This window comes from Populus alba, chromosome 4 (assembly GCF_005239225.2).
Source record: "Populus alba chromosome 4, ASM523922v2, whole genome shotgun sequence".
Lineage (NCBI taxonomy): Eukaryota > Viridiplantae > Streptophyta > Magnoliopsida > Malpighiales > Salicaceae > Populus > Populus alba.
In genome coordinates, this window is record NC_133287.1 from 9,824,624 (window position 1) to 9,895,982 (window position 71,359).

Below are 71,359 nucleotides of genomic sequence, written 5' to 3' on the forward strand. Positions count from 1 at the left end.
TGTTCTTTCCTTTTGTTTTGTGTATCTTTTTGCAAGGTTTAATTCTTGGGCAAAGATCTACAAAAAGAAAATCGGGATTGAATTTTCTGGAGATCATGGATGCCCAACCAGTTAAAAAAAGTGTCATACTCGTTGAGAAAACCAAGATTTCTCAGAAAATAAGCATAGAAAGCACAGATCTGTATAATTAGAAATAAAACAAAAATAAAATCCTTGAAAAAATTTGATCAGTGAAAAAAACCAGAAATAATTTTCGGTTGAAGTGGGTTTGGAAGGGAAAAAACCCGAACCAAACAGAACCGAACATGGTCGGTTTGAACCGGTTTTCGGTTCGGTTCGGTTCAAAAAATTGAAAAAAAATAAATTCAGTTTGGTTGTTTATTTTGGCCCAAAACCGGACCGAACCGAAAATGCTCACCCCTAACTACAATGTTCTTTCATGGGGCTGACAATAGTACATGTAAAAATCCTGCAACCAAAAAATCTATATCTGGAATTCGCCTTCTGTAAGGACAAAAAAAGTATATGCAGAAAAATCATAGAAGACAAGGACCTTTGGCTGCGAAGATGTTCTGTCACGCGTTTGTTTTCGAGGCTGGGGCAAACAACCGTATTTTTCAAGGACTTTTATATCTACTAAATTCTCAATAGTTTTACTAAACTGTGTGTTAGTCTGGTAAAATATCCATGATATATCTTATAAGCTTAATAATAAAGTTATTAAACTTGGTTTGAACATGTAACTTAAACCGGGTTTTACTTCCAACTATTTTGGACATTAACTTAAATAAACTTGAGATGCATAACGAGTTGATATACAACCAAATCTAAATATAATCTAATCGAGTCAACTTCAAAAACTTAAAAACAAAAAAATTAAAACAAGGTTATTTTTTAATAAAATAATAGACCTAATCAGCTGCAAGTTAACTTAACAACATGGTGACTCATGCCCTAAACGAAATCTAATCTCTAGCATTTTCTAACAACTAAGCCTAACAACATTCAAACGAGACAAAACATAGAAAGTTGGTGATGGTGTGGAACTTGTTCGGGTATTATAATCAAGAATTGGAGGTGGATGCATCATGAATTTAAGGATCACATTATTGAAAATTTATCTTCAAAAGTCATTCATTTTCATTTTCCACTAAATTTAGAAAGAAAAGAATGTCCACCTTAAATGGTTTATGGGACTGCAAAAGGGTTTGGAAAACAAATTAGGTGTTTTAACAAAATCCAATGGTTTTGCTCATTTGGTGTCTCTCTTGACACGGTTAGAATATTCTTCATGCATTATATAATTAGACAAAGTGAACAAGAACAAAATTACATTTGTCACATATTGTTATGAGCAAGAAAAGTGATGTTGTAAATTCGAAAGAAATATTATGCGATGAAGCATGAGGTGATGAATTGTATTTTACTACTTTATTCATATTTTTTTAGCAACAAATACTCTTCTTTTTTCTTGGCAAATTATGTGTACTTGAGAGATGGAAAGATTGACTTAAGATGTACTCAGTTTTAAGTAATGAAACTAACCTTAAAAAAAAGCATGAGATTGTCACCATGCCTCAGTAAATGTATTTGGAATGAAGTGAATTGAACATGCACTTCACCAAGTTTCCTTCATGATTAGTTTCTGTGTGTGTATACAAGTATATATTATATTTCAGAAACTAGGCCTGGAACAAGAAAATATAATATTACCTTGTAATTCCATTATCCCGCCTATCCATCCGGTGCAAGGTTGTCGGAGCTAGGGATATACTTGCCTTTCAAATGTTTCCATTGTATACAATAAGGGAGGTGAAGGTGAAGATTTCTGCAATGACTAATTAGTTTGGACTGGATAGGGTTTCCCATGAACATGATGTGTTAGAGAATCATCCCACTCGAAGAGCATCGCCACAGAGAAGAGGCAATAATTCATCTTGATGTCACTCCCTTGCTTCGAGATCCAGAATTGAGGTTTTGGTTGGGAACCGAAATCATCATTGGACCAAATAGGAAGGTAACATGACATTAGTTACAGAGAAGGAAACATTTTTGTGTGGCACGATGGTGAATGGTAACGACGTACCAGACCCTGAGGTTGTCAATTACATGTCAAGAATTGGTATTAGTGTAGACGTACCCTCCAAGAAGGTTCTGGTGAGTGTAAACACAATGCTGAAGAGAAGCATATTAACGGTTGTGATGATAAAGCATTTGAAGATCCTTGCAGTGAGTGCATATCCATGGTGACAAAGGAGGGTCCAGGCAGTAGGAATGGATACATCGAGTCTCGCACAGATGACATCTAATGAGTAGATCCTCTGGTTCCCGACTACGGCATTCACAACACACTGATCCAAATGAGGGCTGTTCAAAAATTAAAAACTAACAATTGAGAATCATATCCAAACAAGAATTCGTCTAAGAACGAAAATGAATACCTACAAAATCTTCAGAAGACTAAGATGTTCAAGACCTAATAAACAGATACTTCTACAATAGAACCCTGTTCATGCAAAACACTAACAATTGTTGCCTAAACGTTTAATCATTCTACACAACTAAACTTCGAAAAGTTTTTCTTTCGCTTCCAGTATAGATATTGTAAAGAAAAATTCAACAAATGGAGATTCTTAAATGCAGAGCCTTGGTGACGGTTTCAATCAGAGTACATATAGCTCTATATACAAGTCCATCATTTTCTCATGTACAAGATATGGTAATACAAATTCAGTATGATAAAAAAGAGTTGATGTGACAATTATCAAAAACTTGGTGTATAATAGACTAATAGGCATTCATAGATTCTATGTATTTTTAATCTCCATTTCACTTGACGATGAATTATCAAATCTTATACACTTGCAATTCATAAGAGTTTAAATTTGTGAAAAATCATCAAGCTCTGAAGGCAACATCATTTTATCTACCGCAAAGCTAAAGTTTCTATATGATTATCATGGAAAAATTCGACATGATTAAGCATCTACACTCATGAACCCAAGGAAATGAAATGAGAATTCAGCGTTTTAATTTTTAGCAGCTTGGATGATTTATCTAGGCTTAACCCCCGTTCGGCACTATGGAGTAAGAGGGTTTAGGAATCTGACACAGCCTGGATGTATTTGAGTCCAGTAAGCGTGGAATTACTACGCTAAAATGCAAGAACTTTGTGATGCTTCAGTATTAACAACGGCAACTGATTGGAGTATTGAGACATGTATGTCATCATGACCAAGTACAACGGCATAGTAATTATCCTGATTAAGAATTGACTAATAAGCTGAACGTCAAACATACAAACACTTACCTCAGCACCAAATTTATTTTGTTCTTGAAGCATACTAAAGAAAACATCTACTGTTGATGAGGCATGCGGTATAGTTTGTGAATAAATTTTTTGATCAGAGGTGGCTGCATCCTCCACCTTTGTTATGATTGAAAAACCAGCCTTGCACAAAGGACAGGTTGAAATTCTTCTCCTGGAAGCCTAAATGAAACATCACCATCAGCAGCAGAAGTAAAATTTTCAACCATAATCCTCCGAAGGGTAAAGACAAACACATCAAGGTAGAGAAATGGAAACGTTATCAATTGGCACCTGAATTGTAACAATCCAAAAAATCTCACTGCAAAGAACAAGTAAACCCAAAGATGCTTGAGACAGTTAATAAACATAATTCATTATCCTTTTTCATTTCAGGGGGAAATTATTAATTTGGGCAACCTAAATTTTCAGATGACAAAGGCAACCTTTCAAAAGCAACTAGCGAGAAGAATGTGTGAAAATTGGATTTGGCAAGAAAATTGATAAGGTGCAAATTACAAACATGACAGGCTAGCAAAGTGTTTGGTCCTTTACAAGTGTCACAAATCACAACTCAATGAATCAAACGTTTTTATACGACATTTAAACAAGTTTATTATTGGAAACAGAATGTAGTAATTAGACAGGAAGAAAATGCATACCATGTGATCAGCCCATTCTTGAATGCATGAATAACAAAATCGATGACCACATGGCAACACAGCTCTGGTTGAACTAAATTCTGTCCAACATATAACACATGATAACTCCGCTGGAGCAGGTAATCTGGCTACAGATTCAAACTGATCCATATCTTTAACCTTTGCATTTAAATTCTCAGCAGCAGAGCCAGAGCTATCTGCTATTTCTGATGCAGTCAGTGCACCCTCAGGACATGAATTTGAATACTCAGAAACAGGTAAGTGATTCCAATGTGTTCCCTCTTCAATGTCATCCAAAGACTCAACTGCTGAAACCCTATTATTAATCACAGCAACATCAGATGTTACTTCAGCTTCAAATATATCAAGTTTCCTTTTGCAACCTGTACGTTTAGCTGTTGATTTACTTTTATTGTTCTTATAAAGTCTAACTGGATGCCACTCTTGGTCAGAATCAGAAAGCACAGTTTCCAAATTGTCTCTGGCAACATTTTTCTTCATAAGCCTTCGACCTTTACGAGAAGGTTCAGCCAAAGCGCTTCCAGTATTGCTAAAAGTATTCCTCCTTCCTCTCACGAAATGCATGTTAGGCACAATATCTGACTCTTCATGTCTTGAAGAATTATAACTTGAACCTCCATGCTATTAAAACGAAACACGAGAGAATTTTTTGTTCAGTAAATCAAATGTTTCCTTTTGATAAAGGAACAATCAAACAAATAGTCTAACAGAAAAAAGCTCATAAAAACATATAAATTGCTTTCGATACAATAAAATCATTAAAAAAAAACAAAACAAACAATGATCCTTAGCAGACAAAAAGAGAACGTGACTGTGGACTTCATGCAGGAAAAGGAAATAACAGGCATATACTTACAGAAGACAAGGTGCATAGACGATGAAGAAAGCTACATTGTCCCACATAAAACCAACAAGACTGTCCATTCCGCATGTAGTCCGGACTATAAGACAGGATTTTAAAGTTTTTCTAGATAGACTTCTAATCTTGCAGAATTTGATTATGCCCTGAATGACACCCTACTCTAAAAGCACTAGGCTTCAGATCAACAAGATTACTTTAGTATCTGGCCACCTCATTTTTCAGTTGATCTATTTAAGCTTACAATGTTCTACTTGATCTCTATATGGATCAATTTTTCATTCCTCTTTATCACTTATATCATGTACAATTTGTTTGGGGAAAAAAGAGATATTAATGCCCTAGGGCATAGAGTTTAGAAGTTTCCAAGGCTAGAATTTCATATTCAGCTCAATTACACAAAGATGTCAAGACATTAACGGAAAAGAGAGCCAAGCACATCAAGAAAACTACAGCAATAGGAACTAGTTCAACGGATGGATCTGGATGAGTACATGAAGCAGGGAGAATTTTGATTGAATTCATTACCTCCAATCCAACTAGCCCAGAAAAAGTAGGGTCCTGAAAACAGCATCTGCTACTTGAACAGTTTTCCTGCTTCGAAGGTTTTTTTGCCTTTTTGAGCTTTGATTTAAATAAATTACTGTTGTTTTTCCCAACATCAGGAACCAAACTCTGCAGTTAAATTACCATGTAGTAAATCAGTGCTGATTGTTTGATTCTTAAATCACTAAATAGACCTACCCAAATCATTCACTGAAAAATAAAGGCTTGTATTAATGCATTGGAAGTCAGAAGAATGGATAATATTCTTAAGTGTGTGTTATCTATAAATAACATGCTAACACAAAAGGATAGCAGAAACTCTTCTTTGGAAAGTCAAACCATAAAGGACAAAGAAAGCTAGCATTTCAGTTATGCTATGTTCAATCTTGAATAATGGCCAAAATTATAGATAAGACAAAATGAAATTGAAGGGCCAAAATTATAGGAGACTCTTCTTTTGAACACGAAACGAGAACCATAAGCATAAGCCTAATGCTAGGATTTCAATCTGGGTGTTCCTTCTGCAAACAAACTGTTGCTACCACACTCAAAATGCTAAAAAAATAGAAATAGAAATAGAAAGTATGAGATACACTGCTAGTGCACCTTCTTGAAAGGTCAGGGTTCGAGGAGCTTTCTGTTGAGCTTTTACTGAAACTCAAACATTCTAACTTAATACAAAAAGAATCACTCCTTTTCATATCATGGTTTTCCTTTTCAACTGATTCGATTTCTCTATTAATTTAACTTGCTTAACTTGTGTTTATTTATGTTTCTCAAGAACAGCTTGTTATGCACATCTGTGATGCATATGCTTAGATGCATAAACTGAAATAGTAAGTATAATGGCAAATCAATTGATTACTTAACATGCATCATTGATCAGAAAAATATGCAATTAGCTCCACAATTTGTGTGTCTGTGTGTGCACGCGCGTGCCAGAGAGAAAGAGAAAGGTTTACCTTTACATCATTCAACAAAAAGGAATCACTCCATGCTGCAAGGCCAGAATCTTCACAGTCCACATCAACTATTCGTCTTTCAGAGTCCTCACAATTGTTGGATTTGTCAGACAACGGTTTTCTCTTCTTATTCAAGGACCCAAGTTTATCAACTTTTGGGACGTCCAAGACTAAAGGCCCCACTTCTTGTCCACTGCAAAGAACAAAAAACTGTTAGCATAAGGTCAAGGCATTTTACAAACGCTAATTGAACATGCAGGAATCCATGATTACTAAAAAGAATTAAAAAATCTCAGTAATAACAAGAACGTGTTGTGCCTTAAAATAGGGATGCTTAGCCATAGCCGTACCTTTCCAACATGTAAGGATACTCCGGAACACGCTTTCCTTGCTTAACACATTCTTCGACCCATCGATGATTGACAACAAGAGTATCAAACTTGCTGGCTAGCTCATATTTCCTCCCTTCAAATTTCCAACATACCTAATAATATCATCCAAATAATTAAAATAAAATAAATCACCAAACTATTAGGTTAAACCTAATTCATGATCACTAGAGTTTACCAAATGTGTAGTGGAATTTGACATTGCACCAACATAACTCGCACCAGATTGAGAGATGAGCTTAATTAGGTTAAACCTCTCGGAGCCATGGTAACCGCTAACAGTTGCCACCACAGATTCCATACCTCTTCAATACTCCTATCATCGATCAAAAATCACAAAATCTATGAAATTGAAACACTAACACTAATAATAATAATAATAATAATAATAATAATAATAATAATAATAATAATAATAATAATAATAATAGCGATTTAGTGAAAACCTAAAAAAGAAAATATACAGATTTCAATTAGAAACTAAACAATAATCAAGCTCTTAATTACACGTTATAGCTTCATTAGCTCCAAATTGAAAGGATAAAGCAAGTAAAAATCGAAAGAAAGATTTCACCGTTTCGGTTAGAGAGGAGATAGCGTTGAGACTAATCGTTTATGTCTTCTATTTCATTTGCAGAGGGAAAGGGAGAGGGAGAGGGAGAGGGAGAGGGGAGTGGTTTTGCTTGCCGGGAAATGAAAATTTTGAATTCTTAGGACCTGCGCCTTTGATGGGCTGAGTCTGATTGGGCCTTATAAAAAAGACAGATGTTCCATTGCCTTTTTCCTTTTTTTTTTTTTTTTACCGGTTTAGGGTCAGAGTCCATGAATCCTTTTTCAAATATAAAAATTAAATTTATTTTTTTAATCAGGTTGTATCTTTCTTTGCATTATAAGAAAAACTAAAACGTTCTATAGAAAAAATGGTTCATATAAAATAGTTTATAGTAAATTTTTAAATTTTATTTGTTTACTGAAAAATAATTTTAATTTATAAAATTTAATAAAAAAAAAATATATTATAAATAGTAATCTAATTACAATATCATCTATCTATTTTAATTATGGCGTCCATCTCATCTCTTCCACCACCATCTTTTTATTTTGTCATAATTATAATTATTTCACCACCACCTCTTCTTTTATCATTGTTATCTAACTGTTATTGTCATTATTAAAAAATATTTTAAGCAAAACAAACTAACTCTACTAGTAGATGTATTTGTTTGTATCTTTTTTTTTAAGAAAAAAAAAAACTTTAAGGTCTTATTTGAGAGTATAGTAAAGATTTTTCAAAGTATTTTTTATTTAGAAATGTATCAAATAATATTTTTTTTTTATTTTTTAAATTTATTTTTAATAGCAACACATCAAAACAATCTAAAACACTAAAATTAAAATTTTATATATATATTTTCAAAATCAGGGTTGAAATGCAATGATAAACATGAACTAAAATAAAAATGTGATATAGACTTGTTTAAGGGGAATCTTCTTTGTTGAATGGTGGTGGTTGAAGCCTCTAATGTGTCTGTTTAAATCCTAAAAATTAGAGTTTTTTAATTGAAAATTTACATATTTTAATTTGGTCTTTGTTGTTTTAAATTTTGCATATACACACTCAATTGACCTTGAAACTTTTTTAATTTTTTTAATCTCACCTCTAGAAATAGAACTCATTTGATTTAAACACCTTTTTTAAATTGGTATTTGGTTTTTAATTTGTTTAATTTAATCCTTATCAACAATCAAACTTTCAATTTCTTCCAAATTAACCACTAATTTTGATTTATTTTAGTCCTCAAACTTGCACATTTGTTGTACTTTGATTTTTGGTTCTGAATTTCTTCAATTTGACCCTTAATTGACCCCTATACTTGATTTTCTTGTAATTTTAACCCTAATTTCATTTGATTAAGCTTGTAAAAATTAAATTTGGTCCTTTAAAATTATAATCTTCTCAATTAAGTCTAAATTAGGCTTTCAAGTTTAATTTATTACCAATTAAGCCCTTAATAAAATTAATTTAACCCATTAGAAGTCTAATTAAATCCTTACAATTAATTAAATTATTTTTTAAATCAAATTATTTTTTACCATTCATCCAGGTTGCTTTTGAACTTGAGTGTATGTTCTATATTTTTATGTTTTGTTTTTTAATCTTTGGACCTACCAAGTAAACTAAGTCACATCGAGATAGTTTTTCAGATGATTTAATTAGGAATCTAGACTTGACAAAGACTTTAACAAGGAGTTATCAAGTTTGATTTGCTAGACCGGATTTAATAATAATATCAAAAAATTCAATAGTAGTTTATGCTTAAATTTTTTTTTAGTCCTTGTAATTCTCACATGCCATCCTAAAGTAAACTAGTTATCTAACTAATAATTCTCACATGCCATCCTAAAGTAAACTAGTTATCTAACTAATAATTCTCACATGCCATCCTATAAAGTAGCAAAAAACCTTTTGCCTTTTCCTTTGCAGAACAAAACCTTTCCCAGTGGATTAAGGGAAACAGTACTGAACACCTCTGGCAATATCTACCATAGTTTTAATATTCAATTCGGTGACCGCCCGATCCAAAACCTAGATTTTAAATTTTAATCTAATCGGTTGGGTTAAATTTTTTTTTTTAAAAAAATCAAAATAATGTTATTTTAGTAAAAAAAAAAACAGTCAACGGGTTTATGGCCGGGTCTTGACTGAGTTTTGCCATATCAACCGGGTCTTCGGGTCAGCTGGATCACACCAGGTTTTTCTTTATTTTTTTTTCTCTAGTCACAGGTCAGCTGGGTCCTGGGTCGACTTGGATTTCAAAACTATGATATCTACTGTTTATTTCCGCAATCAACAACATTTTCACCGATAAGTGAGATAAAGCATAACTCAACAGAGAACAAAAATCAGATCAAGATCAAGGATCGATCTGATTTGAGCTAAAAACCCAATTGGGGTGAAGGCTTCATTTTGATACAGTTTGCTGCCTTTGATGATACTACTCGGCTCGTAACTATTTTAGCATCAGCGATTTTTTGGCGTGAGTAGTTTTTTTTTTTTTGTTTTTTTATCATAAGCAAAAACCATTATGAAGGATTATAAACACAGAACACCTACTACTGTTATAAAAAACAATGACATAAAATTTCATGAAAAAAATAACAGAAAGGTAATTAATCAAACAATATCAAAAAATGTTGGGACCAAATGAAATCTGAAAAATAACTTTGAAGGGTTGTCCTAAAAGATTGCTCACTAATATAATAACAAGACTATGATTTTGTGAAAAACAAATTGGACTTTTAATGGTGTCGAATGAAAAAATATCAAATTAATTTTTAGTCAACAAACTAATCCGTTTGTTTGCAGGAAAGTGAATTCCTTTTGGAAAGTGAATTCCGGGGAAAGTGAATTCCTGGAAAGTGAATTCCGGGAAAGTATTTTCCGATGTTTGGTAGTGTTATGGAAAATGAACTGGAAAACACTTTCCAGTGTTTGGTTATGTCATGGAAAATGAGCTGTAAAATAACTTATTAATATTTTATTTTTCTCAAGTTTATTAAAATAATGAGGAACAAATCTTACAAATTAAAAAGTTGAATGAGAATGAAATTGAAAAAAAAATATAATTTCATAAATTATCTCAAATAACACAAATAATAATCAAAATAACAGGGATCAAATCTAAAAATTAAAAAAAATGAAAAATGAAGAAATTAAAATAATAATAATCAACATTTCATAAATTATTTCAAATAAAATAAGTAACAATCAAAAGAATAAGGATCAAATTTGATAAATAAAAAATTTCAATAAAAAAATGATAAGAAAAAAGCAAATAGCAATTATAAAAATAAGGACCAAAGTTAATATAAAAATAAAATTTTAAGAGATGAAATTGAAAAATAAATATTCAAAACAAAATATATATATAGCAATCAAAAGTTTGAGGATCAAATTTGATATAATCAGCAAATAATGACATTTTTAAATGTTTCACAACTTCCGGAAAGTGTTTTCCCCTCAAATTTTTCAGGAAAACACTTTCCTGAAAACCAAGCCAAATTTTCCTTTTACTGGAAAGTGTTTTCCATTGACCAACTTTCCTACTGGCAAACAAACACAAGAAAGTTTGGAAAGTGCTTTCCCGGAAACCACTTTCCGGAAAACAAACACAGCTAAAAGGAAAACACTTTCCTGAAAACCAAGTCAATTTTTTTTTTGACTAAAATTGACTGGAAAGTGTTTTCCGTTGACTAGAAAGTGTTTTTCGCTGACCGGAAATTGTTTTCCGTTGACCAACTTTCCAAATGACAAACAAACACAGGAAAGTTTGGAAAATGGTTTCCCGGAAACTACTTTCCGAGAAACAAACAAGGCCTTTTACAAACAAGAGTAAAATGTAAGGAAAACACTAAAATTTTTTTTAAATAAAGCAAAACAATCCATGCACACGCCCATCCAAAAGAGGCATAGTCCACGTGTTAGGCTTTTTTTTTTCTTTTTTGTTTCTGTATATTAAAAGGAGGACAAGACGTTATTTGCTGACCCAATTTCATGCGACCGAAGAGTCTCTAGAAAGTCAGGCCACAAATTATTATTTTCAAAAAAACTCAATTTTAACCCAGTTTATTACCCTCATAAACCTTATTAAATCTATCAATTACCTCAAATAACCCAAAAATAATTTAAAAAACCAAAATCAGCTTGAAATAAAAAAACCACCCTCTCAAGCTAAGATGCACCATTTCAGAAGATGGAAAAAATAAAAAATATCTAGGTAGAGTTTTCATTGTCAAATGGAACATGTTGATACCAAAATCAGTGTTAATAAAGATTTTTTATATAATTAGAATTTAACCATTTTCTCTTTCATTTCTCAAAATAGTGAATGAAAAATAAAAAAAATAAAGTTATGTACCACAATTAAAATTTTAAAATATTAAGGGACCAAAAACTTATTATTTAAAAAGTAAGAGGATTGAAGTGAACTTTTCACCATATTTTTTAAATTGCCTTCCTTTTTCTGTGCCCTTTTCACTTTATTATTATGTCTTTGAATCTTGCTTTTTCTCAACAAATATGTTTAAACTAGCCATCATCTTGACCTTGCAAGGACATAATTAAAAATAAAAAATTGAGGGACAAAAAAAATATAAGAATCATCACAAATCCACCATGCTTTGTATTAGGGTTAACAATGATGTGGTAAGCAATATTTTCACCATGTCTTTTAGTGTTTGTTAATAATATACAACACAATAGTGATTTTTAAGTAATATAAAATCTTTATCAACAAGTTATATATTTATTCACCAAATATATCTAAATTATCATAGTCACACTTACAAAATATCATTGTTTATTGTAATATTACTTTATATTTTTTTTAATTTAACCCTTCAACAACTGATTTTTTTTTTAGTTTTTTTTTTCTAGTTTTATCATTTAATATTTGATTGTGTTTAAGAATTGTGCTTTATGATTTTATTTTTATTTTTTTATGTTAGGTTATTTACTGATCTTATGAAATTAGTTTTTTTTTTCTTAATTTCAACCTTCAACAATATATATGTTGGAAGTGAGGCTTCATAATTTTTTTTATTTGATTTCTATAAAATTATCTCAATCTCATGACTCAGGTCACGAGTTTAACAGGTTAGATCGAGTTATCTCAGGTTATTTCTTGGGTCGCTTTTTCTAATTGATTTTTTTTATTTCATTTTTCAACATTGAGTTGGTTGAAAATTGAATCATTTAATTTTAATCGATTTGCTTTATATGAGATTATCTCGATCTCATAACCCGGGTTGTAGATTTGATAGGTTGACTCTCTTAATTTTTTTGTCATTTTATAATTGGGATTTGTAATATTTTTTTATTTGCTTTTCATAGAATTATCCCGATCTCAAAACCCAAGTTTCGGGTTTGACAGGTTGATCCATATCGCCTCAATTTATTAGTTTGATTTTTTAATATTAAATTATTTAAAAATTAAATTTTATAATTCTTTTCCAATTTTTTTTATATTATTATTATTATTATTTTATTTTCAATCTTCAACATGATATATTAAAAGCATCATGATTATTTTTTTCATGTCTCCACTCCGCAATCGTCTTTTATTTGTTTATGTTAAGGAAAAGAAAGCAGACACTAAAGCCTAACAAGGAGATAGCAGCAATTTCTTTCTCTAAGCAAAAGCGAGCCCTGAGCACACAAGTTGTTTTCAAAAAACCACAGCACCACCAAAGTTCACATTTTTTTTTTCTGCAACAACTAATACCATAAAGACCACAATCTAACAACACTATATACACAGAAATCCAATGCCATAGGCGCATCATTTGGTGTTTTCAGATTGTAATATACGAGGGGAGGGAGGGAGGAGATCTTATTCCCATTTGCTCTTGATTTTATGGGTGTGTCTGAAGTCGCATCTCAGCACCAAGCTTCCATCCATCCTTCTCAGCACAAAACTCTCCACCAACACATAGCAACCAAACTTTCTCCACCCATTTTCACTTCTGATCTCCACCGCTCTCTCCACCGTCTCATTTACATCTCCCCCATCGATCCATCCTCCTGCCTCTTGCACCCATTTCATTTTTTCAACAGTTGCAGCACTTACACCCACCCTAAACCCTCTCCCGCTGCTATTTCTGCTTACAGCTCTATACCATATAACCCCACCATGACTTACTCCACCGTCCCTTGTCGCTTCCATGCCAAAGACTAAATCCATTTCCCTTTGCACAATTACACTCACCATTATAGTACTTTCTGCTTCATTGTTGGCGTTCTCACATGAATATATCTCCTTCCAGTATTGCTCAAGAGTCATGCTGTATAACATTGTTCTCTTCATTTGCTCCCTTATTCTAGGTTCTTCTCTAACAAGCACAAAAGGGCAGTACCATCTCCCGACAGTCACACGAGAGGAACTCTTGGTAGACAATGGAAAGTCGAAGCTTGGAAGTTGTGATCGGAGAGGGACATCAAGACCTAAAGCTTCACTTAGTTGAAATCTGTAAGACCTTGAGCTTCTAACTTCCCAACCCTTTTTTCTTAGAAATCTTGGAGGAAAACCATCTGGAGCAAGAGACTTAGAGAAGAAACTCTTTCCATGATGTCTATAAATCTTGAATTGCTGGTATATGTTTCTGTAATCAAATGGCTTCGGTTTTACGTCTTTTATGACACTCTTGAAGCACCATAAACCCATGTCCATCTCCCTTGAACATGTGCAAGCTTGCCTGCAAGTTATACAGCACTATTAAATGCTCAAATCAACTAGTTAAGATTGTCTGATTTAGGAAAAAATATACAATGCTAGCTTTGCATTTTTTTGCATTTTGTTTTTGTGTAGATTATGTGCATATAAACGTTATTAATATTTAGAGAGGGAAATTGCATACCCTTTTTGTGAGCCCTTAGCTTTGATAACATAATAGCAATTAGAGGACAGAGGCTGATCAAGAACGGGGATAAACCAAGCCTTCTTAACTATAGTTTCTTCATGATCAGACGAGTGAACTACAGATAGTATCTTGTCTTGAGGGAATGGGAGCTTTTTAACTCTCCTGCTCTTACGAATACCCCAACAATACGTCTCCTGTGCTTCTGCTTCTTCATCGGTAATTACCAGGTAACCGGTGTATGGACCTTCAGGTGGCTCTCTTGAAAGAGCACTCGGGAAATTCCTGTACAAGGAAAGTGGCCTCGTCACATACATCTTTCTTCTCCCACAGTCGGTGCAATGAAAGTGTGAGCTAGATATAGCTGATCGATGCCTTGTGTATTAAGGTATGAACAGTGGCTTTCATCATGTCATCACATCATATCAGCTAGTCATGCAATAGTAATTATAATTGGCAGGGATTTGCATGATTTTGTTAAAGACAGCATATCCAGTGAAGAAAAGAGAGCTTTATTGGTAAAGGCAGTTGCAATTAAAGATAAAATAAGATCAAAGCAAGGATGCTGCTTTACTTTTTACCATCCACTTTCGCTGTGCAATACGTAATCGCATCCTTTTTTCTGGCTGCTGCATTAGAAGTTGAGTTAGATTTGATACACAATAATTGTAATTTTCAATATAGATGGATCTAATCCAGTGGATTCTTGTCAACTATAGTTATTATTATTAAAAAAAACCTGCAAAGGAATTTTTTTTATTCAGGTAGCTTCTTGCAGATGTTACTTTACAAGTTCGATGGGTATGATGAATGGTTTTTGATATATAATATTTTTTTAAAAGTATTTTTTAATTAAAAATATATTAATTTTTATATGTATATCAAAATCATAAAAAAAATCTATAAAATATTAATTTAATGGTTTTTTTTTTAAAAAACAAATTAAAAATCATTTTAAAAATTAAAAACTACTGTATTGTTGTCAAACTGGCCCTGTCATTGCACATTTCTTTTATTTGACATAATCAAATAGTAAATTGAAAATTTACAATGTGCAACTGTCTAATGCCAAAGTAGCAGAACCGGTATGCTTCTCATCATGCACCTCCCAAGAACTTTATTAGGTCTGTGTAACCACAGCATAAAACATGTAAACCAAGGGAAAGAGAAGATGCTTGTACAGCAGCAGAAAAAACAAGCAGCTGCAGCTCACTCAAGTCAATATCTGAAAGACATGAGTTGGCTAAGAAGATGAACTTAACTAATGGAAAAAAAACCATGGACACAAGTTTTCGACTGCCAATTACAAAGGGATTTTTCCATCTTTTGGTGTAAGAAAAAGTATACGAAGGGTTGGGAAATTCTTGTCAGTCAATAGGTAGGGAAACAACCGAATCAAGTGGCATCTTCAAAAGTATGGATCAAGCAAAATGACAAAATATGTGCTGGTTTTCACAGGCGTGATATGGAATGACCATTACCAAGGATCTATCCCGTGAGAGAAGGATCATTTGAATACTTTTCCTTTGTATTATTTTGCAGGTTAGTACAAATCGCTCATATTTCTGTAAAGCAGAAGCATTCAAATCTCAATAATTTCAACATCATCAAATAATGGTTCCTTTTCCCTCTCTTTTAAGCTGAAAAATCACCTTATTGAGAACCCCAGGCCATGCCAGTTGTTCTTGGATAAGCAGCTTATGCATTAAGTTCGAGAAATGCCTTGATAATACCCATCATTTGTCCCCCTGGAAACCGTCCAAGGCATCCTCTTGCTGCCGCTATCTCACTAAGTTCACAAACTGAATCACCGCTGAAAGCTTTAAGCTGTTTGCTGCTTCTCTCCTTTCCCACCTTCTCAGCTTCCACAAGGTCTTCACCAGCCTCAACAGTAGGAATAGGAAATGGATCAAGGGAAGTTTCCATGATGATGGACTCTCCACCCAAGGCACCCACAAAATCTCTCAACCGGCACATCGAAAACGGAACTGGTTCAAAACTATGGTCTCCATATTCAACCGGTGTAGAGTGATCTCCAGTGACACAAATGAAATACTGAAACTTTCCGGTTGATTCTGCTTGCAAGAGGAGCTTGGCCAGCTGGCCAATAGTTCGATCTACAGCTTCCAATGCTTTAACTTTCAAAATGCTTGCCTTGTCATGGCCTGCATCATCTATTGCCTGAAATGCCAAATATCAAGTAAATCAACTACCAAGAAGACATTGAGAACTTCAAATCTAGGCATAGAGGTCAGGCATTCAACCTTTCAAACAATTTTCTATCCAGACCAGATAAGTCACAAGGGAACTAAATAAACTGGTAAACAATGAGAGGGGAAGAAAGCCTCCCAGAAATAAATGATTCTTAGAGCTATCAATTTACCCTGTCAAGAAATGAAATGTGCTATTTTCCCAAACAACATGCTGGAGTTGTCCTGAACTCTTACAGTCCAAGCTCAATCAGTCTCAAAGCTTTTGGGTGTTGAATCCTGGAAAGGATCCATCTCTAGAAAGTCCTTGGTCTGTAACATGACTATACAGCATCATATACCATTTTGGCCTAAAATGCAAGGAAGCTACCGATAGTATTTTCTATCTAACCATGATTACTACGAAAGCATTTATCAAAGAACAGAAAAAGATGAGGAAGCTAGGTGAAACAATAAAAAACTCATTCTGCTACAAAAGGCAGCCTTTTCTAATCATGAAAAAGATAGAGATAATACACACAATGAGAAGGTTAAGACCTTAATGTGGAGAAACCCAAAGTCATAGCCATCTGGTCGTCCTGGTTTGTGCTCGTCCTCCCCTGGTACAAATACACTGGGAGAAGGCGCCAATGGAGCTGAGAGTGCATTAGCTATGACAGTTGCTTTGGAAGTCAAAAGTGTTCGATAATCTCCGGTTGCTCCAGGAGCTTCTAGAATATCAATATCTAGTGATAATCCCAAACCAGCAATAATTTTAGTGGGAGCTACCATGCATGCCCATAAACCATGTTTATCCTGAAAAGAAGGTACCTGAAAAGTAATATGATAAGAAATATACTCAAATTTGTACTGCATAGAAAAATTAGTAAGAAACATCTGATATGATACAACTCTTCATTAAAAATCTCAGCCCCTTATTCCTTTTCTACCCAGAACTGTTCAAATGAAGAACATTTAGATCTATCAAGTTTTATGGCAACCTCACACCCTTAATTATTGCACAGAGACTGCAGCAGAATTATGAAATTTTTGAAGTTAAGAATGCAACAACAGTCCCACCTCTCTCATGCTGCAAGCGATATTTAGTGAAATTTTACTTCCCATACAATTTGTCATCCAAAAAATGACACATTCAAAATGAAAAGCCTAAATCAATACTTGAGTCATTTAGAAGTTCCTCAAGTTGGTACAGTTATTGTTCATCTTACAAGTAAATATAAAGGGAAATGGCACAGATGTTGTTTTCAAGCAATAAAGCAATTTCTACCTCTTGATCGCTAAAATGAATGAGAAGTTGAAATTTAATTTCCTAAGGTGCTCACTACCTTTCCTGGAAAAAATAGACATGATTCATGGAAGGATTGAGAAAACGCACCTCAATTCGAATGCCACATCCTCGTAAAAGGACCACATTGGCAATATTCTTACCTTCTGCTGCTCGTTTTGCATTTAGTGGGTGAGAAACCAGAATACGAGATATCTCCCTGGATAACTCATTAACAACTGCAGCTGTATGTCTTGCCTTGTCGGTGCTATCTAAGGCTTCAGCTTGAAGAAGTAAGCGGTTGTCCTTAAGTGGATCTGTTGCTGATATATTCCCACTCAGTTTTGGACCTTTCACCACTACTCCACATCTATGTTCTGTTGCATACCTGTATGAAGTGGTTTCTTGTTATTTTTCCATCCTGTGTTAGGACCTTGCCCTTCAACTGAGGGACCGAATGTTTCATAATCAAGGTTTCAGAGATTTTTCAAGGATTTATGCTAGACGGTTGGAGAAGAGCAATACAGCGAAAAAAGACAATTAGCCAATCACATCTGCTATTCTGAACTTGCTAATTTAGGCATGCTTTTTTTCTCTTTAAATCTTATCTTAGAGTAATTTAGAAGTTACCCATTTCGAACATGCACCCCCACTTAGCCAAACACTAATAATAATAATAATAAAAGGGGGATAATTAGCATCTGTATAAGAAAAATTCGAACTTGAAAGTTCCAAAGAAACTTTTAAACAAAAAGAAAAAATGTGGATGCAATTTTCTAAATTAACAATTGAATAAAGCCATTCTCAAACACCTATGTAAAGTAAACTTGGTAAAAGCTCCTTCACATCAGTGTGTTAATTTGATTTTGTGAGCTTGTTTACAGCCAACAAAACAAGGTTAACTCAAATTTTCAGTGACACGAAGAAACTTGCAACAAAGTTGTGAATGATCCATTCTAAGAAAGTTTGTCCAATCAACTTGTTTGAAAGTCCATAATTTTTCAGATAAAGAAGGATGGCTATGCCCCACCAGAAAAAAAAAGAAGAAGGAAGGGTGGCTAGTTTAAATTTTCAGATTATCCAGTTTAAGCACATTCTTGTTGTCTTGATCAATCAATAAGTTACTGCATTTAAAAAGAATTTGCACCTGACTCTGATTTCATATTCTGGGAAAGACGGCAACCTCATTCCATCCAGAGCTGCACAGAGAATAGGCCCTTCTTCTTCAAAATGCCTATCAGCCCTTCTACTGGTGACTATTCCAGTTTTCTCATCTAACGTTGCAAAATTTGACTGCAGATAAAAAGACAACAGAAATGCATTAAATGGGAAAACCAACAATGAGAAATTGTGGTTTCTCCAATGTTAAAATGTTTTTTGCAACAAATATAACTGGAAGCATAATATATGAATAGAAATAGCAAGGGATGGAAAGGGAAAAAAAACTGTTGAGTTATGTTAGAGCTGGAAAATTGTGCACTTCATGAACCGCAGGGCTTTTTCTACCCAGACAGTTCACATAACTCTTTGTATTAATATATAGATAAAACATAAGGGACTATTAGGGGGAAGAGATTCATTTTTAGCCCATAAAAGTGAGAAACAAAAGTTATAAAATGCTCTGACTCCCTGACATGCAGGAAAGTTTAATGTGGAGAGCACAATTATCCCATGAATAAATAAATAAAAAATAGCAAGATAATACAAGAATGTTCTTCCCTGATATAGAAAGCATCACAAGAAAAAAAAGAAGGAAAAAGACATGGAATTAACTTCAAGATCCTAAGCGCATATTTTCTAGTAATCATGTAAAATTTCTCTAGATAAAGACAAATCTACAAAGACCATCTTTGGCTGAAGTAGTATTCCACCCCTGATTCTAAGGTATTAAATATAGTTTCTGTGTTCAGCTGTGCATTTAGTACCACACCTAAATTCCTTTACAAATAAAGGTTCATGAGTAAATGACAAAGTGCATTCTTGGAGTATAGAATATAATACCTGTATTTGCTATGACAACATTCCACATGCTTAATACAAGAATGAGAAAGTGTTTAACAAGGGGGCAAGACCAATATAAAAATAAATCTTTCAAAAGTGGTTAAAGTACACACACACACACACACACACTCACTTTGAATGCAATATCGCCAGAAGACATTGCCAATCCAGCACCCATGGACTCAAAAGCTCCTCGACCCCGATAGTACACTCTTGGGTCATAACCTAACAAGGAAAGGTGAGCAGTGTCACTTCCACAACCCAAGCCTACTTCAACAGGGTCCATAAGGCCATTAACTCCGCCGGATGCTATAGCATCTAAGTTAGGCACGTTTGCTGCTTGCAAAGGAGTCTTGTAGCCAAGCCTCGGCAATGACACATCACCCAATCCATCGATCAGGATAAATGCCACTCTCCTCTTTGGCTGCTGAGGAGTAACCATACTTCTATATGTTATGTCTAATTCCGCCTCCTGGTTAAATTACAAGTTGCTGTCCATAAAAAAATGATAATTTTAATTATATGCTAACTCAAAGCAAAGCGTTCACGAGCTGAGCCAGGAGACAATTTAAAGCTACATCTTATACATACCGAGCACTTTCCATATATCAGAACTAAGTCATGTTTATTAAAATTTACCCATTTCAGTTTTGGCATGCAATTCAATGCTAAATTCACATAGAGATTAAAATTATAAACTCAAAAGCCAGTGACTTTAATGAGTGAAACTAAAGTTTATTTTAAGCACACAATGTAATATACATATTAATTCGATCTTGTTGCTTTCCAAAACAAAAATCTACAATAACTCAATATGACAGATCCTGATTTCTTCAAATTGAGAGCAAATAACAAAATGGGTTTCTTTCATCATATCTAAAATACAGTAACAAACACCAGAACAAGCTAAAAACAATCAGAGAATATCTCACAAAGGAATAATCAACCAAGAAAGAAACAAAAATCAAGTGCTTCAATACCTTCGATTCTAACCAACCAAAAAAAAAAAATACTTTCAATGATAATTCAATGAAATCTTAAGAAATTAAGAATTGCATGTTAAACCAAGAACAGAAACAAGAACAATTAAAAGAATCAATAGCTGCATGATCATATAACCCTTACCTCAAAAGACCAAAAAAAAAGAAGAAGCTTGAATGGTGATTCAATTTAGTGATTTGGGCTCAAAAAATGAAGACAAGAGCTCTTAAAAATGTAGTGATGAGTTGGGATTTGATTTTTTAACAATGGAGAATCTTTTAGATATGAGTGTCAGCTACTTTTTTGCTTTGGCTTTGAAGGGCTAAAACTTAAAAGAAGTTCAAAAATCCAGGCAAATTAATAATAATTTAACATAATTTTTTTTTTTTTTTTATTTACGTGGTTGTCCGGCCCAGCTTGCGCGTACCACGACTAATCCTACGACTCACTGAACATCCTGCAAACTCAGTGAGCATGTAAGGCACCGCGGAAGTGATAAGCGTACACGATGAGGTTTGAACCCAAGATGCAGAGAAAAGGAACAAATCCCTTCAACCGTTGGGCCAAGAACTTAAGTGCAATTTTACATAAATTTTTGTATTTACGTTTGATAAATCAACTGATTTGCCACTTGATGGATGTGCTTGGTTACCTGGATATTCCTGCTCTGCTATCAGATTTGTCATGTCCACCCTCAGTGACCGGATGGGTTTATATGCCGGATCCGAATAACACTTTTGGTTCAGCTTGGACTTAGCCAGTCGTTTGGGCCCTTTATTTTGTTTTTGCTCAATTAATTTATTTAGCCTCTCGAAGAATTTCATCTATTAATTTTATTTTCACAATTCTCCATATTTCTCAAAAGAATTTAAAGAATTTTTATTCAGTGCCATTCCAGAAGAGTGTAATAAGAAAAGTTAATAGATATAATTTAAAAATATATCTAAAAAAATAATAGAAAATACTTAGATTGATAAACAAGCAATGACCTACATGCCTAAATTATCATTTCACAATATAAAAAAGAAGATACTATTCATCTAGTTATAAATATTTATTAAACACTATAAACTTTTTCTAACAAGGAATTTTTTTCAAGTTAAAAAAAAAAATACAGATGCAATTACATGAAGTAATGAAAAAACTTAACATAAAAATTGAATTTTTATGAGCTGTGATCCTAGGCCTAGACGTCTAGGCTTAATATAAATCTTGTGTCTAGATTTATTAGTTGTTGAGTTTGATGGATGGTTTAGAAATTTGTCTGAAAAAAAAAGTCCCTCGTGAAACGAAAAACTTTCCAATACTTGAAAATTTAGTGTTATCCTAGGATAAAAAATTATACTTACATAATACTTAAAAAATTAGTGTTATCCTAGGATAAAAAATTATACTTACATAGAATATGTCAATGAATTATAAAACAAATTATATGTGGACAATTTCGTATTTTAACTTCCTGTAACTCAAAAAAGTATTTAGCATGTACATATTGGAAAAACACCATATATGCTGACTTAGAAATACTATTCACTAGAATAATGTAATGAATGTTTTACCTTTTTATCCAAAAAAGCTTAACACTGATTATCAAAAGCATTAAAATGTTTTCATAAGGCTCATTTGTCTTTACTAAATCAACCAGGGGTAAATAAAATCTTTTTTTTTCATTTAATAATACTTTTTGGAAGTAAAAAAAAATGGTGTTAAAGGGTATTTTTGTTTTTCTATAATGATTTTTATCGTTATTTTAATATCATCTAAGAGGCAATTTAGTTTTTGACCAAATATAAAAAATAATAATTAAAATATACAGTGAAACGATGAAAATGTCTTTTAAAAGCAAATTTTTTAAAACTGGAGTTAAAAGGCATTTTAGTATTTCCACAATGATTTTTTTTTGTTATTATTAAGTTAATTTAGGAGAAATTTAGTATTTGAATAAATAAAAAAACAAAAAGGTTAGGTGGGTGTAGCGCACTCCTAAAAACGTGGGAGGTGGTGCGTGCAACACCTCTTCATATTTAAAATTACCCTTCCACCATGTCACTAGAATCTCATCCATGTCAGATGGTGGTTAGATTTGTTTTTAGTAAATCTTTATTTTTTTTTTCTTTTTTTTTCTTTCTTCTCGCTTGAAAAGTACATTTTGATCCTCTTTGTTGTTGGTATCTCAACTTCAATCCTTATTCTTTTTATTTTTAATTTTTATTCCTAGTCCTTTTATAAATTTTTTTTTTCAATTTCGTCTATCAATTCCATCACATATATTGCTTTTTTTTTTTCCAAGTTGATCTTTATTCTTTTGATTTTTTAAATTTTTTTTCTTGGTCTTTTGTAAAAGTTTTATTGGTTTTTAATTTCATCATTAAATCCAAATTTATTGTATTAAGCTTTTCCAATTTGATCCTTATTGTTTTATTTTCTAATTTTTTTTCTTGACATTTTTGTAAAAAAAAATTTATTTTCAATTTTATCATTCAATCCAAATTTATTGTATAATATTTTTATCAATTTGATTCTCATTGTTTTTATTTTTTTCCCTTATTGTTAATGTAACAACTCAATTGTTTCTCATTCAATCGTGACACATTGGTCAATCAAACAACATGAAATTGGAATTATATAGATATTAATCGATATGGTGCAATGCTCGTATAATAACATGATTCAATATCCTAATAGAAAAGAATACACAATACAATGCATTCATATCATTATATCTTCATGCTTATAAGTCCACATCCCTGTTTCTAGAAAGTCGTCATTACAAGTCTTTTACAAAAGTATCGATTGACAAATACCTAGTCATTATATTGTTATATAAAATGCATATCACCTAAATACATGATTACATAATTTATAACAAAACACGTGGAATGGAGTTCTATGCGCCTTGACTATATGATGTCCTTGTTACAATTCAATTGCAATATAAAAATAAAAGAATGATTCTTGAAATAATAATAATAATGAACAGAATTACATGATTAAGCATTTTACTATTAACTTGGATAGATAAATTCTTATTGTGAACTTCATAAAGCAAGGTCATTAATGATTTCATTGTTTAATAATAATCTTATACGCGCATCCCAATCATTCAACTTAATAGTCTAAGGTTAACCCTTTCCCAGTCTGCATTGATTCAAAAATCTAAATACTCGATATTTATTATGATTATTTGATATATGTTATATTAGCCAAACACTTTATTCAATCCTAGTTATCCGTATCATGGATATCATTAGCCAAATTTAATCGCATCATTCAATCTCGTTATCGTTATGGATACCATTAGTCACAGCTAATCCTGTTATTCATTCTAGTTAATCGTTCATGGAGATACTATTAATCGAAGTTAATCATATTATTTAGTCAATTATATCACGAGTAATCTCACACAACATGTTTTAGTAGCAACAATATGCATAAAATCCATTGTAAAGATTTTTAACATAAATACGGATAATGATGAAGACCACCTACCTGCTCCTCTTACGGAGTGTTGTCATCCAGTCGAATGTCCAATCCCGGTCGCACCTCCTAATACATCAAATAATCATCAATCAATATTTGCCCATTCAGTAACCTCATAAACTAATACCATATACATTTCAAGAATATACATATTCACATGCAAGTGTTCTTCATATCATATTCTCATACAATAAAAGTCATCATATTCATATATTTCTCTCAATTTAAATGTAGGTTACCCATGGAAATTCTAGGGTTTAATTCTTGAGTCTTGTAGTGGGGTTAGGCCAAATTGACAATGGAATCGTTATATCATTTTTGCATGAAATTTCATTAACGAAAACTAAGTAATTAGGTTACGCATAAAGTCTACAAGTCATCAATATAAAAATCATCAGCTTTCCCATCTCATTTAGGATTTATACACTTAAAATCATTCATTTATTCACTTCCATATCTTTTTTTTTTGTAAAGGTCTCCATTTATGTCATTTCATTCCTTATTCTACTTAAATCTTCTCATTTAGCTGTTTAATCCTATTATAAAAAAAGTAAAAACCCTAAATCTTTCATTTTGAGTTTTCTCCCTCTCCATTGTCCGAAATCTTGAAGTAACAACCAAGGAAGTGATACCATTCTTACCTCACAATTTTAAACAATTTTAGGGAAGGTTTTGGGTGATTATTTTCTTCTCTTCCTTTCAATTTTTGTCACTCTTTCTCCTGATGTTCCAGTCGGCCCTCTAGGCTCCCTTTTCTTTCATGTTTTTGGTTATTACTCTTTTCTCTAACTCTCCATTCACTTAAACACTTAAGAGAAATGACATACAAGCTAGTTTAATTAGTTTTTTTTCTTTCTTTCTTTGAAGGGAAAGAGTTTCTGCAACTAAAGTTGTTGCTGGTTTTGGGGGAGAGAAAAAGTCATCTCTTTTTCCTTCCCTGTATTAATACCTCTCTTAAATGGGATAATGGTGTTTTGATGTTGGTCGTCCTTATTCTTATTCCTCTCTTTGGTTAACTTATGGTTGGTTCCCCTCCTCCTATAATTCTCACCTAGAATAGGTAGGCTAATATCATTTAATTATTTTGGTTTTTACAGTTAATTTTTTTTTAATTTTACTTATTCAATCAAAAAATTATTTTTATTTTTATGTTAGTTTTGATCCTTATTTTTTTTTTGATTTTTTTGTATCCTTTTTGCTAAATTGATTTTTCTTTTTAATTTCAATCTCTAATCTAATATAAATTTATTTTGTATTTCAATTTTTATAATCATTATTTTAACTTTTTATTTTCTCAATCCTCTTTTTCTTTAATTAAAATTATTTTTTTAGAATTGAACTTCATGGTTTTTTCAAATAGAGTACTTCGGGTCTAATGACTTGGGTCAAGGGTTTGCAAAGTTAATATAAGTTGATGCTTTTTTAAATAGGCTTTATAATTCTCTTTATTTTTTCACTGTGGCGAGTTTGACGAGATATCTCAGGTTGGCTTAACCTTGATTACTAAAGTTACAAGTTTGTTATTTTAACTTAGATTGACAAGGGATAATTTTTATGTATTTTTTATTCCATTTTATTTTTTTATATTTAATGGACCGTGAATTGAGTTGCTTTATTTGTCTCATTTTAATAATATATATTTTTTTTGAGATTATCTTGATTACTTTTCTTTTTAAATTCAATCCATCTTTTATTGTTTTTAGGTTTTTTTATTTAATTAAAATAAAATTAATTTATTTGATTCAATCGGATCTATAATCCAAGCCATAACTTTTTTTTTTAAAACACATTTATAGCTCCAAAACATTAATTTTTTATAAAAAAATAATTTTTTGTCCGGCAAATCATGAACGTCAAACATAGTCACATCTAATTAAAAATTTATTATAAATAGTCATCGGCAATGGGCAAAACTAATCAGAGCTAACTTAAAATTATAAATATGTAATTTGATATTTAACTAATATCAAATAAATCATTAAACGATTAACCTAATTCATTTTTTATTAGAACCTGTTTGGCATATTGACCGTTTATTTGCTATTTTTTATTTATTTTAATATTAAAAATAAATTTTTTTTTTAAAAAATATTTTAATATATTTTTAGTTATTAATCACTGAATCAACCACCCTGTAAGAGAGAAGTAAGGAGTAAAGGAAGCAAAGAGAATTACTGGTAATTAGTGAAGACACGTTCCATGGCTATGTCGCGCCTCACTGGTAGTTATAGCTATCAAAGGTGGCAACGAATCCCACCTTCATCTTCATCTTCTCAAAGAACTAGATTCTATCCTATACTTAGATTTCTTCTGTCCAATAACTCAAGCAATCTGATTCTCCGTTTTCTTTTCTTGCTCCAAATTCTTAAAAGCAAAATAAGAAAGTGAAAGCATAAACAACATGAAGAAGACCATCATTTCACGCTTGCTACATTCACAGTCTCCACCATTTCTTAAACCCCAGTAAGTGCTAGCAATTTCTAAATAACATGTTAGTGATTTTGTTTTTTCATTTCTTGAAGTTATACGGCTCTATTCTCATCTGGGTTTTTATCAATTTTCTGAATTGAATGATATATCTATAATTGACTTGCTAAAATTACAAGAAGTTAACTAGGCAGAAGGAATTCTTTTCTGATGATTAAATGAAGGATTGAAAGTGTTAATTACTTTCAAGAATTTGTGTTTGTCAACACGGATATGACCACATTTGATGACCATTAAACATACATGGCTTGATTATTAATTAGCTTTTTAATGATTAAATAGATCAAAGATGAATTATGGTGAAAAAGGAGATGGGATGCTAAAATGTTGTGATTATATTCGTGAATCTGCTATGCATGTTAATGAGTGATCATTGGAGAGGATATTCGTAAAAGATATGAAGGATGCTGGGTGAAAAGGGGGTATGCTTTTGGGGCTCGTTGCAATTGTTAATGTGCTTGTCAAGTTTATGGAGATAGTTTATCTAATGATTAGTGTTGGATGTATCTGAAGGTGATAAAAGTACCATAATGTGGCTGAAGCGAATCATACAAGAATTTTAATGGACCCAATGCCATACTAAAATGATCTATTATGATTGATTCACACTTCTTTCACATATTTTCTTGCATTTCTTTTATCCAAACCAGAGATTTTAAATCATTTCATCCTGAATTTTCCCCTCAATAGACTGAATTTATATTATCGCATTTCAGCTTTTGTTTATTACACCTGCTCCTGGTTTTTAATCCATTATATCTTCATGGAAAATCATTTCAGTTGTTACCGAGACAGTTCACTGTTTGCAGCTAGAATTGGAAGATTCTTGTCTACAGGCTCTGAGAAGGTTGATGGATCATCAAAACTTGAAGAAGCAGAGAGAGAGGAATTTACACCTCCAAGAGAAAAGGTTTCTTGCTTTGTTACAAAGAGACACCTCTCAGATGATTATTCTCTATTTAGAAGTAGTTGATATTATTTTCTTGCTCACTAAAAAGCGACTGGTTTAGCTACTTGTTTTAGGTGGAAATGGATTTGTTGGGTCACATATATGCATAGAAGCTCTAGCCCATGGTTTGAATGTATCCAGCTTGAGCAGGTATTACTTCCTTAATAGGGATCAAGAAAGAACTGAAGGTTTTAGAATACTGCCATTGCTAATTCAACTTTTACTTATCAGGTCGGGAAAATCTTCTCTACATGATCCTTGGGCTAACGACATAGTCTGGCATCAAGGTTACCCATGAGTTGTATTTTCGTTGTTCCTTCCCTCCTTATTGGAATGTGAAGAGTAACACTCCTTTTCATTCTTTGCCTACAGGAGATCTGCTTTCACCTGATTCACTAGGGAATGCACTGAATGGAGTGACCTCTGTGGTATGAGATCTTTTAATCAGTTCTCTTTAATATTAGATAGCATGATCAGAAGATTAAAAGGAGAAGAAAAGTTGAGTTCAAGTACTGATATTAATCATATAATTTTGTATTTGCAACCGCTGATATGGTCTTGTTAATCATTATGGCACGTGTTGGTTCTTTTGAGTCTTTTAACAAAGTAGAGCATGTTGTTATTGAATAGACTATATTTGTTAGAAAAAAAATTGACAGAATGATCACACTTTGGTTATTGGCAAGTTAGAAGTTTGTAACATACAAGTACATTCGTGAAGTTTTATGTTCCATGCAATGACACATATTGGATTATCATGTGCATTAATGATAGGGTTTTTTAGAGGAGAGATTTTTAGTTGTTAACTTGTGCTTGTCATTCTAATTTCTGCTAAGATTACTTTAGCAGTTGGTTTACCTAGTGTGGAGACCTTGTAATTATCCTGTCTGTTTCTAAAATGAGGTATTATCTTCTCAATTAGTTTCATAAGAAAACATTTCCTCTGACTACAACTTGACAAAGTAAATGCTCTAGTTCTTCATCAATTGTAAGTTTGAGTTGTGAGAATTCTTTTGATGCTTGGATAAATGCTTCAACATTATGCTAGTTCTTGCTCTACTGCAAAACTCACAACGATTGCATCTTTAGTGATATGATTTGTTTCATTATATGGTGTAAACTTTTGTGGGTATATTGCTTTGAGACTGCTAATCTGTATATCAAAATGTTGTGGCATATATACACAAACACAAATTTTTGCGCTAAGACACAAATGCCTCTCTAAGTTTGTTGAGTTTCAAAACTTTGTATTGCAATGAAAATCCACTTTTAAAGAACATTCTTGGGTAGACGATGGTTGTTGTTTTGATTTTAAGTCAACTTTTGTAGATCTCATGTGTTGGAGGTTTTGGCTCAAACTCTTACATGTATGACATCAATGGAACTGCAAATATAAATGCTATTAGAGCTGCCTCAGAACAAGGTTTGGTCTTTTTCTCAGAATATTTCCTTTTTTAACTATTTAATCATGTCCTAAATATTCAATACATGCCTATCATTAATTTAATTTTTCAGAAAATTTCTGTCATAAGGATTGAAAGATTAGTTAGTGATTTATGCAAGAATAAAAAAACAAGGACAAGAGAAGCCGCTCTGGCTAGAGGATGAACTAGGAAGTAGAGAGATTGCTGTTTTTTTTTTTTTTTCAGGAATTATCAACTTTAATAATATTTGAGTTATTGCCTTAGGTTGATAAGTGCCTCCACATTCTACCAATAGTTATTGGGCTCACATGCCACATTTAGTAGAACAAGACTAGCCCATTGGCTCACGCTACGATGTGAGATGAAGCAAAAAAAATTTTAAGTGCAAAAAAAATGACTTTGCATTGGTGACATATCTCCTAAAAAAGAAATAGATTTTAACCATAAATTGAACACTATTTTTTTTTCTAATATTGAGATTGAAAAACATTTGATCTATTTAGGTTAATGTGGGTTGACCTGTGAAATTAATGGGATAATCTTGAAAAAAACAAATTGAAAAGATCAATCCTGAATTAACTCAATGATAAAGGAAAAAATGGGTAAAAAAAAACAGCATTAAATTAAAAAAAACTTAAGTGAATGCGAGTCAACCAAACAAACTCGCGACACACGTCATCAAATTCAATAAATTTTTAATTCCAGAGATTATTTTTCATTTAATTATATGACAATTAAGTGCTTGATAATTTTTTTATGAAACATTTTCTTTAAAAGTAAAAAAACCTTGATAGGCACGTGGAGCCAGGATAGCAAAGGTAGATCATTGATAACAAAGTGTAAAATTGCATTCTTTTAGGTTTGAGTTAAATAAAAAAAATAGATCATCAATAACAAATGATGAAATTGTATTTTTTTTTTAAATTGAAGGGTAGAAAAAAAATTAAACAAAAAAAACAAACAAATAAATAGTTTGGCGGATTAACTTGTTAAACCTGAAAAATAAAATAAAAAAGACTAAAAGAAGCCCACGCAGCTGTGCCTATCTTTAAATTTTTTTTTTTTTTAATTTCTTAAGGGGATGGATGACAAATGTTTTTTTTTTAAAGACAACAGACGATGCGCTGTTTGCTTTCTGCAGAATCCAGCGACCAGAGGTAGCTGGAAAAATAAGGCCTAGGTGTTATTGGCTTAAAAATTCATTTCAATTTATTTTTGACTTGAAACACTTATAAAACACCTTGAACATCTTGATAAGCCTATCTATGGCCTCAAAAAACAAAAAAAAAAAGCTCAAAAAACCGAAGTCAACCTGAATTTAAAAACATTCCCACGTCCCGCGGTCGAATCTATCTCCTCAAGAAATGAGAAAGAAAAAAACACCTAGGTTAAACTTTCCTCATGAAATGGAACCCATTGACACGATTTCAATCATTTTTGTGGTTAGAATCGTCGTCAATGGCCACTTTCTCTCTCTCTATGCTGAAATCTGGCGGTCATCTCTCTTTCTTTTCACACTTTCTTCTCACAAAGAAAGATTGAAAAATGAGGGAAATGAACTTTGGTACTAGAATTGAATTTCTTACAACTAAATTGACTGATCACCTATAAACTGGAAAAGATGGGGGCTTTTAGTATGAAATTCAAAGCCGCCGCCTATCTTAGCCGCTCGTTTCGCTTTGATTTTCTATCTTTCAATCCGAATCTCTCTTAAAAAAAATAAAATACAATTGAGTGTTAATTTGGGCTCAAAAGAGCTCAATTGTGCAAAAGAAAAAAGGTTCAAGGACTAAATTAAAAGTTTAGAAAAAAATACACCATTCCAATGTAGCGTGATTTATAAGAGAGTGAACAATGCATTATCAACAGTAAAAACACCACACGGTTTAGTTTTTGTTAATGCATGATATAGGATTTTTCTGTAGTATGTTTATCATTTTCCTGATAATTGTATAAAATATTAGGCTGTTTAGCTGGGATAATCGAATATTTGGACATGCATGCATCTTGTATATTATCAAGATAACTTGTTAAGCTGTTGCATATTTAAAGAATTTTACATATATTAGTTCTATGTAGCAAAAATCCATAATTTTAAGATTGGTGAAGATAAAAGCAGTTGGATAAAGTTTAATTGAAAGTACAGGGACAAAAGATACTTGAAGAAGTTCAACACTAAAAAGAGAAGGAATACGTTTACAAATCTTATCCCCCTCCCCTCTTTATAACTTCTGCTTAGAGCGCTGAGATTTTCACCATTTGAAGAGAATTTTGGATCAGGGAAACCCCACCAGTGGACTCTTCTTTTCCTTTTTTCATAAAGATTCATGAAAAAAAAATTATAGGGTTTGTGACTGTAATTGTTTAAGCTTTGTTTAAGTTTTTTCTGAATATTATTCACTGAGGTCCTTGATAAAGCTGAGTGTATATGTCATCTCTGGAATCCAAAGTCCAAAATCAAAACAGAAGTAATGGTTATTCTGCTATGACATGGTGAAAACAGTTGGGAGAAGTCTTTAGTGAAGCTTATATCATTCGGTTCTGTTATCAAAATATATTAGAAAGTATTTTATCTGTTTTTTTCTCTTAACAGAGAGAGATCATTATTCATGTTGAGTTAGGGTTTGCTAAATTCTGTCGTTTTGGTGCTCTAGTAAAACTTCGATTGTAAAAGTTAATGATATCCTTATTCTCATTTAGATATCCTCTCATACCAAGATTCTATTACCTTTTCCTTCATGCTCTATACTTTAACATTTTGTTAAGGTATTTATAATGATGGATGTATTTCTAAGGTGGAAACCTCCATTTCATGTTTGATTGAAATAGTGAGCCGCCTGCTTGTTTTCTTCAATAACTTGCATGATTCCTGCAAATAGTTTTCCTTAGTAATCTAATGGGACACAGTAAGGATTTAGTAGTCATGAATCATGATTACTGAAACTTGTGTTCATGTGGAAAACATGTTTCAGGTTAATTTGATGGCTGCCAAAATGTGTTGTTATTCACCTTTTGCATGCTTTTCCAGGTTTACATGTTGAGAATTGATAAATATTGCTGGACTCCTAACTGTTCATGGATGTCTTCAGGTGTCAAAAGATTTGTCTATATCTCTGCTGCGGACTTTGGTCTGGTGAATTATTTACTAAAAGGATATTTTGCTGGAAAGGTACAATTTGTCTACTCGTTCATATTTTATTTCTCTATAATTAAGCTTCTTGTTTTTAGGCCAAGCAAAATGTATGATATTTCAGCACTCTTAGTTCCTATACTTGTCCAGTTCCTTACAGGACCAATCCACATGAACTCTTTTCAATTCTATACATTACCTGTAATGCTCAAAGATTTGTATCTTTATGGCATCAGTTTTTTCAAATCATAACTAGCTTCTAATCTTTCTACTTATGCAGAGATCAACAGAAACCGAACTACTGGATAAATTCCAGCATGGAGGTCAAGTTTCCCATTCTCTTGCTATTGAAATTTGACATTTGGATAATTCTCACATTGCGTAGTAGGGTATTAGTCCAACACAGTTTCAGTTTTATTTATATAGTCCTTGAATTACAAGTGTTAAATTGAAGTTTCAATTGAAATTTATTGTTCTTGACAAAGTCATGCCCAGCTTTTAAGTCCTTCTATTAACATCAAAATTGTATCGCAAGAACTTGTCCTGATCTGTTATACTGATCTTCTTCCTTATTCAAACTTTCCATGAGTTATACAGCTGAATCTTTACTATATATCGTAAGTTCTTGCTGGCTCCATACACCGGCAATTGACATAAATGAGCATTTGAGGATATTCTTTTATTTTCTTCCTATTCTGGCAGTTTGTACGGTGAAGTTAGAGAGAGCAGTTTAATTCCTATAACCACTTTCCTTTTATTTTTTTTTCATTACAGGTGCAATACTTAGGCCAGGTTTCATACATGGTACTCGCAGGGTTGGGAGTGTTCATTTACCTTTAAGCATCATCGGGGCTCCACTGGAGATGGTAATGCACAAAATCTATTCCCCTTTGACGCATTCTTCTGATTCTGTGTCTTATATAATTTACATTCTTCTAGAAAGGACTGATATGCAAGTAATACATGGTTAGTCTTCTTTATTTTAATTTTCATGAGAAGTTGTTTAAGCAAAAAGGAAAGATAAAAATGAATAGGAAGTGAGCTTGTCTGTGGAGAGTGAGCAAATGAAATTGTAGCAGTACTGATGTACCATAGTGCTGTCCTTGGATCTACCATGCCAGAAGTATTCACCAATTAGAAATTTCTCCTTGGATGATAATTGTTTCTTTGGGATGCCATGGTCCATGTTTAGCTACATGTTTGATATAAAACACCCTCTACTCATCATGCTGGTTAATACCTTTTACATATATACCTTCTAACTGTATTCATATCCAATCCATTATGCAATTACTTGGTTTCATACACTTTGAAGCCCAAGATGATAATTTTATCTTCATATTTACAATTAGTATATGGATTACAGGTCCTCCGACATGCTAAACCGCTGACCCGACTCCCACTCATTGGTCCTCTTTTGATACCCCCTGTAAACGTCACTTCAGTGGCAAAGGTTGCTGTAAGAGCTGCAGTTGATCCAGCATTCCCTTCTGGCGTTGTTGATGTCTATGGTATACTACAATATAGCCAACAAAACCCCGCTTAGGCTCTGTCTGTGCTTTTGTGTTTTTCCCTGGATACAAGTACAACAATGATGTAGCGGATCTTTACTAGCAATGCCACTGTCCTGAGCTTGGCCCTTGGCTTGGCCAGCTTGGAAACCAGTGCTGTGAGAATCCATTCCTTTTCTGTTTCTTTTTGAAAATACAAATGCAAACAAAATGAGGCTCGAGTATTCAACTATGGAGATGAAAATCTTCAAAAATTGAGGGAAAATTTATAGCCCTCTGTGCTCCCACCATATTCTGACATGGAAGACCCAGATGAATGCTTCCTATTGGCATGTGTTACCCTCCTAGTGAAGCTCGAGGCAGTTTAACCTTGGAACCAGGACAAGCTTACAGCTGAAATGAATAATAACAGTTCAATTTAAAGCTGTTAGGATTTTTTAGGGATTTGGATTTTTATCCCAGTCAGTGTTAGGGTTGAGTTTTATCTTGCTATTGCTTTGCTACAATAAAGTCGTATAGCAATTAGCAACCATGTGAGACAAAAATTTATTTATTTATCTGCGATTTTTAATGTCTAAACATTACAAAGAACCACACACAAACAGAAAAAGAAGAAAAGGAAGGAGTAATTTTTGGGAAAAAACAAATAAATCTCGAACCTCTCGGCAAGATTCCATGGCAGACTAGGCAGCATTGGAAGCCTTGTCCCATATCATACCGAGCCTAGAATATTCAGCTGTGGAGATGCAAAATCCTTAAAATTTGAGGGAATATTTAGAGTCCTTAATGTGTAACCTAATCATTGCTCGGCTTGGAACACCTAGATTAACGTTTGTTTATGACATGTGTTCCCTCTGAGTGAACCTTAAAGCAATCAGTTTAATCAAGGAACCAAACCAGGACAAGCTTGTTGACATGAATAATGATTCAATTCCATGTTTATTACGGTTTTTTAGGGGTTTGGGCTTTGCATGGCAGTCAGTTCTACGCCTCAGTTTATCTTTAGTTGCCACAATATCTCTCTCTCTGTAAATCAAATATTTGTGTGTCCCCAATAGAAGAAGAAGAAGAAGAAGAAGACAATATAGCAATTAGCAAGCATGTGAGACTAGAAATTATGAATATTCTTGTGTTTTTCTTATTAATTCTCAAAGCACATGAAACACTAAAATATCACTAAACAAGTATCAAAACTCTATTCATTACTAGAAAATTAAAAAAATACAAACGAAAACTTTCTGTCAGTAGATCATGGTGAACTTTACTGATATATTAGTTCCTTGATGTGTTCATCATTAAATATCGATGGGAATATCATCTCAGTATATACCAAGAAAATTACAGTATATAAAAAAATAAAAAAGGCCAAAATGTATAATAATGTGTTATTTATACAGATAAAATTACCAACGAAATAAACTTGTCGGTAAAATTCATTTGTAAATTTATCGATAATATTTAAGTTATGACTTGGCAAATGATTCCTTCTCTCCCCCTCCTGTCCATAACATAGTAGAAAACCCCTCCATTTTATCACAAAATCAACATCCCACCATAAATCCGGCCACCCAACACTCAATCTATCGACATCTTTATTCTGATTTATTTTTTTAAGATTTTTCATATCATGTAAGTAAAACTACTTATTTTTTATTTGAACTCAGTTTGAAAATGTTAATTTTTATTGCCTTGTAGTAGAAATGTATGATTTTTATTGTGAACTCAATTTGCAAAATTACTGTGAATTTTAAGGTATTTTAACTCATGATGGTAATTTTTATTTTAAAAATTTCATTGATTATTTTTCAAAATATTCATATATTTTTATTATGAAGCATAAAAGTGAGGCTTTTGAGAAATTTACCATTTTTCTTAAAGTTGAAAATAAGTTTGGCAAAAAGATTAAAAAGGTTTCAAAGTGATAAAGGTATGGAATATTATTGTATTGATTTTAATATTTTTATTTAATCTAATGGTATTGTGCATAAGTTTATAACTTCATATTCACCTTCTTCAAATGGTGTAGTCTAAAAAAAGAATAAGATGCTAATTGATTTGGTAAATTATATGTGTATAAGTTTTTGTGCTTGTTACCAGGTTTTAAACGAGAGATATTTTATTTGCGAATTTAGTTTTAAATAGAATTTTACACCAAACATAGTTTTTAACTCCTAGATTATGGAAAAGTTATAAGTCAAAATTGAATATTTTAAGATTTTGGGGTTGTTTAGCTTTTGTTAGACTTTTTGATCCTAAAAGACTAAAACTTTGTTGAAAAAATAAAAAAATCAATTGGTGTTTGTTTAGGTTATTCCTTGAATATTAAAGCTTATAGATTTTCTAATCTTGATAATAGAACTTTGGATCTATAGATACTATTTTTCAAGAAAAAAAAAAATTTACTTTTAAAATAGAAAATAACAGGAGGTAAAATTTTTACTAAGAATTATTAGAAATTAGAATGGTATTCTTATTAATCTATCTCATTACATTGAAAAAAAAATATAATTTTATAAATTGCAAACTTATAGGTACTCCTTTTGATTTTAGTATGTATTTGATTCCTTTAAAAAAATGATGATGGTGTTTTCTATATATATATATATATATATATATAAAATATGTTAGTATTATTAAAAGTTTTAGATATTTCTAATTTGCACAAGGCCTGATACCATCTTTTTTATCAGGGTTCTTAAAAGATTTACTAGCAAACCCAAAGCTCAACATTAGAATTCTATAACTCATTTCATAAAATAAAAATGTATTATGACATATTATATTAAAAGTATCATGTTTTATTTGAAGAGTACAATAATGCTTGTTGTGGGGGACATATTGGTCATCTAATTATTGTGAAAGGGGTAAAAAAAATAAAATGAATCACCACCTAGTTTTATGATTATAAAAAACCCTAACTGGTCTTTAAATATTTTTTGGATAAGAGACTGGTTATACTAAAAAAAAGATGAAAATCATCTTAACATATTATATCTAAGATAAATTAAATTATTATTTGATTTTACGATAAAAATAATTATTATGTATATATACCAACATTTCACCTAAACTAAATATATATGTTTATTAGAAGATAGTGATTTGGGAATTTTAGCTTGATAATGAAGCCTAATCCTCTTTTATTATTATTATTATTATTATTATTATTATTATGAGGATAAGATTCAAAATAATAACTAGCAAGACTCATGTTTTGAATTGTTCCCCTTAATTATTCAATTTATATGAACCCATTATAAATTAATTATTACCCCAAGTATATCCATTCTAAATAAACACAAATATTTCCCCAACTCAATTGATATAAACAACTATAATCTATCATGAAATAAATAAAAGCATGAATAAACTGCGGATGTATTCAAAACAACATACATTTGGTTCGAACAATAAATAAATCACATATGGTATTCAAATTGACCTCTTTGAGTCATTGTAGTTGGTTGGGACTGGACAAGAGGCTAGAATGCAAAAAACAGTGCTGAACAAATGGCAATCATGATGCGCACGTGTACTTCACGGGTGCAACGTGCAGTTTTCTTTCAAGGCTTAGATCCACGTGCCATCAAGGCAGGGAGTCACGTGGTGGCGTTTGTGGAGTAGAAGACTTCTTTCTCTTTCTGTTGGTGCTGACGGTGATTTTGTTAGTCCCTACTCTGTCCTAGTCCCTTGTTCTTTCTTTCTTCTCAATTCACTACCTAAACTCTTTTTTTCTCTTTTTTATTTTATAGAAACTTATCATAAGTGAAAGCACCGAAACTACTTCATATTGACTCAAAACTATGACGTGGAAGTGGATTGCACTATCCTAAAGGTCCCAATCAGACGGTTGAAATTACAGATCCTCCGTTCATGGACCCAGTCAGATCCTCGTCATCTAAATCTTAACTTATCTTCCAAGCACACGTGTAACGGCGCGCTTATAAGTTACGAACAGATATGTCTTTCTAATTTTTATTAAGTGGGAAAATTTTCTTTCTTACAGCTTCTCTTTTCACAGTCCAACAAATAAAATTCGTAATTTTGAGGAATGTAATTTAATTGGTTAGGTTTAAGATTTATATTTTAAAGATTATTAGTTTGAATTTTATAAATTTTAAAATTATTAAAAAGTTATATAATTATTAATTTTAAGGTTTCTAAAATTAATCAATATATATATAAACTGATTCAGAACATTCAAATTAATAATAATAATAAAAAAACACTATATCCGAGTACTCTAAACTAGTGTTAATCCAACTGGATCCAAGATTTTATCTTAATTGGGTTTAAAAAAATAATTTGCTCGGTCAAAGTTAGATAATTTTATCAACCTTTTGGTAACTAAATTGATATTATTTTAATTTTTTTTAAAATCTTAAAATGATAACATTATAATTCATTCAAATAAATTTGTTCGACCCATCCTGAAATAATTCAGGATAACTGTCAGCTCTTAACTCTCCACGACTCACTACGGTTGATTTTGTTCAAAATAAATGATGTACTATTGAAATTTTGAAAATGTAACAACAATTTTGAGATTTCGTATTCTCACGGTAAATAACTAAATTAAGCTGTTTTATATTAATGCTTACCTTTAATATCCAATATTAGCTTTGTGATAAAAATTTAAAACAAGGAAATAGAGATTAAAACAAGCTCAAAGTAGAAAAAAAAAAATAAAGAAAATGCCTTCAACGTAATTTAATTTTAACAAAATCCTTTTTTTGCTGTGCTAATAAAATTCCTATTTTGATAATTAAGCTACTATAAAACCAAAGATATTCTTAACAAATTATTAAATGTTTTGATAAGTTTACTCAAAATAATTTAATTTAATTTCAACTCATTATGATGGCTGAAAAATCAGGATTTAATATTCTTTAATTTAAAAATTTGTTTTCAATCTATTTGTTTTTTTTTTCCAAAAACATGTTAAGATATTCTTAACAAATTTTAAATGTTTTGATAAATTTACTCGAAATAATTTAATTTAATTTCAACTCATTATGATGACTAGAAAATCAGGATTTCATTTTTTTAATTTAAAAACCTGTTTTCAATCTATTTTTCACTCAAAATATCTTAAGAACAATGATAAACCTATCAATAATCTCTAAAAAAACAAAAAACTGCTTGATACAAAAAATAAAACCGAGTTCAAAATTTTTTTTTTTTCCATGAATTTTAAAGGTAAAAAACACATATTAGTTTTAACACAACACTTATATTTTTGCATTATTTTTAAAGTGTAAGGATCAAATTGTATTTTTTTTAAACTGTTAACTCGCCACTTATGTTTGATGTCTTTTTTTAATTTGATCTATATTCTTTTAATTCCACCATTGATTAAAAAATTAAAAATAATTAGTTTTTAATTAGAATTAAATCACCCAAAAATAAATTTTGAAAACTAAAATAAATTATTAAAAAATAAATAGTAGATCCATGATATTTTGTATATGCGTGAACATTTCGGTTAAAATCTCACTCCTTTTAGATTTTTACTTAATTATTCCTAAATAAATAATTTTTTTTTTATGTCCTATAAGTAAAATCCCGGTTGTAAATTTGAAAGTGCTATTTTGTTTTTAAATTTTCAAAGGAAAGATATTAAAAATATATTTGATAATCCATCGAGTTTTTACTTTCTATATATATATATATATATATATATGATGTATATGATGGCATGAGAGGTCTATTTCAAATATAGTAGTTGTTTCATAATAGGAATCAAATTACATATATGAAACAAATCAATCTTGGTTATTAATATAGGAAAAAAATATATTTCATCTCCTAGAAAGAGATTGTTGCCTATTTAAATTGTAACAGTGCATGTATGTATGTATGTATGTATGTATGTATGTATGTATGTATGTATATATATATTTCCTTTTTTACAGCAGTTGAGTAAAGCTCAAACTTGCTTGCCTCATCAAATCCAATAAAATAAATAAAAAAAATAAATTAGCAGTCAACTATCCTTCAAATATTTCCTATATAATCTCCACCACCATGACTCATTCCCATCTTTCTTATAACATAGGATTTCTCCTAAAAATTTGAAAAATTACAAAATAAAAACCTTGATCTCCAACTTTCATGGCCCCAAAACTTCTGCCACCAAAACAACTCCAAAACCTCCGTTTCTTTATCACAAGGTCTCTCCACACCTCCTCCTCCTCCTCCCCTTCCCCGTCCTCGTCCTCTATATCCACCGCCGCCGCAGTCTCTCCTCTAAACTTGGCTGAAAAACCTGAACCCGCTTTTCAAAAACCACTCACCGCCATCAAAGATCATGCAAAACCATCATCTATCCTAGACTTTCATGACCACCAAAAACTTTTCTCAAATTTGCCAAGCACCAAACTCTTGCATGCATCTTTAAATATTTACCTGGCTTCTATAAGTCCTATGGTTGATTTTGGGATGTGGGTTATGAACTCTAGGCTTATGGAGACAGATAATATTTTACGTGCTGCTATGATAAAGATCGTAAGGCATACGTTCTTTGAACATTTTTGTGCTGGAGAAGACGTTGTTGAGGCAGGAAGGTGTATTAAGAAAGTTAATGAATCTGGTTTAAGAGGGATGTTGGTTTTCGCTGTTGAATATACAGGTGATAATGATGCTTGTGATCAGAATTTGAAAGGGTTTCTTGATACTGTTCAATCTGCCATGTCTCTTCCTCCATCTTCTGTAAGATTTCAATTTTCCTTAATTTTAGCCCTTTTTGTTTATCGATTTTATTTCTCTTTCCAATTTTTTTTTATCCGTTAATTAGTTCATATTAGCCAGAGAGTAATTTACTTTTGAAATTAGATACGGGTCCTGCAGTATATGTTAGTTTTACAGCTTGGAATGCTAGCAGAATCCTTCAACATGTGTAAGCAAGCTGTGTCCTGTTGGATTCCACCTGCTCATGGTGTACGCTATTGACCGTAAGAATTTGGAAATACATGCATCACAGAAAATGACAGCCAGAGCATAGCCAGATTAGTTGAATATTCTTCTTGAGAGGTTTCCTCTCAGAAATTGAACACACTAGCTACAAGAGCACATCTTTCCTTCGGTTTTATGGCCCGGGTATCCTCGGGCTAGCTTTCGTGTATCCTACCAAGTTTCTTTTGTCTTTCTTTGATGTTGTGAGAAAGAAAACAATCCTGATGTTGAGTGCTAATTTTATTATTTTTGTGTACTTACATCAGGTGAGCAGTGTGGTGGTAAAGATCACAGCAATTTGCCCCTCAAGCTTGTTAGAGAGAGTTAGTGATTTGTTAAGGTGGCAACAGAGATATCCTTCCTTCAACCTTCCATGGAAACAGAACAGTTTTCCACTTTTTTCTGATTCAAGCCCCTTGTATCATACTCTTAAAAAACCAGAACCATTAACCCCACAAGAAGAGCAAGATCTCCAGTTAGGCCAGGAGAGATTGTGGAAACTATGTGAAAAAAGTGTCCAGGCCAATATCCCATTGACGGTGGATGCAGAGAAAACAGCTATTCAACCTGCCATTGATTACTTGACATATTCGGCAGCGATCAAGTACAACAAAGATGATAATCCCATTGTGTATGGCACAATTCAAGCCTACTTGAAAGATGCAAAAGAGAGATTGTTACTTGCAACTAAAGCTGCTGACAAGATGAGAGTCCCTATGGGGTTCAAGGTAGTGAGGGGTGCTTACATGTCTAGTGAAAGTAAATTAGCCTCTGCATTAGGTTATGATTCTCCCATTCACAATAGTATTCAAGAGACACATGCTTGCTACAATGATTGTGCTTCGTTCATGCTTGAAAAGATCGCTAATAGCTCGGATGCAGTCATTCTTGCAACACATAATGTTGAATCAGGTAAAGATTTCAAGGAAACATATATATGATAAATTACAGCTTTTGTAATAGAAATTGGATTTGATACAGGATGTTCTGTGTACATTCTATAGGGCGATTGGCAGCAACGAAGGCACTAGACCTGGGGATTGGAAAGGGGACTCCAAAGCTTGAGTTTGCACAGCTATATGGAATGTCAGATGCACTTTCATTTGGTTTAAGCAAGGCAGGTTTTCTAGTTAGCAAGTACATGCCGTATGGACCTGTTGAGAAGGTTATCCCTTACCTTCTAAGGAGGGCTGAAGAGAATAGGGGACTTTTATCTACTTCAAGCATTGACAAGGAACTCATGAGGTGAAGTACTTTAACACCGACTCAAGAATCTGAAAACAAATAAGGGTTTTAGAAAATGGTCTCAAGTGACAATCGTTTTCCTCATTTTTTGTTTCTCTGCAGGAAGGAGTTGAAGAGAAGACTTAAAGCTGCAATCTTCTGAGGTGAAAGTTCAAAGCTCTGAGCGACATGCCGACAACAAGGTCTAGAATTGGAAGATGATCGAAAATGTACATATGTAATCAAAAGCAAATTGCTCACTAGAACAAAAACAGTTCACGTAATCTTGAAAAAATAATGTTCAGAGCAATCTTGCAGCAGATTTTATTGTTTCTTCCCTCTGCTCTCACAACAACTCGACAACATTCTTTCCTTACCCTCAAAGGGACAAGCCTGATTGTTTGGATCTAAATGTGAAAGCTAACTGTAAGCAAAGAGAGCTTTCATGAGTTCAGTAGAGTGCTTGGACATCAAAGCTTGAAGGAGACTTGCTATCATTAATTCTGTCATTCAAATTCACATGGTGGGTAATCAGCAAATTAACGAGTGTCGTAAAAAATGATTTCTGAGCAATCTGAGCCTCAACATTGTCACACTGCAAGGACAGATTCTTAAAAAAAAAGAGACATTTGAAAAGGGCACTGTTTCCATGAAATGAATGGCTGCAATTAACCCCAGCTACGAGTATTTGCTAGCCTACTTATTTTAACAAATCTTTTTAATTCTTGGTGTCCCCCCGCCCCACCAAAATTAAGGAGTCACTGCTTATGGTGGAGTGATGTGGAGATCAGAGCACTTATTTTTTTGTGGTAGGTCAAAAGATAAAATTGCAACTGAACATTAGATGACGTGGGAAAAAGATCCAAAATGTTTTCATATTTTTAATATCAACACATAAAAACAATTTAAAATATTAAAAAAATAATTTAAAATACTAAATATTAAATTAAAACAAGTTAAACAACCCCTAAATTTGCTATAAGAAAAAAAACCAGCTTTGATCAACCCAAACAAGATAAATTAGGTTTTAGTTAGGGCAGGTGAAATTTAACAAAACTATTGTTTCATTGCTCCATGGAAATTCCAGAGACTATATAGCAAAACCAAAATTTTAATATTCTTCAAACGACAAAATGATGGTATGTATAATTTGGCCTTGAAAAACAAAATGAGAAGCACACCTAAATTAATCTTTGCTTCTTGGCAACCGTCACCTTCATCTTGTGTCTTCTGTCCATTTCTCTCCCCAATAGGAAAGAACTTAAGGTACATGAAATGTAAGGAAAGAAAGTCCCAACAACTTGCTCTAATAGTGGATGTCAAAATCATACCAATTGGAGTCCCAACTAGTTGGGAATACACTTTATTTGCCGTGACAGATGAGTAGAAGAGCATAGCATTTCCAAGAACATGACAGGTATAGATAGAAACCAAATAAAAGATTCCAAAGCCATCTACCACTGCCCATCACAGCTTAGCTAGCTGCCATGAATGCTGATGTTATCGAAAGCATGATAATGAAAAGAAAGTTATTGCCAGTCCAGGGACATGATGTGGCTGGTTAGATCCACATGGGCCAAGTCCTTGCAATAGTTTTCCAGGAGGAGATTATGACAAAAGGGAAGATGAAAGTGATTCTGTAGAATTTTCTGCACTATAAGATTCAGAATGATGCAACTGCATATGAAAGCAAAAAGGAAGGTTCACACTTTCAAGCAACGATTTAGTTGACAAATCAAAATGTTCTGCTGTTAAGAGGATGTGATCAAGGATCACTAAGTTGGTATCGATCGAAACCAAATAAAAGATTCCAAAAGCCATCTACAGTCCACATGGGCCAAGTCCTTGCAATATTTTGCCAGGAGGAGATTATGACAAAAGGGAAGGTGAAAGTGAATCTGTAGAATTTTCTCCACTATAAGATTCAGAATGATGCAATTGCATATGAAAGCAGCAGGAAACCCAGTAATAAGCCCTCTGGCTCCAAAGGATCACTCACATCATAAAACGGGAGGTTCACACATTCAAGCAACACGGTGGGGGGGGGGGGGTGAAAACGACTAATCAGCGACCAAAAGAAAGAACTAGCCTGATTGAACAAACAACATGCTAGAGAAAAGTTTTTAGTTGACAAATCAAAATGTTCTGCTGTTAAGAGGATGTGATCAAGGATGATTGAAAGTGAAAAGCACTAAATTACTGATAGCAAAGGGACCCCTCAGGGCATATTGCCACAATGCGACCCTATGACAGTATGATCAAATAGTGCAGCGGGGATAAAATGTGTCATCGAACTAATAAGCAGTGCGCTCTGGTTCTACTTGACTAGGCCTCGTGCTCATCCGAGGAGTTTACATAGGAAAGTGCAAAGGATTTCTTTACGAACCACAATGTGCCATTATTAACTTGACAGATTTCCATCACAGATCTTGATAACATTTGTCACCTGATTCCATATAACCGGATCCATGCTGAAGATATGGAAAAGAAAATGTTATACTACATTGGTATGAAAAAAGATGCACAAGAATAACTAGAAAATTGTAGTCAACAAGTATCTTGCTACTATTTTTCAGGTCTTCCACTTTCAGGATTGGAATAGAGAGTCGAAGAAAGAGGGTTATATTTTCAGCAGTATACTTTGTAGCATAAAACGCAGTTAATGTACTCATCATTTACATGTCATCACATATAGGGGATCAACCCAGAATTGTTATGAATTATGATCCTCTCAGCCAAAGTATATTGGACACTTCAAAATCATCTATTCTTGGGGTGCGGACATTGAAAAAGATAAGAACCCAGTATGCTTTAATGATAAAATGTCATCCGACTTCAAAGCATACATCATAGATGGTTATTCCAGCACCCATCGCACAAACACCAGAATGACAATTCCACTAATTTGAATATATATCTTGTGGTAAATTTATCGATAGACATCAAAATTTTGTACATAATCAGACCCTAGAAAAACCTAAATAACCAAAAACAAGAAAATGTAACCACAGTAAAAGTAAATTGAAACAAAACCTACTTTTCAGCTCAGGGTCTGGTAACCTAAAGAGCCTTGCAAACCATCCTGTCTTGTGTCATTCGTTCCCATCAACGAAGGAATCCATGGGAACAATTTGCCCAGCTCTTTGCTTATTGTACTGGGCCTTAGTTGCCTGTCCCCGATTCCAAACTTTGCTCTTTCAATTGCTTCCATTACATCTTCCCTTGTTACAATGTCTCCACCTGCAAAAACCAAACTTACTTGATTCATATTTAATAATAAATGATATAATTATTCTCGAGGTATCTAATGCATAAAGCTTGCACTATAAAAAAGGGTATACAAAATTGGGGAGTGGGGTAGAATTACTCAATGAAGATGCAATGAAAAAGAATGGAAATAAAATGATGGCCCACCACATGAGGACAAGGCTACTATCTGTAGTGGATTCAAATTGTCATTGTAGATGGTAAAAGACCAGATAACAGCTTATTTATAACATAAACCTTACCTCTTCGAGCAGCAAGTAAAGCAGCTTCATTAATGATGTTTGCAAGATCAGCACCTACAAAGCCTGGTGTCAGTGAAGCAACTAGATTGCAGATAAGATCTGCATCTTCATCTAAAGGAACCCCTCTCAAATGTACAGCCAAGATCTTTCTCCTTCCTTCTTCATCTGGTTCTCCAACAACTACCTTTCTTGAAAAGCGACCAGGCCGGCAAAGGGCTGGATCCAAAGCTTCCGGCCTGTTAGTTGCTGCAATAACCACCACTTTCATTTCTGACTCAAAACCATCCATTTCAGTCAGCAACTACAGAGGCAAAAAAAAGTCAGTTGCGAGGACAACTTTTATTTGGAACACAATAAAACATGGTAATTCAGAAATTTGGAGGAAAATCTGAAGTCAGAGGATTTAGAGTGACAATGCTAAACAATGAAAAAACAAGCAAGAAAGACAGTTGATTTATCAGAAGTTGACAAGAATATAATATGCAAGGATAGACATGTCTCTGAAGTTTAACATAGTAATTTTGGCAATGAGTATAGTACCTGACAAACATATGTAATATTTAGATGAAGGTGCACACCAATAATGCAAAAGATCGCATAAATATAGGATTCAGTAAACTACAATATATCCAGTAAAAAAATGGAAACACTGCAAGAGATGCAAGAAGGTTTGAATGATTAAGTTACCTGGTTTAGTGTTTGATCCCGTTCATCATTGAAACTTCTACCACGTTTTCCCCCAACTGCATCAAGTTCATCGATGAATATAATTGATGGAGATGATTTTCTTGCCGCATTAAAGAGATCTCTAATCCGAGCTGCTCCTCTACCAACAAACAACTCCACAAATTCACTGGCAGAGACACTGAAAAATGGTACTCCTGCTTCTCCAGCAACTGCACGTGCCAGTAATGTCTTCCCTGTTCCTGGGGGACCAACCAGCAATACACCTCTAGGTAACTTTGCTCCCAGTTTTTGATAATTCATAGCTCCTTGCAGACACAAAACTATCTACAAAGCATGAATCACATCAATGAGTTTAATATAGATATTCTAGAAAGATCCATCAACATAATGGAACCATCAGTGTCCATAAACAGAAATCTTGCAAGACAACACAAAGTATTGAGCTGGTCTCAGATTCAGATTCTAAGTAGGAAATATAATTAAGAGAGATGTCAAGGTATGTATACAATTCTTTATCAAGCAGCTTCAGCAAAGATCAAGAAATCTCCAAGAGGATATAAGATATGGTTGGACAAGAAAGCAGCAAGACATCACCTTGCTCAGACTCAGAAAGCCTCATGCATAACTTGGGAGTTAGCAAAGAAGTTCAAGTGAGATTAAAATTAGCTTTATGACGTCAAATGCAGACTTATAACCCCATTAGCATCATATGTAACAACTTCAAGAGTTCTTTATAGAGCAAATACAGCTCGATTACAAAATGGTTAATAATAGAGATACATAAAGTTAGACTCATTCGTTAATCCCCTCCACTAAATCTTATTATTCTATTATAATTGTGCAGATGAACATAGAATTGAAGTAAACTATGACTCTTGACACTTGCTTCTTGCTTCAGTAATAAACAGATAACTGGAGGTTGTTGTTGTGTTTTTTTTTTTTAGAATTATATCTGATATCATTTTATTTCGAGGAAACTTTAATAGGGGAATTGCTTACCTCCATGAGTTCTATCTTAGCAATATCAACACCCTCCACATCATCAAAAGTGACTGCCTGATTATTTGATCGCCTCTTTCTTGCTGGGCTATTAGCAGCAGAAAGTTGGCGATAGAGGAGCCACATCATAGGAGTCAAGGGAATCCACAAAGATATTATAGTTATAAGCAAACTCCTTATTGACATCAGAATTGATTGAGGGGCTGAGCTGTATGCTGTTCCCTTTGCTCTCATCAAAGTAAGAAGAAATTTCTCGTCACGATCTACTTTCCTTGTAGAAAATTGCCACTCTGGGGTGGAAGTTCGTGGCCTTGAAAATTTCTTAAATACATCTACCTTGATGCCAGACCAGTTTTGCTCACACACCTTCTACTGCAACTGTTTCAGCTGCATTCTCATCTGGAAGATTTAATACTGAAGATTTGTCTTCTGAGTTTTCAGTATTTTCAGTACCCACAGAGTCTGTGTTATAGTATATACGACGGGATCCCTCTTCAAATAAGACGTTTGTAACATAGCCATTTTGAAGGCTGGCTATCAATTCTGAATAAGGAACAATCTTTGGAGATGGCAACGCAGTTAATCTCAAAAACAAGTAGCACATTCCCAATGCAACAGAAAATTGAAGTGTAAAGTGTCATTCTTTTTATATTCCTTTCTCAAGAACATTCCAAAATCATTCAACATCGACCTAATTGAAACTCCCTTCAATCTTATTTTCAATAGCCGCAGTCTTGTTTTTCAATCTAAGTGAAAAACCTCTTCCTCAAATTACCGTTTCCTCTTTTCCTCAAATGGCTCTCCTCATCTCCACTTTTTTCACTCAATGGTCTAAATGAGCTTTTACAAGACAACCCATTTTGAGACTTACAACCACTACAAAACCCCGATAAATGAACCCCGGTTTTTCCATCATAAAATGATGACCTAAACTTGCTCCTCCAAAGCAACAAATGTTGGAGTTTGCCAGCACTGCAAAGTCCCAAAGAAGGGATCAAAACTGGACTGTAACAAACAGTTGAATATCTCTTCAAAGATTTAGTATTTCCATTATTGACTCCAGAGTTCAGTTTTAAAATTCAAGAACCGTTATTGCAAACAGCAGAAAAAGAAGCCATGCCTCTTCAAAACAACAACAACTAACTTTACCAAGAAAATCAAGAAATATCCATTACTAGCATGAACCTGTCATTTGGGATTCCGCAATAAATCATACATAAGAACCTGCTATAAACCGTCGAGACCTTAACGAATTGACGTGGTTCTTACCTGGTTTTCGTAGAAATTGGAAACAAACTGAGGAATGGGCAACTACTGTATTTGTGCTTGTTCAGCAGTGAAGATAAGAAAATTTTTTTGGGTTTATAAGAACCCGAAGATTGGGTTTTTTCACTCTATAGCAATAATCACACGTGTGGTGCCTGTACTATAGTTGAGTCCCCATATTACTAATTTGATCAGTTGAGTCCTTTTAGGAGATAAGGCTTAGCAACTCCATTAGCATTGATCTATGGAACTCTCATATTAAAAACGTTTCGAGTTTTATCTCAGATTTTAAAACTCTTTAAAATTGAGAAAATAAAAAAAAATCTTGTCTATTTTAATGTGTATTCCTGATTACTCCCCTATATATATATATATATATATATCTCAATTACTTGCTTTGTATATATTCCAAATCTATAAATAGAAAAGAATAAAGATTGACACTACACCGTTTTGAAAACACGGTATAAATCGTGTTCTATAAAAATTAAATTTTTTTATATGTTTTGGATCATTTTGATGTGCTGATCTCAAAAATAATTTTTTTTAAAATAAAAAAAAATATCATTTTAATGCATTTCAGCACAAAAAACATTTTGAAAAGTAAACCGCGGCCACACTCCCAACCAAGCTTACATGGTAGGTAGTTCCTCACATAAATTAATGGTTTTTTTTTTTTTAGTTTTTACATGTTCTGGTTTTTTTTTAAAAAATTATTATTAATTTTGGCACATGCATATTCATTAATGTATTATTTATGCTATTGAAATATTAGTTTATTCAAAAAATATTTAAATTAAATTTATTGAGCTACTTTATATGTGTCATAACCCAATTTTTTACCATTTTATCTTTATTATTATTTTATTTATGGAAAAGGATGAAAAAATTGATGAAAAAATAATAATGATGATGAAATAAATGAAGAATGAATTAAATTTTGGGTTAAGGGCAATATGAATGAAAGTTTTGGGGTTTAATTAAACTTTGGGAATTAATCTAATTAAGTTTGGAATTAATTTGTTTAATTAAGGGTTTAATTGAAGAATTGATAAATTTTTAGACTTAATTAAGCTTGGAATTAATTTAATTCTTCCAATCAAGGATTTAATTGGAGAATTGATAAGTTTTGAGACTTAATTAAGCTTGGAATTAATTTAATTCTTCCAATCAAGGGTTTAATTGGAGAATTGATAAGTTTTGAGACTTAATTAAGCTTGGAATTGATTTATTTAAATCCAATTAAGGGTTTTAATTGGATAATTGATAAGTTTTGAGACTTAATTGGTCTTGGATTTAATTAAATTAATAAAATTAGGGACTTAATTGAGGAATATCAAAGTTTAGAGTTTAATTGGGTCCAAATTGCAAAACTTAAAAATACAAGGACCAGCTTGAAAATGGCGCGGAAATACAAGGATCCAATTACATTTTATCCAGGGGCTTGATTGCATGATTTCAGAACTTCAGTGACTAGATTGCAAATGGCCATTCCCATCACACAAACGGCGCCGTTTCTAGAAACCAACCATCGCCTTCTTCGTCTCCTTCCACAGGAACGGTTTCTGCAGTAATGGCTTTGAAGCCGTTTCAATTGCAGAGATGCTTGACATTCCCTGGCTATAAAGCCAGAGAAGATGAGAGAGCGCGAGAAAAAAGGAGGGGAGTGGGGGTGGAAGAGAAACACAGAACCGGGAGGGAAGAAAAAAAGAACCCAGAAAAGAGGCGAAAACAAAATACCCAGGGGGATTGAACAGAGTAATAAACCCAGAAAATAGAAGGAAAACCCAGCACCAAGGGGGGGCAAAACAGGGGGAACCAAGGCAGAAATCAACCCAAAAAAAAAAATACAGAGTCAAGAACAAAAAGGGGAACCCGAAAACGAAACCCAGAAAACAGAGGAAAAATACCTAGAGCAAAAACAGAGACTAATGTAAACGTAAAATCCAGAAAACCAACGATTGACATCACCGTCTTCTCGATCGTCCCCTGCAAATCAGAAACAAGAAAGCAAGGAGGAAGAAAAGGAGATCGAAGAAAACAGTGATCAGTGTTTCTAGCACTGCCTTGGTCTCAAAACACAAGCAAATAAAAAAGAGAAGGCGCACGCATTGGATCAGTTTCGGTCATCCGCCCTTCACTTTCAACCTCGGGTCATTAGCAGCAGGAATAGGGCCAGGAGAGCGCAAGGAAGGGAAGAAGGCTGCCCTGCCAAGCGTGGTTCAAGCACCAACAGCCCTCGACTTCGTCTTCACCTTCAGGAGCAGCGGACCACAGGTAAGTTTTCTTCATCTCTTCCCGCTTTGCATTATCCTTTGACTGGCCGTGAAATTAATTAGCTTTCCCCAAGTGCACGCACGCGTGGTGCGTGCCTTTGCCCAGCCGGGTCACTGGCTTGGGCCAGTGACCAGGCTGGACCGGCTGGGCCCAGCCCAGCCCATGTGGGCTGAGCTGGGCCCAGCCTAAAAAAAATTGTGTTGGGCCGGGCCGGGCCTAGCCAAAACATAAAAAATTTAAAAAATAAAAAAGGGTTTAAAAAAATAAAAAATAAAAATATGTATGCATTAATAAAATAAAAATAATAATATAAATTTATTGGTTTATTCACTGACGCCAGAGTCAGGAATAAAAATACCGGTTTAAATTTATACCTGTTCTTTTATTGTATTTTATTTTATTTAGCTAGAAAAATAATAAAAAAGATATTGTGCACGCATGAAAATAAATTTATTGTATTTGTTTATTCACTGGCGCCGGAGTCGGGAATAAAAAAAATATTGATTTAAATCTAATTTATTTTATAGCTACGTGATATTTACCAACGCCAGAGTTGGAAGTATCCGTAGTTAAATATTCACTGCCGCCAGAGTCAGGAATATTATAAACAAATCATCACAGCATAAATTAATAAATATTTAGCAATTTAAGACAAAACCAGCAATGCAGTTTGCCTTAGGCAGAACGTTTAAGGGGTGATAATATCTTCCCTTTTACGTAACCAATCCCGAACCATAGAATCTCTGTTGACCAGTTAGGGTTCCTAGTGACCATAATACTAGGTGGCGACTCCTCAAACGAGACATTTTTCCTTAAAAGAACCGGATGCCAGAATCTGTTCTTTTTCCATAATTAATTCAAGAGAATTATTTTTTAGGGCCGCCGCGATGTCGGGTGCGACAGAATGGCAACTCCGCTGGGGACTTAGGATTAAGCTTTGTCTTTGGTCTTATTATTGCTATTTTTTTTTTTGTTGTGTTTATTTGTTTATTTTTCCTGCATTTACTGCTTTAGCATGCATCCTTGTTTATGTTGCCATGCATCACTTTGAGAGCACACACTTTACAACCTAGGATAAGTGGGAAAGTAACAGTACCCCAATGGCTTTAGCCTGGGTAAGACTCGTGAAACCATCCAACTCTCGCTTGATTGTTTACTTGGAAGTGGTTGATATGCCAAACTGATATTACTCAGGGCCTCTATCTTCACACTACTTGTAAGCCTCATATCAACCTTTCATGGACGATCACTGAGCATGCGAAAGACCCTTTGAAACTAGATAATGACCAACCCCTTGATGCACTCAGTAATTAGGATCTTCCAATTAGGTTGTCACCCCATGAAGGGCAAGTTCACATTTCATACGCATTTTTTTATTATTACTTTAGCATTTTTGCATAATTGCATGATTTACATTTAGTAGGTTGAAATATAGGTCCCCCATTGAAACTCATTTATAACACTCGTTCGAGAAAAAGACAAATGGAAAACGAAGAAAGAGCCCAGTTGGAAGCCCAACGTCAAAAAGAGGTGGATAATCTTAAAGAAGAAGTCGTAAGGCTTACTAGTCTACTCGAGCAAGCCTTGAGAGATAAATCCAGAAAAGGAACACTTATAACTCAGCCTGAAGATATGCATGTAACTCATTTCGATCCACAGAATCTGGGGGCAAATAGGGAGTCATCTGAATTTCAACAAGCTATGCATTTCCAGCCAGCATACCCTTCAAGAATTTCATCTACCACTGATTCCACCGAGAAAGAATCTCAAAAGGGCAAGATGGTGAAAGAAGAGGATTTAGAAAAATGGACTACCCTAGAGAAGAGGATAAGGGCAGTTGAGGGAAACCATTTGTGTGACTTGGTGAAAGCTGTCAATATGTGTTTGGTGCCCAACGTTGTCATTCCCAAAAAGTTTAGAGTGCCAGAATTTGTCAAATATACGGGAACTCAATGCCCTATGACTCATCTCAAAGCATACTGCAACAAAATGGCTGAGGTGGTTGATGATGAGAAACTGCTGATTCATTTTTTTCAAGACAGCTTGAGTGACGCTGCCCTCACTTGGTATATGCGGTTGGACAATACCAAGGTTAAAAAATGGAAGGACTTAGTTGATGCCTTCATGAGGCAATATAAGTTTAATATAGACGTGGGTCCTGATCGGTTAAGCTTGCAAGCTATGGAGAAGAACAACAAGGAATCCATAAGAGAATATGCCCGGAGATGGAGCGAGGTAGCTGCACAAGTTAATCCTCCCATGTTGGAAAAAGAGATGATCAGTTTATTTTCCAATACATTTAAAGCTCCGTACTTTGAATACTTGGTTAGAAGCTCTGCACAACATTTCACTGACCTGGTTATTATAGCTGATAGGATTGAACAAGCCATTGGGTTAGGTAAGATTGCTAACCCGACTAAGAAGAACGATTTCACTGAAGGTGGTTGCCAAGACACTTATCGTTCCTATAGCTAATTCCTTCACACCGACTCCAAGAAATCAACTATTTTGAAGATAAAACTATGGTGATAATAGGTCGAGAATGGTCTACATGTGACTGAAACTAAGTGTTGAAGAGATGCCCTTTGTCAAGGAGAATGAATGATTGAAAGATTCCTGGAAATTCCAATGAATGATCACTAAATGTTTAGCCCTTCTATGTGTTATCATGCCAATATTCATGTTGGCATAAGTTCTTTGTTGTTAAACTTCTTTTCCAAAGCTTCAATGAAATAATGAGTTTCTCATTCAATTGTGTTTGCGACCAATCATTATTCATTTTTTTTGAGAGAGTTTTCTTATAAAGACTCACAAACACATCTTTGAAGCCTTGTGAGATCTCATAGAGGCAATTCATCTCTCTTACCAAAATCAGTTTCCCTATTGGAGTTTTGAAAAATTGATCTGGCATTTTGATTTCAAAAACTAATTTGATGCTTATTCAAAAATGATATTTTTAACGTTCTACTTGTAGAATGACAATTGAATCAAGCAACTCCATCATTGAGGTGACTAAATTATAAACAAAAAAAAAAAAAGAAAAAAAACAAATGAATGAACACCCTTACCCATGACTCTTGAATCATTTGTTTTTAAATGTATGAATAATGGTATGTAGTACACTTGTTGCTCATGATCCATGAAATGCATCTTTGTAAAGACCAAACCATCACACTGGATGAGGTCAAAGTTTATTGATCTTAACTGCTTACGCTTGAAATGAGGAAAGGCCATCTTTGTTATTCCTTTCACATTCTGAAATAAGTACATCCCTTGCTATCCCTTTTTGAGCCTGAATAATTTTTCTTTCATGAAAAAATCCCGACTAGGATCACACCCCACACTGGGGGGCAAGAGAAAATTTCAATGAGAAAAGTGAAAAAGCTACAAGAAAGCAAAAAAAAAAAAAAAAAAAAAAGCATAAGAGCTCAAGAAACTCAAATGCTAGGGGGCATGCCCAAATCACTAGAAAACGTGACATCCAAAATTAAAGTGGGTATGCCCTAGCAAAGCAATAAAAAAAAAGAAGCAACAAATCAAAGAAGTGCGACAAAAGAAAATATGAATGACGTCAAGAGTCAAACTGTTGATAGTGATCCTTAGTCTTTGAAACCCTGAAACACTCTTTGAGCCTTATGAATCCTTTTCTTTCATAGCCAACAACCACAACCTACGTTACGTCCCTGTAAAAGTCCTTTCTAATCAAGCAAGCAAGCAACCGAGAATAATAAACAATGCTCTCCAAATGCAAAGAATACTTTTTCATAAGATTCATGACATCAAGAATGAACTACTCATTATTATTCATGCTGATAAAAATGAATGATTCAAAAAGAGACAAATTTTTCTCATACAAAACCTCGAGCTTTTTCTCGAGCCCTTCACTTTGAAACAAAAGATCATCTCATGATGTATTTTCACTGAAGATCTCATTGCCAAACACAAGAGCAAATAACCTCTTTTCCAAGAAAGAAAATAGCCAAAGAGTTGTAAGATTTCAAAAGCAAATTGTTTTGGATTCACATCGAAATAATTTTTGTTTTCAAAATGCAAGATCAAGATTTCAAGATTCATTCTAGACCCACATTCCTTCACCAAAATGAACAAAAAGAGAAATCAGAGAATGGTCTTTTAAAACCATTATTTGTCTAAGTCGTTGGCAAAGCACACTTGGGGGCAATGACTAGTACAAGGGGGCAACATTGTATTTTCTCTTCTAGAAAAAGAGAGGAATATTTCCTACAACAAGACAAGAGGGCATTCTGGTTTACGAAAGACAATTTGATCCTTTCTGCAAGTGACACCGATTGTTTTTATCAATGAAATGAGGGGCAATGAATAAGTCCTCTCAAATTATTTGACAAGTGAGAAATCTTCAGCAAATAAATGGGTCGTGATGGGCACCACAAAGGCTGAGTTGTGTGAACAAATTTGGAAATAGACTTACATGGGCCAACTCGAGTGGGCTAGAAGCCAAGCGATAAAAATGACCCAAATCAGAGGTAGCAAGTCCTTATCAGTCAAGCAACAAGAAGATTAAGAAGAAATGGGGGCCTATATTTCAAATCAGGTAAAGATGCATGCATATCATCTAAACTTTGAGACATTGGACAATGAGTTTTGCAAATCTCATTAGAGAAAATTCCAACGGAATCCATCGAGTGGAAGGCCAACTTGAAATGGCCAAAGATTGATATTGTTGTTGAAATTTTTTCACTTTTGAGAATTTTTCATCCCGGGCAGGCCGCCCATGAGAATTAGGCCATCTAGAAAAATCTTCACGCTTTCCTCTTAGAGTGCCTTTGAGCACTCGTTTTCTTCTTGGAGCGCCTTTGAGCCCTCACTTTCTCCTTCGAGTGCCTTTAAGCACTCGCCTTCCTTTTTGAGTGCCTCTGAGCCCTCGTTTTCCTCTACGAGCGCCTTTGAGCACTCTCTTTCCTCTTCGAACGTCTTTGAGCACTCGTTTGCCTCTTCGAGCGCCTTTGAGCACTCATTTCCCTTTCAAGTGCCTTTGAGCACCAGTGCCTCTGAGCACTCGCTTTTCCCTTCAAGTGCCTTTGAGCACCAGTGCCTCTGAGCACTCGTTTTCCCTTTCAAGTGCCTTTGAGCACAAGTGCCTCTGAGCACTCGTTTTTCCCTTCAAGTGCCTCTAAGCACTCGTTTTTCCCTTCAAGTGCCTTTGAGCACCAGTGCCTCTGAGCACTCACTTTTGCCTTCAAGTGCCTCTGAGCACCAGTGCCTCTGAGCACTCGCTTTCACCTTCAAGTGCCTCTGAGCACTCGCTTTTGCCTTCAAGTGCCTCTGAGCACCAGTGCCTCTGAGCACTCGTTTTTCCTTCAAGTGCCTCTGAGCACTCGCTTTTCCCTTCAAGTGCCTCTGAGCACTCGCTTTTCCCTTCAAGTGTCTCTGAGCACCAGTGCCTCTGAGCACTCGCTTTCCCTTTCAAGTGCCTTTGAGCACTCACTTTCTTCTTGGAGTGCCTTTGAGCACTCATTTTCTTCTCGAAGTGCCTTTGAGCACTCGCTTCCTCTTTGAGTGCCTTTGAGCACCCGCTTTCCTTTTCAAGTGCCTTTGAGCACTCACCTTCCTTCTCGAGTGCCTTTGAGCACTCGCTTTCCCCTTCAAGTGCCTTTAAGCACTCATTTTCTTCTTGGAGCGCCTTTGAGCAATCATTTTTTTCTCGAAGTGCCTTTGAGCACTCACTTTCATTTTTCGAGCACCTTTGAGCGCTCGCTTTCCTTTTTGAGTGCCTTTGAGCACTCGTTTTTCTCTTTGAGTGCCTTTGAGCACTCGCTTTCCTTTTGGAGCGCCTTTGAGCACTCGCTTTCTTCTAGGAGTGCCTTTCAGCCCTTCCTTTCTTCTTTGAGTTGCCTTTGAGCACTCGTTTTCCTTTTTGAGTGCCTCTGAGCACTCACTTTTCTTTGTGAGTGTGCTTTCGAGCCCTCATTTTCATTTTTTTACTTGGGTAGGTCACCCATCACAATGAGACCACTTCTAAAAAAGAAAAAAAAGAAAAAAAAAACAAAAAAACAAAAAAGTGGGTCGTCTTCCGAATGACTTGTTTCTTGATTTCTACATCTCCCTGTAAAGGTCATGTGTCCACCTACTGTTAAAAAAAAAACAAAAAAACAAAAAAACAAAAAGATGGGTCGTCTTCCCAATGACTGGTTTCTTGATTTCTACATCTCTCTGTAAAGGTCGTGTGTCAATCTATTGTTTTCTAAGTCTTCAAAAAAAAAAAAAAAAAAAAGGTGTTCTTTCTCTATCTACTTTTCTTTATAAATTTACTACACAAAGATAAAAGAAAATGAAATTTTTCAATATCTTTGCATAGTAAATATTATAAAGAGGGGGCAACTGTCATAAACCCAATTTTTTACCATTTTATCTTTATTATTATTTTATTTATGGAAAAGGATGAAAAAATTGATGAAAAAATAATAATGATGATGAAATAAATGAAGAATGAATTAAATTTTGGGTTAAGGGCAATATGAATGAAAGTTTTGGGGTTTAATTAAACTTTGGAATTAATCTAATTAAGTTTGGAATTAATTTGTTTAATTAAGGGTTTAATTGAAGAATTGATAAATTTTTTAGACTTAATTAAGCTTGGAATTAATTTAATTCTTCCAATCAAGGATTTAATTAGAGAATTTGATAAGTTTTGAGACTTAATTAAGCTTGGAATTAATTTAATTCTTCCAATCAAGGGTTTAATTGGAGAATTGATAAGTTTTGAGACTTAATTAAGCTTGGAATTGATTTATTTAATCCAATTAAGGGTTTTAATTGGATAATTGATAAGTTTTGAGACTTAATTGGTCTTGGATTTAATTAAATTAATAAAATTAGGGACTTAATTGAGGAATATCAAAGTTTAGAGTTTAATTGGGGTCCAAATTGCAAAACTTAAAATACAAGGACCAGCTTGAAAATGGCGCGGAAATACAAGGATCCAATTACATTTTATCCAGGGGCTTGATTGCATGATTTCAGAACTTCAGTGACTAGATTGCAAATGGCCATTCCCATCACACAAACGGCGCCGTTTCTAGAAACCAACCATCGCCTTCTTCGTCTCCTTCCACAGGAACGGTTTCTGCAGTAATGGCTTTGAAGCCGTTTCAATTGCAGAGATGCTTGACATTCCCTGGCTATAAAGCCAGAGAAGATGAGAGAGCGCGAGAAAAAAGGAGGGGAGTGGGGGTGGAAGAGAAACACAGAACCGGGAGGGAAGAAAAAAAGAACCCAGAAAAGAGGCGAAAACAAAATACCCAGGGGGATTGAACAGAGTAATAAACCCAGAAAATAGAAGGAAAACCCAGCACCAAGGGGGGGCAAAACAGGGGGAACCAAGGCAGAAATCAACCCAAAAAAAAATACAGAGTCAAGAACAAAAAGGGGAACCCGAAAACGAAACCCAGAAAACAGAGGAAAAATACCTAGAGCAAAAACAGAGACTAATGTAAACGTAAAATCCAGAAAACCAACGATTGACATCACCGTCTTCTCGATCGTCCCCTGCAAATCAGAAACAAGAAAGCAAGGAGGAAGAAAAGGAGATCGAAGAAAACAGTGATCAGTGTTTCTAGCACTGCCTTGGTCTCAAAACACAAGCAAATAAAAAAGAGAAGGCGCACGCATTGGATCAGTTTCGGTCATCCGCCCTTCACTTTCAACCTCGGGTCATTAGCAGCAGGAATAGGGCCAGGAGAGCGCAAGGAAGGGAAGAAGGCTGCCCTGCCAAGCGTGGTTCAAGCACCAACAGCCCTCGACTTCGTCTTCACCTTCAGGAGCAGCGGACCACAGGTAAGTTTTCTTCATCTCTTCCCGCTTTGCATTATCCTTTGACTGGCCGTGAAATTAATTAGCTTTCCCCAAGTGCACGCACGCGTGGTGCGTGCCTTTGCCCAGCCGGGTCACTGGCTTGGGCCAGTGACCAGGCTGGACCGGCTGGGCCCAGCCCAGCCCATGTGGGCTGAGCTGGGCCCAGCCTAAAAAAAATTGTGTTGGGCCGGGCCGGGCCTAGCCCAAAACATAAAAAATTTAAAAAATAAAAAGGGTTTAAAAAAATAAAAAATAAAAATATGTATGCATTAATAAAATAAAAATAATAATATAAATTTATTGGTTTATTCACTGACGCCAGAGTCAGGAATAAAAATACCGGTTTAAATTTATACCTGTTCTTTTATTGTATTTTATTTTATTTAGCTAGAAAAATAATAAAAAAGATATTGTGCACGCATGAAAATAAATTTATTGTATTTGTTTATTCACTGGCGCCGGAGTCGGGAATAAAAAAAATATTGATTTAAATCTAATTTATTTTATAGCTACGTGATATTTACCAACGCCAGAGTTGGAAGTATCCGTAGTTAAATATTCACTGCCGCCAGAGTCAGGAATATTATAAACAAATCATCACAGCATAAATTAATAAATATTTAGCAATTTAAGACAAAACCAGCAATGCAGTTTGCCTTAGGCAGAACGTTTAAGGGGTGATAATATCTTCCCTTTTACGTAACCAATCCCGAACCATAGAATCTCTATTGACCAGTTAGGGTTCCTAGTGACCATAATACTAGGTGGCGACTCCTCAAACGAGACATTTTTCCTTAAAAGAACCGGATGCCAGAATCTGTTCTTTTTCCATAATTAATTCAAGAGAATTATTTTTTAGGGCCGCCGCGATGTCGGGTGCGACAATATGAATTGGAAAAATAATATCTGAAGTGAAAATAATTAGGCATTTTGTCTTATCAATGAATTACTTTGAATATTCAAATTTAGTTTCAGATTGTCACGCCATCCTATGAAAAATTAAAAGAAATGAGCATTGCTTTTTTTTTTTTTAAATAAAATAAAAATGGAACCACTTCATAGCAAGAATAAGAAGGGATAAGGTATGTATACTCAAACTATATTTTAATTATAATATTTTCGTGGAAGAGATGGCCAAAGAAGGGCATGACCCTATAAATTTATTCTGTTAAATGTTTTTAAATGAAAAATTAATTGATAAATATCATCAATTTTTTCTTTTTTTTGATAAATATTTTTACACATAATTGCTAATTTTAGTAAATAATAAGAGGTAAAAAGATAAAACTTAAAAAAAAAAAACAAGTTTTTTTTTTTGTTGAAAAAAAAAAAAAACAAGTTGAACTAACATATTGATGACGAAAATGAGGATTTTAGCACGATAGGGAGATGAGTGAAATTGAGAGAAGAATGTAGGTTATTGGAGGGAAATTTTCATTCTTAGGATGGAAAATGTTTTGATTTACAAGAGGGAAAAAAACTTATTCTTTATTTTTGTAAATTAAAAGGATGGTTAGGGTTCTTATATTTTTTTTTTATTTTAAGACTATTTAACTATTTCTTGAGTATAAAACAATCAAATTTCATTTCCCAAACTTTTTTTTTTCTTTTAGAAGTGAAAAATGATGCTAGATTTAGTCCATTAAATAAGTACATGTTTGAGAATATGATAAAAGTTGAACTTTTAAAATATTTTTCATTTGAAAATACATAAAAAAATATTTTTTTTTTTTAATATTAACACATTAAAATAATTTAAAAATACAAAAATATTATTTAAAATAAAAATTTTTTAAAACTTACTGAAATTCCAGTCCAAACACATTCCAAATAAACACTAAGTCTAATACTCAATTTTTTCGAATTTTTTTTATAAAAAACTGAAACAAGTTTAAACTGACCGGTTTCGGTTCGTTCAGTTTTTTAGGATAAAAACCTGTTCAAACCGGTTTGGCTCATTTTTTTTGGGTTGACTCGGTTTTTTTCCGGTCTGGCTCTGTTTTTTCGATTTGGGTTTGGTTTGGTTTTTTTAGTTTCAAACTTATAAAACTGAAACCGAACCGGTTGGCTTTTTCAAAATTTTAATCGGTTTTTTCGCAGTTCGGTTTTTTCAGTTATTTTTTTTCCAGTTTTCTCAATTTAATTGGTTTTTGAGTTTTGTTGCTCACTCCTAATATTCACTAACGATATACTTTTAGCAAGATAGCATGGTTAATTTCAATAACATGTAGCCATAACACTTCTTGATACAATCCCAAATTATATTACAGAAGAGGACATGAACTCGATTGACTAGGGAAATAGGGTAAGTTGAGGGGACAAAAAGTTTGTTCACACTAAGAAGAGAGGGTGTGCATTTGGGTCCACCAAGAAGAGGAATACATGGCTAATCTCCTTAACGGGGGATGCACAGTTAGGCATCCTCCATTGTAGCATCTCTCATCAATCCAAGAGTCATCAACATGAGGACTCATCTCTCATCAGTTGCATGCTCTCATGTCTTAAAAGTGAGGTTAACTTAGTTTGAGGCAAAATAAATTTTTTTGTACATGTGATTTGAGCCAACTAAAGCCTACAAGTCATCAAGTTAAATTGTCTGGTCATCATTTTCTCATGCCAATTTTTTTTTTTTTTATTATTATTAAAGTCCTTTATACTAAATGGAGTGGTACCTTTGTACCCAGAAATGGTGTAACCACATGCTTGTGAAGGAGTGTTGTCTTTATATTTAGGAAAAATGGGTGTTTTTTATACCTAAACAAGATGGATTTCTGCACCAACATGTGAATTCCTTTATACCCAATTAAGGACAAGATGTCTTTGAGTTCGAGTAAAAATGTTTCCTTTACCTAAGGTGGAGGATGTTTTAAGTTCAGACTAGGTTGTCCCTGTTCTAGAATGAAGATCAGAATAGAGACTATGTTGTACCCGGGTATTTGACATCCCATTTCTAAACTTCCGTTGCTGCTACTGCAATGACAGTGGATGTGTTTTTTTCCACGGTTTTTGACATCGAACGTTTAGTTATCGGCAAACACCATCTTGTGCATATTTCTAATAGTAGTGTGTGTAACCAATAGCAAAATGAATATTATACCACTGTAGGCAAGCCTCCAAAATTTTACGACATACAATATGTCAAGCCCTTTGTATATGTTAAACATGTTTAGGGTAAGTGTTGAGCGACCCACAAGGAAGTGGAACCAGTTGAAGAAAGGACGATACTTGTTATCTTTGTCAGGTCTGACTAGGCCACCAAACACTTGTGCTGTTGACTATGCCGATGATTTTGAGTTGTTGAATATTCCATGAGACCTTGTGCCTAGAAATATTCCAATCCCAAATCCAACAAGACAACCAAGAATATAGGCCACCAGTTGACTGCTTATATGCAAGTAGAACCATAAAGGGTCTGCAGATTCGAAGTTTTTCAAGTATCTTGCAATGATGGCCCCGATAGGCATTAGAGTACCCCAGCTTATTGTGTTCAATATTCTATGGACATTTTTCATTGTGCTTGAAGAGCTTCTTTTCGTCATAATCCTTCCAAAAAGGAAGTCCAAACTCCTTATCCATGGATTTAACATTGGGACTTAATGGAGTGTTTTCAGACATCGGACATGCTTGCTAGAGATGATTGCTTCCGTAACTCGTTATCGGATAAGTATAAACTACAAGACTTCCATCCATTCTTGGAAGAGGGATGATTGCTTGCAAATTAATCAATCATCCCTATTGAAGTTGGATTGATAGCCCAAGCAATCCATTTGTGATCGGTCACACCAACATGCCTGAAGACAACATTAAATCTGTTGGATAATGAATGGTAGTTCCAGTTAAGAGAGGAACTCAAAACAGGCAAATCTTTGCAAGAAGAGAACCTTTTGCTGTTCGAAAATTTGTAGGTTGAGCATGGTGGTGGTTGTTGTGCTATGCATGACAATGTACAAAAAGCAAGATTTGGACCTCCTATATCTTTGGATGGAAGGTAATTAACTTGTGTTTTTTTATAGTAAAAAAACATGTTTTTTAGCCTATAAAAATGTAGTTTGTGCTTAAAAGATATATATTATCTTTGAAAATAAAGTCATCATACTTTCAAACCAAACACACTTAATGCTTGGCCAGTTCATCAAACAAGTCTAAAACTCTAGAAGGCCAAAGCTAAATCCATTAGTACTTGGTCCAATATTGTCAAGATCACTATCGTCAGTGGTGCCCTTGTTTATCAATGCTCTGCTCAAATAAAATCATGCAATTAAGCCCTTATTTCTTTTAATCTTAACAAAACTTGCCTAATAAGACCTCAACCTCTTAGTCTTAAGTCAAAAATCCACGCAAGACCAATTAATCATGAAGTACAATCAACCAATACCATGAAAATCATAGATCGGCAAGAACTCGGTTCAAACAAACATCAATAAATAAAAAATAATAATACTTTAGGGATTTAATTATCAAATCAACAAAATGGAATTGGAAAGAAACAGGGACTAAAACAAATAGAAAAAAAGAAAAGCTAAAAAGTTGTCGTAATGTAGGCTCGGTTATTGAATAGCGTGAGACTTTGAACGACGTGTGTTGGCTACTAGTGAACGGAGGAAGGTGTTGAGGTTCCAGTAGAGTCTTTCTCAGTCTCTGTTCCAGTAGAGTCTTTCTCAGTCTCTGAATTACCATCCTATGGTGCTTTGATTATGAAATCTAATATCCTATGATACTTGGACAATTATTTTTAGTGATGTGATATTCACACGTGTGATTTAATTAAAAGGTGTTGCATGTGTTCCATGTATTATTCAATTATTTTATTGAAATTGTTTCTACATCATTCTAAAAACCTAACTATACGCGGTTGCTGTTGTGGTTGTGGTTTGAAAAAAGTTATTTTATAAAAAGTACTTTTAGTTAAGGTTGGTTTGGAAAAATATATGTTTGGTTAAAACTTTGGTTGAAACTGAGGTCGAGTAAAAAGTAGTTTAATGTATTTGGTTAAAAAAATATTTTTCAAATTGAGGTTATAAAATAATTAATATATATATATATATATATATTGTTTTAATTTAAATATTGTAGATTTAACTATTGTTATTACATCATAAAATAAATAATACTTTATATAAAATATTTTGTATTGTTTTATTAAACTATTTACAATTCCATCACGTATAAAATACATCCGATAAGAACTACAGTTTCATTGGTTTTGTAAGCGCGCAACAACATCAGAAATAAAATTGGGATTGTGATCAAATTCTACAAATATTACGTCATCAAGCGATCTTCTTCTAATTTATATAGTGTTATTGGATAATATGAAACACTAGTTTTTCGAAATAAAACATAATTAAAAATAAAAAATATATTTTTTTACTGGGTCGAACCTGGTTCAATATATTTTTATAGTTTTAGACTAGGTCCGATATCCACTGTCCACTTAAGTGAACAGTGGAGGAGCTCTCCACTGTCCACTTAAGTAAACAGTGGAGAGTTCATTATCCACTTGAGAAGACGCAGGTAGGATCGCAGGAGAAGCTAATAAATTCCTTGTTCGAGTCTGTTTGGCTCTGCGGCTGCGGCTGCGTTTTATTGATAATGCAGCGCGCAGCCGTTTGGTTAAAGAAAAAAACACTTTACTGTTCACTGGGCTCCACTTAAATTCTGCGTTTCTAACGCAAGAAATGAAAAGCAGCTATTTCATGCTTTTTTACTGTTCATATAATGAACAGTATATAGTGTATACTGTTCATATGAACAGTGCAGGGGAACTGCACTGTTCACTTAAAAACTAGTGAACGGTGCAATTCTCTTGCACTGTTCACTGCCTGCGTGTCTTTTTTTTTTTAGTGTGTTATTTTTTTAACATTTTAAAAAAAAATTAGTTTATAGTGAAATTTATACCTGATAATATTTTATTTAATTTTATTATATGCTAAAAATATTATAAAAACTGTAGTTTTTGTTTGATGTATTTCGTACGTAATGAAATTATAAATGGTTTCATGGAATAATAAAAAATATTTTATATAAAGTATGATTTATTTTATAATAAAATAGCAGTAGTTAAATCTACAATATTTAAATTAAAAATCATAAGTACTAATATATATTTTTAAAATTATTTTATAACCTCAATTTTAAAAGCATTTTAAAGTTTTAACCAAACACATTAAACTACTTTTTTTTCAACTTCAATTTTAACCACAGTTTTAACAAAACACCTATTTTTTCAAACCAAACTCAACTAAAAGTACTTTTTATAAAACAACTTTTTTTAAACCACAACCACAACAGCTACCGCAATACCAAACACACTCAAAATCTACTTCTCATGAGATGAGGTTCGACCTCAGTTATTAGGTGGGACCCATGTAAAGAAATTATGAAGTTTGGGTTAACCAAATACTTTGATCCAGCTTTTATTTTTAGCTGCTGTCGCTATCGCAGTGCCAAACAGGCACTTTCTCAGTCTCGGAATTACCATCCTATGGTGCTTTGATTATGAAATCTAATATCCTATGATACTTGGACAATTATTTTTAGTGATGTGATATTCACACGTGTGATTTAATTAAAAGGTGTTGCATGTGTTCCATGTATTATTCAATTATTTTATTGAATAATTGAATTGTACTGAAATTGTTTCTACATCATTCTAAAAACCTAACTATACGCGGCAGGTAGTTAGTCAATTGTTTTTGTTTATGTGCTCAAATTAGGCTGGAAACCTTTTATTTTAGTTTTTGTTTTTAAAATTTTCTTATTTTTTTTACTGCTATTCATTATGATTCTTAATTTAATTAATATTTTATTAATCATAATGTTTCTTTTAATATTTAAACAGTCTTGTAAGCTATTTTTCATAACACAAATAATAAAATAAAAACTTTACAGAAAATATACAACTCCACAGTTTAGAGATATAATTTTTTTGAAAATGAAGTAACCCTATCAAAATATTAATGAATATTTATTGATGACATTATTTCTTGTCTGCTTACTTTTCCTTTCTCTTCACGAGTTCTTGTCGGAACTAAAACAATGTGGGGATGCAAATGTGCCACGTTTTCCAGCCTATAATCTCCCGAAACATCAATTCTGGAGCTGTCTCCATGAATTAATTAGCTCCAGAATTGATTGTTTTTTTCCCCATTGTTTGCAAAATAATTGAGCAATTATCATTAAACTTTCAGTCCTGACAGCCCTTAAAAATGTCAGCCTCGTTATTTTTGGCAAGTAGTACAGCGAGGAAGGAAATCATGCATGCCAAGAAAACCATGCATGGACCCAACGATTATCCCTACTGCGTGATACACGAGCAGAAAAGGTCAAAAGAAGAGCAAGAAACCAAGAAAAACCCTTCTCTTGATATATTATGATGCGATTTTCAGCTTCTTATGAGGTCCACTCGATTTTGGACCCACAATTATGAGAACCCTTCTCTTTTTGATTCTTAGTACAAAGAAGAGGCTGGTAGACCCTACTATTAATTGGCTATCTTACTTGAAGGAAGGAGACTAGTGAACGATATTCATTCACAATTATTTATTTTTAAATCATTTAAGTATTTCAACATTAAATTAAACATGCTTGTCACTGCCCTATATATCTTATAATTATAAATCATCTCCTCGTCTTACCGTCGCTTGTTCTTCTTAATTGTAATCTTCCAGTAGAATAGAATGAGTGTGTAATTAATTAAACTTTTTGTTATGTTGTCTCCTACTTTCCTTCTCCTTCCCAGTATGAGTCTGGTTTGCTCCAGGTTAGTGATTCTATAGAGAGCTACCATGCAAGAAAGTAGAGTGAAGGAACAAAAATAGATGACTTACTTTTCTTACTAGGTTAGCTCTCTTTGCCTAACCTGTAAATTCAATTAAAAAAAATGAACGGAAATTTTTTGACAATAACTCCTGTTTTTTTTTTTTTCTTGTTTTAGTTATATAAAATTAAGCATAAAAAAAATTATGATAAATAAAGTGCTAGACTGCTAAATATTTTACAAGCATGCTAGTTTTAAAAAAACAAAATATGTGAACTAGAACCCCGTAAACAATCAAATAGTAAAACTTCAGAAGATATATAATAACAAATGAAATTTGATAATAACTTTTTTTTTTCCTTGTTTTAGTTATATAAAACTAAGCATAAAAAATTTCAAACAAATAAAATGCTAAATTGCTTAATATTCTATAGACATGCTAGTTGAAAAAAAAAATGAAATATATAATGAAAAACCCGTAAATAATAAAACAGTAACAGTTTAAAAGACAAACAAAAACAGATAAAAAAATAATATCAATTTAGAAGACAAACAATAACAAATAAAATTTGATAGTAACACTTGTTTTTTTTCCTCTTGTTTTAGTTATATAAAACTGAGCATGAATTCAAATATGATAAGGAATTCAGCACCACACATAACTTTGTGACATGAATGATCAATAACATGAGATCTTTTTCATGCAAGAAGTATATTTTTAGCTATCTCCACCTATCAATATCTAATCTAATTAACCATATCAATTAATTGATAAAAAATAATAATAAAAAAAAGAAAAAGGTTTGTCTTTAATTATTTCAACTTGTATTTTCTTTTCATTTTAATTATGTTATATACTTATTTATTACTTGCTTAGATTAATTATCAATATATAATTAATTAAAAAAAGTTACATATAATTTTACAATCTAATTTTATATTATATTTTTCATGTTATGTTGAAATATTGTTTTTTTTTTTACAACCTCGCCATTATCACTTCACTCGTGCTTTATATTATTACTTTTCATGCCTTGTCTAATCTAGTTGACTATATATAGATGATGGGTCTATAAATACCAACCAAACCATGAGGTGCATTCAAACCATCTTCTTTTCCTCCCTGGATTTCTTTTATATCCAATTCCAAATGATTCTTGAGGCTCTCATTTTGGTATTCCTTTATGGTTTCTGGAAAATCTTGGCCAGAAATAGTGAAAGCAAAAAACCAACCAGAGCCCCTGAACCATCCGGGGCATGGCCGTTATTTGGTCACCTCCCTAGTCTGGTTGGCAAAGACCCAGCATGTAAAACCCTTGGAGCCATTGCCGATAAATATGGCCCTATTTACTCACTCAAGTTCGGCATTCATCGAACCCTAGTGGTCAGTAGTTGGGAAACAGTGAAGGATTGCTTAAACACCAATGACAGAGTTTTGGCTACCAGAGCAGGCATAGCAGCAGGGAAACATATGTTTTATGACAACGCAGCTTTTGCATTAGCCCCGTATGGACAGTATTGGCGAGATGTCCGAAAGCTGGCCACTCTTCAGCTTCTATCAAATCAGCGGCTTGAAATGCTCAAGCATGTCCGTGTGTCAGAAGTAGACACGTTCATCAAAGGTTTGCACAGTTTTTATGCAGGAAATGTGGACTCCCCTGCGAAGGTGAATATAAGCAAATTGTTGGAAAGCTTGACGTTCAACATAAACCTTAGAACAATAGTCGGGAAGCGGTATTGCAGCAGCACATATGACAAGGAGAACAGCGAGCCCTGGCGTTACAAAAAAGCCATAAAAAAAGCCTTGTATCTGAGTGGGATTTTTGTAATGTCGGATGCGATTCCATTTCTTGAATGGCTTGATTACCAGGGGCATGTAAGTGCCATGAAGAAGACTGCCAAGGAACTTGATGCCGTGATACGAAATTGGCTGGAAGAACATCTTAAGAAAAAAAAAGATGGCGAATTGGGAAGCGATCGTGAGAGCGACTTCATGGACGTGATGATCTCTAACCTTGCCGAAGGTCCTGATAAGATTTCTGGCTATTCGCGTGATGTTGTCATCAAGGCAACAGCTTTGGTACGTTTCCCAACTGTAAGCCTTTAGTACCTCTTTTTTTTTTGGGCTGGCAGGTGAGGGGGCGCACCGCAGAGACCTTCCAGTCTCCTACCACTTGCGCTAGTGTTCAGGTGGTAATTGACTTGCAAATATTTTCATTTTCACACGTTTTGTTGTAATTTTGCAGATTCTGACCCTCACAGGAGCAGGAAGCACAGCAACTACATTAGTTTGGACGCTGTCCCTATTGCTAAACAACCCGGCCGTGCTAAAGGCTGCTCAAGAAGAGCTGGACGAGCAAGTAGGAAGAGAAAGATGGGTGGAAGAATCAGATATAAAGAACCTCAGGTACCTCCAAGCAATTGTGAAAGAAACCCTGCGCTTATACCCTCCTGGCCCCTTAACAGGAATACGTGAGGCCATGGAAGATTGTTCTATTGGTGGCTATGATGTTCCTAAGGGCACTCGACTAGTAGTAAACATATGGAAGCTGCATCGAGACCCTCGTGTGTGGAAAAACCCAAACGAGTTTAAACCTGACAGGTTCTTGACAACCCATGCTGATCTTGATTTTAGGGGTCAAAATATGGAGTTCATTCCTTTTAGCTCGGGGAGAAGATCTTGCCCTGCCATAAATCTTGGCTTGATAGTGGTTCATCTGACACTTGCTAGGATCCTTCAGGGTTTTGATTTAACAACTGTTGCAGGCTTGCCTGTGGACATGATTGAAGGCCCAGGCATTGCCTTGCCGAAGGAGACCCCTCTCGAAGTTGTCATCAAACCACGCCTAGGATTGGAGCTCTACTAGGTATCAATGCCTTTGCCTTCACCAGTACATACATACATCAATAAAAAAGTTGATTTAGGCATCTTAACAAGTCAAGCGTATGAGCTTGCGTCAGATTATGCTACTATGCTATGTAATGAAGCGAATACCAACAAATGTGTGATTTGTGGTGTTGGCTATGAATATAATGTCCTTTTCTTTTGATTTTTATTTGGCCTTTCTTACTTTTTTTTTTTTGTTAACGTGAGTGTTTAGATTAGCTTGCACGTACGTTGATTAATTTTACAGGACGTGAAGTTAATAACTATGTAAACCTCCAATAGATTTGAGATTTATGAGATTTGAAATGGTAATCTCTAGAAAACATATTCAAAATCTGACTAATTAGGTAAAAGAAGAGCAAAAAAAAAAAAATCTTGTACTTTTAGCTTTTTTATTTGTTTATGTCAACTCCAATGGGTAGCTAAATTCACAGATAAAATAGCTGTTGAGTACGGTAAAAGTTATTTCTATCTTTTTCTGTAGCAAAAGGCATATGAAGACGTTGGCAACCGTATTTTTCTCTGTTGACTTATATCTGTTGGCCAGCATATTCATTTTATATCCGTTAGCCAACGTTAATGTTTTTCATTTAAAAGCAGAACCAACTGAAGGAAGAAGACTACATTTAAGAAAAAATAGAAGGAAAAAAAACTTATTTGCAAATTTCACCCTTCTCTCTGATTTAGAAAACAAGAATTAATTGTTCTCCGGTTAATTAATAACATCGATTGTGTTAATTAGTTGAAATCAAAAGGTATGTTTGCTTAAAGACTTTTTCTATTTTTATTATTTTTTTCATCTCTTGATTTTTATTTGCTATTTGTAATGATTTTTATTTCTTTGTTATTTTATATTTTTGATTTGGGTTAAGGAAAATAATTTTTATTTATATTGTTATCTTTGACAAAATTGAAAGGAAGTAATGATGGTAACTGATATTAATAAAAACATGGAGTGACATATCTTAAATTTATTTTTGATTGTCTATTTTAATTTGAGGTCAATTATATTTTGTCTTGTTAAAAATACAACTAAACCAAGTGATTAGATTAATTGTATGATTAGATTAATGTTATAACAAGTAAAAGGCAATTCTTATTATTAATTCACATGTATGGAAACTACAAAATTGCTAGACATTGAATGTGAGCTTCCTTTACAACTTTTTATAAGGTTTTAACTTAAGCGTTTTTTTTTTTTTTTTTTTTTTTTTTTTTTTTTTTTTGAATTTAGATGGATTCAAATTTTCTAAGCTCTTTTACCAATTTTCTTATGAGCGAGTCATAAAAATATTATCCCTCAACCAAGTGATTCTAATCAATTAATTAATGACTTAACATACTCGAATTTAAATGTCAATACAATAAAAAAATCACAAAGAAGTTAAAACTTTTCACCAGGAAAAGATTGTTTACTTGTCTCTGCATGGTTAAATACAAGCAAGAATCCAATTACAGGAGTTGAACAACAGACAAAATAATTTTGGGCTCGTGTACATACTTACTTTGCAGAGAATGGAGCAAACTTGAATAATCGTTCCCAAATAAGCATCTCAAGTAGATGGCAAGAAATAAATAGAGAAGTCGGTAAATTTGTTGGATTTGTCACTCAAATTGAAAATCGTCAGTAAAGTGGAATGATCGAAGAATAAAGGGTAATTTTAATATTCATTTCCATGTTAAATTATTAACACATATTTTAACACTATTTAATTAATTTATTTAACACATATTTTTACATTATTTAATTTATTTATTTTTTTACCAAATTAATGATGCTCGAAAAATGTATGCTTCTTGCGTTGGCAAACGATTTCAACTAGAACATTGTTGGGTTATCTTAAGAAAAGAACCCAAATGACAATTTGAACGTGTAAGTTAACATCAAAAGTCAAATAAGAAACAAAAAAGTCATGTCAATGCAAGTCTGACTTCATCAACTTCATCTACCCCTAATTCTGCTAGTTAAGGAGAAGATAGTGAACCATTGATTTATCAAGATAGACCAATTGGTCAGAAGGTTGCAAAGGAACGACTTAAACGTAGACAAGGAAAAGATAAAGTTAGGGAGGTAACTGTAACAAATCTCTTACAACAATTCAGGGATACTCTAGTTGAAATTGAGGATCAGAAGAAACAAGACATGAAAATTATGTTTGAGCAACAAGCCATGATGATTCAACAAAGTCAAGAGAAACAAGAATTGGACAGCATTGAGAAAGAAGAACAAATTATGAAAATGAATATTTCTAATTTGGATCCAATTTCTACAGTGTATTTTCAAAATAGAAAGTTAGAAATCATGCAAAAGAGGGGTTTTAATTTTTAATTAACTTTGATTGATTTATTGTAATGTAATGTATTTTTA

At 33.5% G+C, this 71,359-nt stretch overlaps 6 protein-coding genes and 1 pseudogene across 9 annotated transcripts; 3 read left to right on the forward strand and 4 right to left on the reverse strand.

Annotated features, from left to right (window-relative positions):
* Positions 1–430: 430 nt before the first annotated feature.
* LOC118055954 (uncharacterized) lies at positions 431–7,403 on the reverse strand. 3 transcript variants are annotated; one of them, XR_012169646.1, is made up of 8 exons: positions 6,925–7,357; positions 6,708–6,841; positions 6,358–6,550; positions 5,378–5,524; positions 3,970–4,611; positions 3,311–3,490; positions 2,087–2,367; positions 431–1,954 (listed from the first exon to the last, which is right to left on the reverse strand). XR_012169646.1 is itself a non-coding variant. In XM_035067987.2 (8 exons), the coding sequence occupies exons 2-8, from the start codon at positions 7,045–7,047 to the stop codon at positions 2,191–2,193; spliced, it is 1,596 nt and encodes a 531-aa protein (XP_034923878.1). In that variant the 5' UTR covers positions 7,048–7,062; positions 7,321–7,403; the 3' UTR covers positions 431–2,190. The 3 variants fall into 3 exon arrangements, 2 of the variants coding, with proteins under 2 accessions (XP_034923878.1, XP_073264683.1); XM_035067987.2 differs by having other exon boundaries at positions 431–2,367; positions 6,925–7,062; positions 7,321–7,403; XM_073408582.1 differs by having other exon boundaries at positions 431–2,367; positions 6,708–6,822; positions 6,925–7,047.
* Positions 7,404–12,901: 5,498 nt separating this feature from the next.
* On the reverse strand, positions 12,902–14,666 carry LOC118055955 (uncharacterized). The gene is made up of 2 exons (XM_035067988.2): positions 14,163–14,666; positions 12,902–14,000 (listed from the first exon to the last, which is right to left on the reverse strand). Exons 1-2 carry the CDS (start codon positions 14,477–14,479, stop codon positions 13,139–13,141), a joined length of 1,179 nt encoding a protein of 392 aa, XP_034923879.1. The 5' UTR covers positions 14,480–14,666; the 3' UTR covers positions 12,902–13,138.
* A 1,003-nt stretch (positions 14,667–15,669) lies between these two features.
* Positions 15,670–20,936, reverse strand: LOC118055956 (uncharacterized). 2 transcript variants are annotated; one of them, XM_035067990.2, is made up of 6 exons: positions 20,763–20,936; positions 19,771–20,109; positions 18,784–18,929; positions 17,748–18,024; positions 16,910–17,182; positions 15,670–16,343 (listed from the first exon to the last, which is right to left on the reverse strand). In XM_035067990.2, exons 2-6 carry the CDS (start codon positions 20,077–20,079, stop codon positions 15,861–15,863), a joined length of 1,488 nt encoding a protein of 495 aa, XP_034923881.1. In that variant the 5' UTR covers positions 20,080–20,109; positions 20,763–20,936; the 3' UTR covers positions 15,670–15,860. The 2 variants fall into 2 exon arrangements, with proteins under 2 accessions (XP_034923881.1, XP_034923880.1); XM_035067989.2 differs by having other exon boundaries at positions 19,771–20,128.
* A 5,303-nt stretch (positions 20,937–26,239) lies between these two features.
* On the forward strand, positions 26,240–33,831 carry LOC118056044 (uncharacterized protein At1g32220, chloroplastic). The gene is made up of 10 exons (XM_035068138.2): positions 26,240–26,561; positions 27,366–27,495; positions 27,596–27,684; positions 27,766–27,821; positions 27,907–27,962; positions 28,864–28,957; positions 32,048–32,127; positions 32,369–32,411; positions 32,863–32,954; positions 33,455–33,831. The coding sequence occupies exons 1-10, from the start codon at positions 26,500–26,502 to the stop codon at positions 33,632–33,634; spliced, it is 882 nt and encodes a 293-aa protein (XP_034924029.1). The 5' UTR covers positions 26,240–26,499; the 3' UTR covers positions 33,635–33,831.
* Positions 33,832–39,630: 5,799 nt separating this feature from the next.
* LOC118056055 (proline dehydrogenase 2, mitochondrial) lies at positions 39,631–42,109 on the forward strand. The gene is made up of 4 exons (XM_035068161.2): positions 39,631–40,310; positions 40,820–41,465; positions 41,558–41,798; positions 41,901–42,109. Exons 1-4 carry the CDS (start codon positions 39,714–39,716, stop codon positions 41,938–41,940), a joined length of 1,524 nt encoding a protein of 507 aa, XP_034924052.1. The 5' UTR covers positions 39,631–39,713; the 3' UTR covers positions 41,941–42,109.
* Positions 42,110–44,666: 2,557 nt separating this feature from the next.
* On the reverse strand, positions 44,667–48,324 carry LOC118056046 (probable inactive ATP-dependent zinc metalloprotease FTSHI 3, chloroplastic; annotated as a pseudogene).
* Positions 48,325–67,176: 18,852 nt separating this feature from the next.
* Positions 67,177–69,161, forward strand: LOC118056052 (dimethylnonatriene synthase). Its single transcript, XM_035068159.2, has 2 exons — positions 67,177–68,184; positions 68,351–69,161. Exons 1-2 carry the CDS (start codon positions 67,195–67,197, stop codon positions 68,969–68,971), a joined length of 1,611 nt encoding a protein of 536 aa, XP_034924050.1. The 5' UTR covers positions 67,177–67,194; the 3' UTR covers positions 68,972–69,161.
* Positions 69,162–71,359: the final 2,198 nt, after the last annotated feature.

Coding starts and splice junctions, on each gene's coding strand:
- LOC118055954 (XM_035067987.2), bottom strand. CDS start 7,047: ATGGAATCTGTGGTGGCAACTGTTAGCGGTTACCATGGCTCCGAGAGG. Junction 4,612..5,377: donor CTGGGCTAGTTGGATTGGAG/GTAATGAATTCA, acceptor TCGTTTTAATAG/CATGGAGGTTCAAGTTATAA. Junction 2,368..3,310: donor AAAATAAATTTGGTGCTGAG/GTAAGTGTTTGT, acceptor ATTTTTGAACAG/CCCTCATTTGGATCAGTGTG.
- LOC118055955 (XM_035067988.2), bottom strand. CDS start 14,479: ATGTATGTGACGAGGCCACTTTCCTTGTACAGGAATTTCCCGAGTGCT. Junction 14,001..14,162: donor GCTAAGGGCTCACAAAAAGG/GTATGCAATTTC, acceptor TATAACTTGCAG/GCAAGCTTGCACATGTTCAA.
- LOC118055956 (XM_035067990.2), bottom strand. CDS start 20,079: ATGGTTACTCCTCAGCAGCCAAAGAGGAGAGTGGCATTTATCCTGATC. Junction 18,930..19,770: donor CTGGCGATATTGCATTCAAA/GTGAGTGTGTGT, acceptor TTTTATCTGCAG/TCAAATTTTGCAACGTTAGA. Junction 18,025..18,783: donor GAATATGAAATCAGAGTCAG/GTGCAAATTCTT, acceptor CACTTCATACAG/GTATGCAACAGAACATAGAT.
- LOC118056044 (XM_035068138.2), top strand. CDS start 26,500: ATGAAGAAGACCATCATTTCACGCTTGCTACATTCACAGTCTCCACCA. Junction 27,822..27,906: donor CGACATAGTCTGGCATCAAG/GTTACCCATGAG, acceptor CTTTGCCTACAG/GAGATCTGCTTTCACCTGAT. Junction 32,955..33,454: donor TCGGGGCTCCACTGGAGATG/GTAATGCACAAA, acceptor TATGGATTACAG/GTCCTCCGACATGCTAAACC.
- LOC118056055 (XM_035068161.2), top strand. CDS start 39,714: ATGGCCCCAAAACTTCTGCCACCAAAACAACTCCAAAACCTCCGTTTC. Junction 41,466..41,557: donor AACACATAATGTTGAATCAG/GTAAAGATTTCA, acceptor TACATTCTATAG/GGCGATTGGCAGCAACGAAG. Junction 41,799..41,900: donor ATTGACAAGGAACTCATGAG/GTGAAGTACTTT, acceptor GTTTCTCTGCAG/GAAGGAGTTGAAGAGAAGAC.
- LOC118056052 (XM_035068159.2), top strand. CDS start 67,195: ATGAGGTGCATTCAAACCATCTTCTTTTCCTCCCTGGATTTCTTTTAT. Junction 68,185..68,350: donor TCATCAAGGCAACAGCTTTG/GTACGTTTCCCA, acceptor GTAATTTTGCAG/ATTCTGACCCTCACAGGAGC.